A 72089-nucleotide genomic window follows, 5' to 3' on the forward strand; every position below is an offset into this window, starting at 1 on the left:
TGTGTGTGTGTGTTAGTTGCTCAGTTGTGTCCCACTCTTTGTGACCCCATAGACTACAACCCACCAGGCTCCTCTGTCCATGGGGATTCTCCAGGCAAGAATACTGGAGTGGGCTACCATGCCCTCAGGGATCAAACCTATGCCCCCTGTAGTGGAAGCATGGAGTCTTAACCACTGGACCATCAGGGAAGTCCCTGCTCTTCCCTCCCTTTTTATCCTTTATTTGGTTACACCAGGTCTTAGTTGTGGCATGTGAGATCTAGTTCCATGACCAGGGGTTGGACCCAGGCCCCCTGGATTGGGAGGATGGAGTCTTAGCCATTAAAAGGAAGTCCCTACTGTGGTCACTTTTGATAGCCTCTATTGCTTGCTCATTTTAAAAACAATTCCTGAGTTTACTTTGATTCTTTAAAACATTGCCTGACAATTTTCACCTTACTTAGTAACATAAGAATTTGCATGCATGTTCTTGGAAAATTTTATTTTTTAAAAGCCTAACAGTGCAATAAAAACTGTATTTCATCCAAGACAATCTAATAGTGAGTCCTCTGGAGTATAGTGCCATGTTTAAATGGATGTCTACCGAAGTAGAGTACCTGAGTTCAATATTGGTTTTTTAACTTACTGGCAGTGTAATCTTAGACAAGTTGTCTAACCTCTGCATGTTTCAGTTTTCTCAACTATAAATTTGAGAAAATAATATGTATCTCATGGAAATGTTATAAAGATCACCTGAACAAATGTATGAACACAGTGTATATTAGTAATTGAAGGCTTGTACCTCTTAATCCCCTTCACCTATCCTCCCTACCCCCGACACCCCTCCCTTCTGGTAATCAGCCATTTGTTCTCTGCATCTATGAGACAGTCTTCTTATGGAGATCATGCATCCACTTTTCCATTTCCTCCTTTTTTGTCAGGTTTCCTCCTTTTTTTGTCAGGCTCTTGAGAACCTTTGGCGGTGATTAACATGCCTGCTTCTAGCACCGCTCCCCTTTCTAATTTACTCACCCACTTATGGTCATAAGGCTCCATATAATTAAATCAATATTTAAAATGAGTAAATAAGGACTTCCCTGGAGGTCCAGTGGCTAAGGCTCTGCACTTCCAATTCAGGGGGCCTAGGTTCAATCCCTGGTCAGGGAACTAGATGCCATAGGATGCAACTAAAAGATCCTGTGCACTGCAACTAAGATCTGGTGCAGCCAAAGAAATAAATTTAAAAAAAAATGAGTAAATAGGCACAGAATGTGATTCTGAAGGCCCGAGTATGAGCAAAATACATGAACTTTGTATTGCCAACATTGCAACATATATTCTGTTGGCTAAGACGCTTTCTCTCATTTTCTCTTACTGACTGACTTACCAACAGGTACATATTTTACATACACAGCCCAATGGGTGCTTGCAAGTAATTTGTTGTTGTTGTTCAGTCACCCAGTTGTGTCTGACTCTGCGACCCCATGGACTGCAGCACTCCAGGCCTTCCTGTCCCTCACCATCTTCTGGACTTTGCCCAAGTTCATGTTCACTGCATCAGTGATGCCGTCCAGCCATCTCATCCTCTGACACCCTCTTCTTCTGCCCTCAATCTTTCCCTGTATCAGTGACTTTTCCAATGAGTCATCTGTTCGCATCAGATGACCAAAATATAAATGATTACAACTGTTACCGAAACATAAATATCTCTTATTGTCTAATAATATGGCTAAGGCAAATTAACTGCAAATCGTAAAGGACTTATAAACTAAGGGTCTGTATCCTCTTCTCTTTCATCTTTCTTCTTCAATTTTGCATTTGAAATCAATAGAGCTCCTTATACTGCTAAGGTATAGTGGAATAGGGTGAGATCATCAACAAGCTGAAGCATAACTAAAAAGGAAGTTTTTATAGGCATAAAAGGAAAGCCTTGTACAGTAAAAAATTATTTATTAAGCACCTACTGTGTACTATGACTCAGAATCATTTATTCACATTAACCCTAGGGAGTCAGGAGCATCCCAATTTATAGTTGCAAAAAAAACAGGCTTATGAGGTAACTTGCTGGAAGTCACACAGCTGGTAAATGACCCAGCTAGGAGCCACACACCATTCCTCCTATCCCTGACATCTGTGCTCTTTAGAAAATACTAAACAAGCCTTCCTAGCACTGTCTTCAAGATTTGGTGTACCAAAAGTTCCAAAGGATTAGCTTTAAAAGTCTTTTCCCTCCACTCTCTACCCCATGAATTCAAAGAGGGTTAGTGCCATCTGCTGACCATCTCCCTCAACATCAGGATGAGGGACGGTCCTTGGGGTGGAGGCAAGATTGTGCTATCTTAGGTTACCACCAGACCCCAAGGACAGGCACAGGAGGATGGTGAACATCTTCCTGTAGAATCCTTGGTCTCCCTAAAATGCTAAGGCTGAACAGTGATTCACTGAGAGAGAAAGTGGTAGTAATTAGAGGGAGAAAGTGGTGGTAATTAGTGGTGGTAAATTAGAGGCCTTGAGAAATAAAGGCACAGGCTCCCACCACCACAGTAAAAACACACTTTATTCATTTTTGCAAATAAACCTTAGCATTTCCTGATTCTACTGTTCTAGCAATAAAAATAGATCCATGAGCCCCACTCCAGAGTATTTTATAAAAACCATTAGGAAAAGGGCCTAGGTGTATTTTAACAAACACTCCAGGTCATTCTTAAGAGAAGAAAGGATGGGGGTAGGGGTGGTCACTACCTCAATAAAATGACAGCATTTTAGTCCCTGATATGAGATGTTTCTAGATAAAGAGTGACGATTCTGTGAATCTCTAAAATCTTACCAGCTTTTGGAAGAAGATATAGGGAAGCAATGGAAACACGAGTGGAGATTAGGGTGCAAATCCTGGTTCTGCTTTGGCAAGTCACTTAAGCTCTCCATGTCTTGATTTTCTCAGCTGCAAAACCAGAAGGCAGATAACAATACCTTACTGGGTTGCTATGAGAAGCTGATGAGAAGGTGGATGTAAAAGCACTTTGTAAAGTTCTATATAATGTTCTTAGTATTACTTTGAGTCTCATGCTACTTATAGACATGAGCCCTTTTTTTTTTTTTTTGGTCTTTATCTTTTAAAATATACATTTTGAGTTCCTGTTATTGCCTGGCAGGATCAATGTCTGCTAGTCTGAAGGATTGGTGTTCAGCTATGAAAAACAAATGTCATTATTCAGAAGACACAGTGAGTCTCAACTGAATGATGACTCTCTGAGAGGCTGTATGAGAATCTCTGGTAGAAGAGAAGATTTTTTCTGTTTATAAAAAGGAGGCTTGGGTTAAAAAGGAAAACACTGAAAAACACAGTTTTAAAATCAGCAGACTTGGGCTCTATTTCTCTCTTTGCTTCTGACTCAGTATGTGCCCTTTGTCAAATCCCTGATTTTTCATAGGCCTCTCCTCATCTGAAAATCCAGTGCTAGGTTGGATGACTCTGACTCTAACCTGTAAAATATTTTTTACTTAGCAAGTCACAGTGTTTACAATCTGTGAGGTAGAATCAAGTATAAAAGGAAAAAGTTAATGTAAAGTGGAGACATAAAATATTATGTGCCTTTAGTCATGTAGTTCACAAAAGGTAAATAACTCAAGAAGTCAACTCAAGTGAAACTATTTGAGCTGGAAAATAACATTTGACTTTCTTCTTTTTTTTTTCAGCTTCGGCAAAATTTTAGTATTTCATTGCATATTTTTAGACTATTATTTGCAATCATTATAGTCCAAGACAAATAAATTTCCCTTTCCCAAATCTTCTACAGCTTTCCTATTCAAGTTTGTCCTTCACTATCCTCTTTCACATTTTGGAACAACCTAGATACTTTAAGTAAAAAATGAATCCTTTCCCATTAGAAAACAAGAACACAGCCATTCATTACTTTGTATTTGACTATCTTTTTAAAGCAACATAAGCCTATCAGAAAAGTGCTGAAAGTTGATATGATATGAAAGTACTTTGTTCCAAAGAGCTGATAAGACCACAAGTACTTGCCATCACTTTCCTGACAGAAGATCCGTATTGCCACAGGGAAAATCTCAAATGACTCTGTGCCTCCAAATCCAGATTTGGGAGGGTGGCCTGATAGAAACTTGCCCAGAGGATACCTGGAAAGTACCAAGTGAGAGAGAAGGGTTCTACTATGGATCTAGAGCCCCTATACTCTTTCTCATGGCTCTGCTCCATCTCATGGCTACCTAGTTACACCCTGGGGCAAAAACATTGTCCCAACCTGAAACTCACACAGGTTAGGACAATGTCTTTGCTCCAGGGTGTGATTAGGAACAGACTCTTGGAACACTTGCAACAGACTCCTTTAACTCTTGGAACACTTGGAACAGACTCCTTTATCATATAGTCAAGTGATTCCTTTTAGGTTTGAACCCTTTCCAGCACAGATGATACTTTGTTTAAACTCAACATTCTTCTGTGCTTAAGTACCAAACAGAAGTCTTATTATATCCTCATGTATAAGTTTCTCAATTTGAATAATGGCTCAGATGGTAAAGCATTCACCTGCAATGCAGGAAACCTGAGTTCAATCCCTGGGTTGGGAAGATCCCCTGGAGAGGGGAATGGCTACCCACTCCAGTATTCTGGCCTGGAGAATTCCATGGATGGAGGAGCCTGACAGGCAGGCCATAGTCCATGGGGTCACAAAGAGTCAGACAGGACTGAGTGACTTTCACTTCACTTCGTAAGATTTATACCATCAAAGAACCTAACACAAAGTTCGTGTCCCAATCCAAGGAGTGGATTTGTTGAGGGCTGATCCTAAAAATTCTGGTACATTTTGACCCACAGAGCATAGTTTGGGGTTGATGTATCGAAACTACCAAATAAACGTGGCGTGTGTGATGAAACCATTACCAGTCTGATGCCAAAGCCACATGACCTTTGCTCACATTTGAGAAAAAGTTAAACTAAGTTGTATACAGCTCTGCTTGTTTTGTACTTTCTGGGACAAAGTCTACTCTCTATTAATTTCTAAGAATTCCTTCTGGGATATTCAATCAGTTGGACCAACCATTGTATAAATTGTAGAATTTGTATCTATTAATATCTTTATTGTCAATTATAATTTGCTTTGATTTAACGTCATATTTTCTGAAGACACCATCCCAGCTTTCTGCCAAGCTAAAGAAGCTGGAAGATAACTACTTAGTCAAGTATTTACTGAATTTATACTGTATATTCAGCCCATGTATACAGTGAAATACCTGCCTTCAAAGACTCGTAGTACAGTTGGGATACAGGCTAAGTACACAAAACATCAGCCCATAAATAAAATTAAATACTCAGTTGTTCTGAGAATGATAGAAGAATACATCACAAAACAGGATTTTATTTCTATGATGAAGAATGTCACCACCTTCAGCTGAAGAAGCTGAAGCTGAATGGTTCTATGAAGATTCACAAGATCTATGAAGATCTTCTAGAACTAACACCCAAAAAAGATGTCCTTTTCATTATAGGGGACTGGAATGCAAAAGTAGGAAGTCAAGAGATACTTGGAGGAACAGGCAAATTTGGCCTTGGAGTACAAAACAAAGCAGGGCAAAGTCTAACAGAGTTTTGCCAAGAGAACGCACTGGTCATAGCAAACACCCTCTTCTAACAACACAAGAGAAGACTCTATACATGGACATCCCCAGATGGTCAAAACCAAAATCAGACTGATTATATTCTCTGCAGCCAAAGATGGAGAAGCTCTATAAAGTCAGCAGAAGAAGACCGGGAACGGACTGTGGCTCAGATCATGAACTCCTTATTGCAAAATTCAGACTTAAATTGAAGAAAGTAGGGAAAACCATTAGACCATTCAGAAATGACCTAAATCAAATCCCTTATGGTTATACAGTAGAAGTGACAAATAGATTCCAGGGATTTAGATCTCATAGACGGAGTCTCTGACTGGAGAACTATGGACAGAGGTTCGTGACATTGTACAGGAGGCAGTGATCAAGACCATCTCCAAGAAAAAGAAATGCAAAAAGGCAAAACAGTTGTCTGAGGAGGCCTTACAGATAGCTGAGATAAAAAGAGAAGCCAAAGGCAAAGGAGAAAAGGAAAGATATACCCATTTGAATGCAGAGTTTCAAAGAATAGCAAGGAGAGATAAGAAAGCCTTTTTCAGTGATCAATGCAAAAAAATAGAGGAAAACAATAGGATGGGAAAGACTAGAGATGTCTTCAAGAAAATTAGAGATACCAAGGGAACATTTCATGCAAAGATGGGCTCAATAACGGACAGAAATGGTATGGACCTAACAGAAGGAGAAGATATTAAGAAGAGGTGGCAAGAATACTCAGAAGACTGTACAAAAAAGATCTTCATGACCCAGATAATCACGATGGCGTGATCACTCACCTAGAGCCAGACATCCTGGAATGTGAAGTCTAGTGGGCCTCAGGAAGCATCACTATGAACAAAGCTAGTGGAGGCGATGGAGTTCCAGTTGAGCTATTTCAAATCCCAAAAGATGATGCTGTGAAAGTGCTGCACTCAGTATGTGAGCAAATTTGGAAAACTCGGCAGTGGCCAAGGGACTGGAAAAGGCCAGTTTTCATTCCAATCCCAAAGAAAGGCAATGCCAAAGAATGTTCAAACTACTGCTCAGTTGCACTCATCTCACACACTAGCAAAGTAATGATCAAAATTCTCCAAGCCAGGTTTCAACACTACATGAACCGTGAACTTCCATATGCTCAAGCTGGATTTAAAAAAGGCAGAGGAAGGGATCAAATTGTCAACATCCGCTGGATCATGGAAAAAGCGAGAGAGTTCCAGAAAAACATCGACTTCTGCTTTATAGACTATGCCAAAGCCTTTGACTGTGTGGATCACAACAAAATGTGGAAAATTCTTAAAGAGATGGGAATACCAGACCACCTTACCTGCCTCCTGAGAAATCTGTATGCAGGTCAAGAAGCAACAGTTAGAACTGGACATGGAACAACAGACTGGTTACAAATAAGGAAAGGAGTACGTCAAGGCAGTATATTGTCACCCTGCTTATTTAACTTACATGCAGAGTGCATCATGTGAAATACCAGACTGGATGAAGCAGAAGATGGAATCAAGATTGCCAGGAGAAATATCAGTAACCTCAGACATGCAGATGACACCACCCTTATGGCAGAAAGCAATGAAGAACTAAAGAGCCTCTTGATGAAAGTGAAAGAGGAGAGTGAAAAAGTTGGCTTAAAACTCAACATTCAGAAAACTAAGATCATGGCATCCGGTCCCATCACTTCATGGCAAATAGATGGGGAAACAATGGAAACAGTGAGACCTTATTTTTTGGGGCTCCAAAATCACTGCAGATGGTGACTGCAGTCATGAAATTCAAAGACGTTTGCTCCTTGGAAGAAAGGCTATGACCAACCTAGACAGCATATTAAAAAGCAGAGAATTACTTTCTGACAAAAGTTCATCTAGTCAAAGGTATGGTTTTTCCAGTAGTCATGTATGTATGTGAGAGTTGAACTATAAAGAAAGCTGAGCGCCAAAGAATTGATGCCTTTGAACTGTGATGTTGGAAAAGACTCTTGAGAATCCCCTGGACTGCAAGGAGACCCAACCAGTCAATCCTAAGGGAAATCAGTCCTGAATATTCATTGGAAGGACTGATGCTGAAGCTGAAACTGCAATACTTTGGCCACCTGATATGAAGAACTGACTCACTGGGAAAGACCCCTGATGCTGCGAAAGACTGAAGGCGGGAGGAGAAGGGGATGATAGAGGAGGAGATGGTTGGATGGCATCACCGAATTGATGGACGTGAGTTTGAGTAAGCTCTGGCAGTTGGTGATGGATAGGGAAGCCTGGGGTGCTGCAGTCGATGGGGTCACAAAGAGTCGGACATGACAGAGTGACTGTACTGAACTGTCATCATAGCAATGTCACATATTTTTGTTTACTTACCATCTTATTTTTCCCCACTCCATGAAACTTTTTTGTTTTCTTCAATGCAATTTCCCCAGTGTTTGGCATGTAACTGGTGCTCAATAAATATTTGCTGACTGAATAAGTCAAGTCCTTAGAACAGACAGAGAAAGGGAAGTTTTCATAGGGTGCCCCCAGATGAGACCTGGCCTAAACAATGCTTTTATTCATCTTGCTTTATAGCAATACATAAATTTTAGCAAACAACTTCTTTATATAATAATGAGAAAATGTGTATATAATTGAAATAGAAGGTAGAGTGGAATGAAAGGATTAAATTGGGTGTTAAAGATTCCAGGAGACCTACTTAGCTCACTGCTAAAAGAAGTTTGTCCTAGAATCAGTGGTTTTCAAATATTGTTTTAAAGCAGAACAACTGTATTTTCAAGCAAAACCTCAATAAATTAAACAGTTTATTAAAGCAGATCTGCTCTGATTGACTTCGGCAGTGGCTTGAAGGAGGGTTTGGAGAGTTCCACTCTCTTAGTCCCCTCACACCCACAAAGAGCTTTGGCTTCTGAGGGAATTCTAGAAACACAGTTTGAAAACAGTGGGATGAAAGAACTTTAGAGTCTATACTCTCTGAAAATTCTATTCATGAAGGCAGCTGAGTTAAGACCTGGGCTTTTGGTCTCTGTGACTTTAAGCTGAAGGAGTACTAGGAGTTAGCACCCAGAGAGACAAAAATCACATGTGGCCTGGGCCAATGTCCCTTCTCATGGCCAGACTGGGGAACTGTAAGTCACATTTCTCTGATCCAAGACTCTGATCCAAGACAATCATCCAAGATGATTGTTAAATAACTTTGCCTCTGAGTCGCGTGTCGTCCTCCTGCTACTCTCCTTCCCCACCTTCCTCCCCTAGCTGAGAACTGAAGATGTCCAGGCTCACTTGGCAATTTCTCCAGGCTTCGGAGTTGATCAGAATCTTATATACAAAGTAGTCTGGTGCCCACACGGATGGAAAAGGGTCTGATTCATTTGTCACCATCCTGCACCTTGTCAGTTAGCTGGTTGATTTGCTTTAGATATACAGAGAGAAAGCAGCCATACACACGCAGGGGTGGAAGGGCAACAGAAGAGAGCTGAATGAAGTGTTTACCAAAGTGTGCTCAGCTTTAAGGGGACAGACAGAGGATTGTAAAGAACCTCGGGACTAGCAACGGCTGGAAGTTATCACCACTAGGCTTGAAAAAACAAGGAAAGAGAGCTGTCATCAAACAGTGGCTTGGGAACTTAGTAAAAAATGCCACCACTTCCGTGTCCCTAAGGATAAGGATGTGGAAACCTCGGAAGAAAGAACTTATCGACTCTTACTGAATTGGCGGCTTTCAAAACTTCTCGAGGCCGGTCAAGCCACCGGCCTCACTGTGACCTTCTCAGCCAAGAGTCGAAAATGGACCAGTTCACTGCGACGAGTTGGGACTACAACTCCCAGAATGCATCTCTCCGCTTCTATCGCAAACTTTTCAACTCTGGAGACTTTCGGAAGAATCGTTTGTCGGGACTTGTAGTTCCCCAGTTCGGGTCGGCCGCCAGCCGTAGGAGCCTGCTCATTGGGGCCCAGGTCACCGCCCCCTTCCCCTCGCCGTACATCGGGGTCCCACGCACGCGCGGCGCGTGCCCACGCCCCTCCCGAGACCTAGGACGCAGGCGCGCGCACGCTCCCAGGGCCCGGTGGGCGGGGAGGCGGGGGAGCGGGGGAAAGTGGAGGGGAGGGTGGGGGGGTTAGGTGTCTATTGAGTAGACCGCAGTGGGGCACGAAGAGAGCGGAGGTCCTGGTGCCAAGCGGGTTAACGCTGCACTGGGCCTAGAGCGGGCAAGCGATTCCGAAGCTAAGGTAGCGAACTTTGCGAGTAAGAGCCGGCCGCTGAGATCCAGAGGGCCGCTGGGGGCGAAGCCCCGGCCTAGGCCCCGCGGAGATGTCGGGCTGCGGAGCTTGTACTTGCGGCGCGGCGGCCGCGCGAATCTTTAGCTCATCGCTCGTCTCCGCTCAAAGAGGTAACGAAGTAGTCCCTCACCTGAGCCCTTGATTCAGGAGTGTCCTGGCGGGCGGTGGAGACTCCGGGGAGGGAAGAGACCGCCCCCACCACTCGGTGCTTCTCCTGGCAGCCCCCCTCCCCACCCCCGCCCCGTTTCCGTGGCATGGGACTCTGCCAACCTCTGGAGCAGCTGTTTCTCACATTTGAGGTGAACCCCCCCTGTGCTCCCCAACTTGCTGGCCTTTGGGGCTAGAATGTGGCCGCTTCGCAGAAACCCTGAAAGCGGGGGACACATTGCTCCGTTTGTTAAAAAGTGTTCCCAGACCCCACTCAGAGCTCCTCCGGGGACTGCCGGCTGCTCCGCGGCTCCTCTTCCGGAGCCCGGCCGGGTTCCCCTCCGGCCCCGCGGGAAGGGTTCGGAGGGAAAGCTGCCACTGTTGGGGTCCCCTGGGGCCTCGGGGCGCCGACCCGGCCGTCCCGGGCGCAGGCCGCGCGAGGCCGGGATGTCACAGTCATTGTGCGGCCGCTCACGCCGGGACGTAAGCCGGACTCGTGCTGTTTCTGGGCGGCCGCGGGAAAGCGTCTGAGGAGGTGCCGGTTTGCTCAGCTTGTTTTTGAAGTACTTGGGTGTCTCAGCAGTCGTTTGCCGGGTTTCCTAACTTGACAGTCGCAAATAGTTTTTGAAGGGTGGCGCTTGTTTACCTTTCCTTTCTGTTTATCAGGAGCTGCGAAAGGATGGTACCCCAGCCAAGAGATTCCGGAAAAGAAACCATTTTTCTCTTCCCTAAATCTATGAATAGCTGACAACAGGCTAGATCCTGTTTCAATCACTAAATTCTAGGCAAATTCGTTTTGTTTTGGATTATCAGCTTGTGATCTCGGGGCGGAGCGGGGAAGCCCCCTATTCCTAATATTTAGAATCATTGTAAAATCCTTACTGTTTACTAAATGTTTATTTTCTGACAGTTTATTTCACACAGGGATGAAATGAGGTTGTGTGGGCAGAAGCATTTTCTTACATGGTATGTAAATATAAAGGAGTGACTGAACAAGTAGACATCCATATTCTAGCAATTTTGAGTTGCAAACACTTTAAAGTGACAGATAGTTGAATTCGTTTATCTGACACAGTTGTTGACAGCCTGCTGTGTGCCAGGCCCTGTTTTGGTGCTGGAGATGGAGGGGAGAATAAGTCCTCACCTTGAAGTTTAGAGAACTAGACAAAGAATAATATTGTTTCGGGGCCTGTATGAAATATGTGGGTGTTCTCCTTGTGTAGGAAGGCTCCTTTTGACAAAAGTCTTCATTTCTATCAATTGTCCCTGAAAACTGAATTATAGGAAGTGTGCAGTTGTTTATTTTTCTTTTCAAAGCTCCTTTAAAGATTAAATTTAGTAAAGCAATTATACTCCAATAAAAATTAATTAAAAAAAATAAATCTATCCTTAGGTAAGTAAAGAATTAATGGCTTATTTAGGAATTATCTCTTTGTTTCTCAGTTAATACAAGTTTACTAGAGCTTTTCAGAAATACCAAACTATAGCTTTTACTGTAAAGGAGTAAATTAAACTTAAAATGTTAGATATTACCCAATATCATTATAGAATTATTATTTTTATGTGACAATGAAACATCAAATGGTTTTCATGTGGATTTGAGACTTTCCCAAGGCTTAATTACATAAAATGTTTGTTTTCCATGGTAGGAACTCTATACATAAGTTTACAAAAATATAAAGATAATTTTTTTTTTAAAGCCTGAAAAACCTCCAAGAAGGTTATTTTTATTTAGAATTCCTGGAAAGAGGAAGAGAGTGAAAGACAGAAAAATTAGAATTGAACTTTAACTAGTGTATTATTCTTATAATTAAAGTTAAGAATTTCAGCAACATAATTAAATAATTTCATCAATATAGTCTTCTAACAGGAAATTGTACAGTGATTTAAGAATAAAAGGGGGGGAAAAAAAAAAAGAATAAAAGGGGAGATGTCATAACTCCTCTGAAGTACAGTGCTGTTCTCTGTTCCTGTTGCTTTATCTGTCATGTTATACTTTAAAAATTTTAAATGGTAGTTTGAAAAATTACTTGATAAATTGTCATACTAGACACTGGATCTGTTTTCCTGCTGGGCTATATGTATCCAATTTAATATTTTCTTCACTGTTTTCTTTGAATATGAAATATATATTAAAGTAAAAATTTTTAATATTTTTTTACTCAAATTGCTGGTGTTTTCAGTATTGGTGTATGTCTTTTTTTTTTCTTTTTGGTGTATGTCTTTTTAAAATGTACTTATCATATATAACAGTCAGTTTGCATTTTAAGTATGTGCATTCAAAAATGTTTGATTCCATTTAAGAAATCCTCAGCGACAATACTTGATCTGAATTTGGCTGTGAGAGTTGTGCGATTCTGTATAACTCTCTTGACTTCTGGATGCTTCTGTTCTTGTCCATTGAAAGGGTGTCACCGCATAAGTTTGTAAATGAAGATTTGAAGATGCTCAAACTTGTTGATTGGCATCCATAATTCTCATGATAGTTACATAATGTGCCTAACGTAATAGTTTTTAGCTGGATTTTAGTTCCCTCTCTCTCTTGTGATTAAATCCAATACAAATTAAATAAGACAAAATGAATAAGTGATAGAGCATCTTTATTTCCTATACATACTATTTCCTAATCACTTCTCTTTTCTTGGGCATGTTCACCTCCAGACCAGTGGATTAGTAGCGTTAGTGAAAACCTGTCAAATATTTTTAAACTTGAGGAAAGCTATTATAGGAGTCATGTTATTTTTCTTTATTAATAAGTATTCAGAATTCCTGAAGTAATAACTTGGACATAAAAAGTTGAGATTATTAAAAGCAGTAAGTATCTACTAAATTGCGAGCACTGTGAGTTTTTGTTGAATTTTGTTTCCAATTTGTGTTAGGGGTCAAGTGTTTAAGAGAGCATCCAACTTGATCTGCTATTTCATAAGTTGTTAAACACTTAAATATGTCACCACAAATAGCTAGGTTTAAATTTTCATTAGTTCTTTCGCCCTGTTTCTAAAATGCAAATTAAAGATCAGTTTATCTTTTAAGTGGAATCTTTGGTGTGTTTTTGGAGAATGCTTAAGAGTGAATATAGGAAGTTAAGTATTTAGAAATTGAATAAAATATTCTCCTCTTCTTAAAAGCCCTAAAATCATTACACCTTATTCTAGTAGATATGTTTTAAAAAACACAGCTGCTCTGAAACTCAGAGCTTTATCTTTATGACAGAAGTTTGTAAGTGGTTTAACTTTTAACTGTCTTTTGTCATTACTGCCAAGTAGTCTTTTGAAATATACTTTACATAAATACTTTCCCTTGTTTGGCCTTTAGGTACTCTTCATCTGGGTTCACAGGCTTCCAAAAGGCCCAGGGGTAAAATTCAGAGGTTCTTTGAACTTTATTTTCACTAGTCTCTGGGTGAAATGTAGCATTTCCTTCAGTTATAAATATAGGCAAGAAACTGTAGTAGTATTAGCAATACCTGTGGAATTGTCACCAGTCAAAATCACAGATGTTTTCGTTTCACATTACATTGCTGATAGCCCAAAGTGTTGTTTACACTTTCCACTACTTTGAAATCATCATTATTTTAAAAGCTGTTAGATCTTGTTTAATTTTGTTAAGAAGCATATTTTTAAAATATATTGATAAAAACATATTGATAACTACTTCAGGATGATTGGGTTCCTATATATTTTGTTCTGTACATTTAAAAATGTTCTGAATAGGCTTCACCAGCGTGCCAGAGGACAAAAAACAAGGGTTAAAAATTCCTGATTGGCTTGCAGCAGTGCTTTCTGTGAAGATTTTTTTTTTTCACTTTAAAAGATTTATTCTTTCTTTCTTTATTTATTTTTAATATTTATTTATTTATTTATTTTTCATTTATCTTAATATGATTGGTGAATGACTGGTCATTTACCTTGTTTTGTACAGTGGTTTTGAAAAGTGTGGTCCTCAAACCAGCAGTATCAGCATCATCTGGGAACTTGTTAGAAATGCATTCTTGGCTCCCGCCTCATACCCTCTCAATCAGAACTAGGGAAGATCCTCTGCAGTCTGTGGTTTAACAAGCCCTCCAGGTGATTCTAATGCATGCCCAAGTCTGGGAACCAGTGGTTTAGTATTTATAGCATCATGCTGGTGTAGCCCTTAGATTATAGAATGTTAAAACACCACTTCAGTACCATACTATCAGGGCCAGCAAAGAAATTCTTAAATTTAGAAGTCTAAATGACATGAACATGTTTTTTAAATTTTATTTTCTGTGGTGACTGTGTAGTTTGGTTTCATATGTCACCTCATAAGTTATTTCAAGTGAAGGACTTATTTTTCTTTCTATTCAAGTAGATTTTAAAAGAATCATGTTCATAATTTTTATTTCTCTTAAATTTCCCAAGATAATTTCCTTTCAGCTTATTTTCTAATAGTATTAGATATTGTACATTGTTAAATACTCTTTTAAAAGATATAAGTGGAAAATAATACACTATATGTGAAACTTCAGATATAAATTTTGTTCTAAACATCTGAGTACAAATATAACATCCAAGTACAAATATAAAGGTTGTTATAATTGTAGTTTTTTTTTGTGAATACATCATAAAAGTTCAGTTAAAAAATTATACTTGTTACATAGATTATAGTAAATTATTGTATTATGCTGTCTTTCATTTAATGGGTGTTCGCAAGCACACACAAAATAGAACACTGAACCCCCAAATACCCATCACCCAGCCCCAAGGTACATTCAGCTTTCTGCATTCTTGATTTCATCTCTCCCTCTCCCCCGTAACTGTCTAAACTTGCTTTTTAGAGGGACACAGTCTTTAAATCATACTATGTCCTTGAAAAAACATGACTGTTTAGCTTAAATTTCGTAAACTGTATCTCTTTCTAACAAGAGTCAGTTCAGTTCAGTTCAGTCACTCAGTTGTGTCCGACTCTGCGACCCCATGGACTGCAGCACACCAGGCCTCCCTGTCCATCACCAGCTCCCTGAGTTTACTCAGACTCATGTCCATTGAGTCATCACCAACGAGAGAGTAATGGCTAACACAGTTTACTGCAAAACATGGAAATGTTATACTTGAGAACATTTGAAATGTCTTGAAAATGTTACTTATAAGGAATGCATCAAATTTTTTTCCCCTCAATATTCAAGCTTAATAGTGTTAAAATTTTACACTTTTTGGGTTGGGGACTGGGATGTCATAATCCTTTTTTGGTGTTCTTTGTGAATTTATATAGAAATGAAAATTTTTTTCCTCTTATTTGTATCTTTGCTGAGTAATTTGGTGGGTTCATTTTTGTGCTTTGTGGAATTTGAGATGGCCTACAGTGATAAGTTATTCAGTGTAAAACGAGTTGGAAAATGGGAGGGAGTTGTATAACTAAGCAATTGTTTTTGAATTGTTTTACCTACATAATTTAAAACCAGTTTTTGCATTTGAATACAACATATACATGTGTGTATCTTTTAAAAAGCCCTAACAAGTGTAGGAATTAAATCCTGAGTTGTGAATTGTGCAGGGAATAAAATGAGGGAGGCAAAATCAGCTTCTTAAATTTATCTAAGTGTTCACCATCACCACCACCACCATCGGCCTCGCCCCCAGTGTTGTTTAATCACCTCCTAATAGCAGTCTGGTAAACTGCTGGGAAACTTGCTTCATGGCCAATGTACATTATTAGCTTTTGCAAGATTCTAAGTAGCTCTAGGGTATTGAGGTCTGTGGAATTTTGTTTAACTTATGACCATTCAATTTTCTTGTGTAGGGAGCAGTCTTTTATTTATTTTATTTTATTTTAATTTTTTTTTGGGGAGCAGTCTTTTAAAAAGACCAACTTGGGAAATACTGCCTCACAGTCTGGAGTATGGCTCTTTTGCCATTGACTATAATTTATATGGGGGTTTATTTTGTATTTGTATGCAGAGAAGCAAGAGTCAGCAAACTGTGATCCCATAGAACAGATCCAGACATTTATTTACATTTTATTTGTTCTTGTTGGTAGATATAAGACATATAATAATATAGAACATAAGTGCCCTTGTTCCCCTACAAGTGAGGCGAGTGTTGAACTACTTATCTCTCACACTTTGAAAGGGCCATTAATTGTTGTCTCTGTTTTTTCCTCACTTCTAAAGCACAGGTCTGGCCAGTTTTTGACGATGGTGTCTTTGTACTATTGCTGTGAAAACTATTAACTTTTTCAACTTCCTTGCTTAAGGGATTTTTGTTTCCAGGGGATTTATTGAAGGCGTGTTAATGTTTGATGTGTAGACTAAATAAACTTTATTGTATTTTCAGGTATTTCTTGTAGTCGTATTCATATACCGGTTTTAGGAAGGCTTGGGACCTTTGAAACTCAGGTTCTACGAAGAGCTCCTTTTAGAGCTTTTACAGAAACACCAGCATACTTTGCCTCAAGAGATGGGATAAGTAAAGATGGCTCTGGAGATGGAAATAAGGTATTTTATCTTTATTGGCATATATATACATATTTGAGTTCATTTAAACAAATATAATAGTGCTCATTTAAATAAATATAATAGTACTCTGTATTTCATTGGTTATATGTTTTCGTTGTTGTTTGGTTTTTAAGTTGTATCCTACTGTTTGTGACCCCATGGACTGTAGCCCACCAGGTGACTCTGTCCTGCATTTTCCAGGCAAGAATATTGGAGTGAGTTGCCATTCTCTTCTCCAGGAGATCTGCCCGACCCAGGGATCAAACCTGTGTCTCCTGCATTGCAGGCAGATTCTTTGCTGCTGAGTCAGCAGGGAAGCCCATGTTTTCTGTAGGAAATATAAAATGATATGAAGAATTTTATGTATTTTTATTTTGTGTATCAGCGTGAACCATAAAATTATTTGATAAGCATTTCATTGGTCAGTGGTAATTAAAATTTCTAACACCCCAACACAGTAAAGAAGCTTCATTAAATAATGTATGTAGTCAGTCTGATGGTTGGTTGGGTTAAGAATAGCCATCCTTTTCTGCTTCTACACAGCTCTTAAAACTCATGATAATATAAACCTTACTTCATCTGACTTAATGGTGGGCTACTCTGTAGTTCATTTGAAAAGACCCTGATGCTGGGAAAGATTGAAGGCAGGAGGAGAAGGGGACGGAAGAGGATGAGATGGTTGGATGGCATCACTGACTCAATGGACATGAGTTTGAGTAAACTTCAGGAGTTGGTGATGGACAGGGAGGCCTGGCGTGCTGCAGTCTATGGGGTCACAAAGAGTCTGACACGACTGACTGAACTGAACTCTGTGGCTAGGAAGTAGATGATTGGTAACTTTATTAGGTCAGTGAATAATCATGTTTTTTATTATGCAAATTTGACTAACACTTGAGTTATTAATATGTGTGAGACAAAATGCTAGGTGTTTTTGTATGCACACTTAATCCTAACAGTGCCCCTCTAAAGTAGGTGAAATGATCACCCCCCCCCCCCTTTTTTTTAAGAGATGACAAAAGTTAGATTTAAGAAAGTTGAGTCACTACTTGTCATGGTAATAACTCTCAATTCAATTTCATAGTAAGTTTTTTAGTTACTAGTGCTTATTGATTTTTTCCTCTAGTATTTACTGTCATTGAAAAAAAGCTAATTATTTTACATGCTGGATCATACCATGTAAAGAAGGGAAACAGTAAATATATGTTTTTACTAGAACTGGTTTTTTTATAATAATTACAAACAATATAAACATATATTTAAATACAAACTTAAAGTTACATGGTGGTTGCCTGAAAGTAATAATTGACACTTTTTCTTTTCTTGCACAAACATTAGAAATCAGCAAGTGAGGGAAGCAGTAAGAAATCAGGCTCTGGGAATTCTGGGAAAGGTGGAAACCAGCTTCGTTGTCCTAAATGTGGCGACTTATGCACACACGTAGAGACCTTTGTGTGTAAGTATTACTTCTGTTCTTCTTTTTCCCTGCCTTTGCTGTAAATCATTAATTGCACAGAAATATATACATTATACCTTATATACATCAGAATTATTTTTTCCCTGAACTTACAATAGTCTTTCTTATAGTCACCAGCTACTAAAAATCCCCTGGACTAGTAATGCTTTGAACTATTATGGTATAAGATAATTAAAAAAAAAAATTTTTTTTTTTTTTTTAAGATAATTTAAGAAAAACTCTTCCCTTATTTGTTTTGCTTGTGTGTGTTAGTTGCTCAATCGTGTCCAACTCTTTGTGACTCTGTGGACTGTAGCCCACCAGGCTCCTCTGTCCATGGAATTCTCCAGGTAAGAATACTGGAGTGGGTTGCCATTCCCTTCTCCAGGGGATCTTCCCAACGCAGGGATCGAACCTGGGTCTTCTGCATTGCAGGTGAATTCTTTACCATTTGAGCCACTTGGCTCAATTTTAATTGATAAACAATTATTAATGGTTAAGCTGTGTTGAGACGAGCCCCGAGAGGCAGGCTATATGCTAATGGAATGGCTGGGTGAGATGGTAACTGTTTAGCTTTTTAAGGGACTGCTGTAGGTGTTCCTAACAAGGTATGAGGGCTTCCCAGGTAGCTCAGCTGGTAAAGAATCTGCCTGCAATGTGGGAGACCCCAGTTCTATTCCTGGGTCAGGAAGATCCCCTGGAGAGGGGATAGGCTACCCACTCCTGTATTCTTGGGCTTCCCTGGTCGTTCAGATGGAAAAGAATTGACTTGCAATATGGGACACCCGGGTTTTATCCCTGTGTTGTGAAGATCCCCTGGAGAAGGGAATGGCAACCCACTCCAGTATTCTTACCTGGAGAACCTCCATGGACAGAGGAGCCTGGTGGGCTACAGTCTGTGGTCCCAAAGAGGGGGACACGACTGAGCGACTTTACAGCACATAGATGTCCCATTTTACAACCCCACTAACAAGGTAGGTATAAGGGTTCTAATTTCTTTACATCCTCAACATTTATGTCTTTTTTTTTTTATTATAGCCATCATAGGAATAGGAAGTGGTATTGATACCTCATCATGGTTGTGATCTACATTTCCCTAATGACTAGATGTTAAATATCTTTTCATGTGCTTGTTGACTATTTGTATGTCTTCTTTGGAGAAGACTACACTTTCTGTCCATTTTTAGGTTGGGTTATCTTTTTTCTTTTGTGTGTGTGTGTGTGGGTTATCTGTTTATTGTTGAGGTGGAAGAGTTCTTTATTCTGAATACTGGGCCCTTATCTAGATTCCTGATTTGCAAATATTTTTCTTATCCTATGGGTAGTTCTTTATTTTTAAATGCTATATAGGAGTCAGTTAACTTTTACTATAAAGACCGAATAGTAAATATTTTAGACTTTATGGGCCATATGGTCTCTGTTGTGACTTTTCTCCTTTATTGTTACCGTGCAAAAGCAACCATAGACAGTGTAAAGGAGTGAAATTGGCTGTATTCCAATAAAGTTTTGTGTATGACACTGAAATTTGAGTTTCATTAACTTTCATTGTCATTTTTTTAAATGTAAAAGCTGTTCTTAGCTCATTGATCTTCCTGTACATATTTCATCTCACAAATATGTTTATAGTGATTTTTATGTTTTCTTATAGTGGTACCACTGTTGCTTGACTGACTTTGTTGAAATAAAATACCATTTCTGTTGGTCCCATTATGAGTATTTAGAAAATCATCAGAAATTTAAATAATATCTAAGATTGTTGATTATAAGGATATATATTAATTTTTCTTTGCCCTTTAAAAAAATAACTTTATGAATAGTGTCCCTAGTTTTATTTAAGGTAGAGCCTTTAGTTGTGGGATTTTTTATTTTGGGCTTTTCTTGGGATTTTTATTTTTTTAATTTTTTAATTTTTATTTTTTAAAGATATTTATTTATTTGTTTGTTGTATTTATTTGTTTGGATTGTGTTGGTTCTTAGTTGCGGCATGCAGGATCTTCATTGCATCATGCGGGATCTTTCATTGCAGTGCACGGACTCTCTAGTTGTGGCGTGTGGGCTCTGGAGCACGTGGCTCTGCAGCCCATGGGCTTAGCAATTGTGGTGCACGTGGACCCAGCTTCTCCACAGCATGTGGGATCCCAGTTCCTGGACCAGGGATCAAACTGGCGTCCCCTACATTGCAAGGTGGATTCTTAACCACTGGACCACCACGGAAATCCCTCTTGGGATTTTAAAAAAATTTCTTTCTTATTTAACTTAAGGGGGAAATTGAGGTATAATTTATATACAGACAAGGAAAGAAAATGCATGGATTCTAAGTGTACAGTGTGATGGATATACATACCAATATTCACAGCACCCCAAAAGGCTCCCTCATGTTCTTTCCTAGTCACTAACCTCTTTTCCCCCAATGTAACCACTACTTTGACCTTCATCACTGGAGATTGGTTTTGCCTGTTTTTGTACTTCATTTAAATAGTTATACTGCACCTTCTCTTGCTTTTGGATGGAGCTTTTAGTTTTTACTTTTATGTATATAATATTTTTTGAAGGCTTACTGTAATTATCTGTCTCATAGAGTGAGGATAAACTTTTATGCAGTGGTTTGGAGATTTTATCTTTGACCCTGAAACGTTTTCAGAGTTATGAAGAACTTTCATTTAAACAAATATCCTGAAAAAGTTTTTACTAACGTAATCTTTCATCTGTTGTTGATATACTATGCAAGCATGTTTATTGGCGTCAGTATTCTGTTTGTAAGGGAATATAGAATACCTGTAGTCATCATTTCAAGTGAGGTTTATTTACCCCCTGAAAATTTAACAAAATCAGATTTTGCCCCTTGTTTTTAGGAGTAAAAAGTATGCATTGCAATGTTTGTTTACTTGTTTTCCTGAAATAGCATTTTGATAAGTTGAACTTGGTTATATGTTGAATGTGTTTCAGTGTAAAACAGTATTGCAAATATCAGGTAGAATTTAAGCAACCCTTCAAAGAGGAATGAGGAATAAGCAAAGAGGAATGTTTTTTGTCGGTGTTTCTCTTTCCATTTGACCTAATTTCTTCAGAGAAATATTTTGTTCTTGTGTTCTCCGGCCAGATTTTCCGGTGACACAGCCTGAACTAGATTAGAGGCTTCCCTGCCCTTTAATCCTTGCCCTGTTTACTACCATCAGTAACAATTATAAACTGGTGCCTGGTCAAAATATAAAGCCACTATCTTTTCCATTGATGGGAATTGGTGATAATGAATTTTGACTTGTGTTAATCAAAAGTACTTGAAATAGCTTGATCTTTTTCCTTAGGGAAGCCTTACTAGGTGATTGATGAATGGAATACAGAAGTGATCCCTCATCTAGTTTAAAATTTGTGGCTAGAATTTGTCCAGAATGTATATTTTTGATTGGCTTTTTGTTTAAGAGCAGACATTAATAATTAAATTGGTTGAATTAGTAATTAAATTTATTTTTAAATGTGGTATTGTCTATTTTTTTAAACTTCGATTATTTTGTGAAGATTGAGGTGTGCTTGCCAGTGCAGTTTTTTTTTGTAATCTGTGGATAGGTAGTTATAATATTCCCAAAGGACAGCGATTCCCATAGTTTAAAAAATCCTTTTTCTTTGCTTTTGTTTAGTTAGGTTATACAAAGTTAACACCAAAATGTATTACTAGACCTACCAACATGTAACTAATTCCTGTGTATAGTTTGCTCTGAATCTGTTAATAGTCTATATTGGATTCTCTACCATGCTGCTTTCTGAGGTCCTTGGTTACCATTAGTGGAATTAGGCTTAGAGAAGATTGAGAATATGTGCCTGTATCTGAAAAGAGAAAAAAGAGGAAATCACTTTGTTTTAAACACAAGATATCTCCAGTGATGCCTTGGAACTGAGAAACCCATTTCATCTTCACTTTTAACTGCCCTGCCCAGTTTCCAAAAGCTGTATGATTATATTTTGTTAGTTTCTTAGTGGTGTTTTTTTTTAAAAATGTATTTATTTATTTGACAGTGTTGGGTCTTGGTTGCAGCATATGGGATCTGTGTTGCAGCATAGGGGATCTTGCGTTGTTCGCGGACTCTCCAGCTGTGGTGCATGGGCTTAGTTCCCCATGACATGTGGGATCTTACTTCCCTGACCAGGGATTGAGCCTGTGTCCCCTGCATTGCAAGGCAGATTCTTAACCTCTGGACCACCAGGAAGTCCCAGTTTCTTAGTGGTTTTTAGGTCAAAGAAATAGGAATTAGTGGAATAAAGATAATAAGAACAGTATAAAATAATTTTATATATTTACCAAGTCAAGGTCTTAAAAATGCTCATAAGTTTGAAAAGAACCTTAAGAATGTATATATATTTTACATTTTTTAGGGATTAAAATGGATTTTTTCTCTTTCAACTTTTGTGTTTGTAATTTCTTGTAGTAAAATGTTAATTTTATTACAGATTAATTTATTTGTACTTTACTTTTTCCCCACAGTTTATTCATTCTAGTATTTGAATAAAATAATTAATACAGTGGTAGTTTTAAAAATTAACTTTAGCGAATTCCCTGGTAATGGTTAAATGACACCCCACTTTCACTGCCAAGGGCCCGGGTTCAGTCCTTTGCTGGGGAACTAAGATCTTGCGAACTGTGCATTTCCCCACCCCCCCAAAGAAAAACCCAAAACTTTAGTGAATGGAGAAGTCGAAAAAATTTCAACCAGTCTTTTCTCTAGATAAAATCTGTCACACCTAGCTGAAATGAATAGAATGTAGTTTACTGAACTCACATTTATCATCTATTTTAGGTACAAATTAGGCTGGCTGTTGTGACTAGTGGAGTGAACTACAAGTTTTTTGTCAAGTACATAGGTTTCCATTTTCAACAAGTCTTTAAAGTTAAATAGTATTTGAGTTATTTTTCTCTGTCCTTTTACAGCATCCACCCGCTTTGTGAAGTGTGAAAAATGTCATCATTTTTTTGTTGTGTTATCAGAAGCAGACTCAAAGAAAAGCATAATTAAAGAACCTGAATCAGCAGCAGAAGCTGTAAAATTGGCATTCCAACAGAAACCACCTCCTCCCCCCAAGAAGGTATAAGTCCTCGCTCAGTGTTATGAACATTTCATCTTGAAAACATTTCATTGCTCCTCTCTCTCCAGTTTGTATTGAATCTTAATACTAGTATGTAAACAAGTTTTGTAAGTTCTTTATAATATAGGCTGTGTCTGGCTAAATTTTTACTAATATTTGATACTTGAAATTTAGGTATAGGATGCATCATGATTATTGTATTCATAGCAATGAAATACAGCTGATGATTAGTAGTGTTAATACTAAGTTAATCGAAAATGACATCCTTAAAATAGAACAGCTGGGGATTTGTTTTTGTTAGTTTGGGTCCCGAAATAACAGCAGCCTACAGTTTTTCCCTCTTAAATTAATCTACTTTATTAGAGGTAAAACAGCCTCAGACTAACAGTAGAAGCAAGTATTTTTTTCGTGACCAACGTGCCAGGGCACTCCTGTATAACATTGTGACTTTTGTGGTGTTGGCGCTTTCTTGAAGTCTCAGGTGGATTGTGATTTAGCCATGTGAGACACGGCAGAGTATACCACCGGCTTCATTGGGTACTTGGTGTGTGCTTTCTGGGGAGGAGGAGCCTTGCTTCTGGGCTGTGTTATTATCTCTGGCCACGTTTCAGGTGGTGTTTGCACACTTATTTCTCACCCTCTGTTTTCTTTGACTTTTTAGATACCAGTGCATTTGTTTCTGCAAATGTGCTAAATCGTGGGTGTAATTCATGAGGAATGATGATTTTTAAAAACCATAACAACATATATATGGTCAACCATTATAGAATTTGTTATGTAAAAATAATGGGGGAAAATATAGCTATTAAGCTTTATGTTCCTCACTAATTTGTATAGACTTCAGAATCTGAGTCGGAGTTCTAGAGAATAAAGTTCTAGAAAATAACTCTCTTCAGGAGTTGGTGAATATTAGCAGTTAACTTCTGTTAACTAAAAGCTGAAAGAATTTACCCTAGGTACTAAGCCATTGGCAATAACCAAATTTCATATAGAGCTTTAGTTTCTACCAAGAATAAGAGTTTTAGATTGCCATTTAGATAAATGCATAGCTTTAAAGTTAATATCTGAGAAAAAGCTAAGTTTTTGTGAGTATTAAAGCACATTGATACAGGTGGTATAATGATTTTTGAGTATATAATGCCTATTTTATTCTTAAAAATTCTTAAAGAGATAGGAATACCAGACCACCTTACCTGCCTCCTGAGAAATCTGTATGCAGGTCAAGAAGCAACAGTTAGAACTGGACATGGAACAACAGACTGGTTCCAAATCAGGAAAGGAGTATGTCAAAGCTCTATATTGTCACCCTGCTTATTTAACTTATATGCAGAGTACATCATATGAAATGCTGAGCTAGATGAAGCAAAAGCTGGAATCAAGATTGCCGGGAGAAATATCAATAACCTTAGATATGCAGATGATACCACCCTTATGGCAGAAAGCAAAGAAGAACTAAAGAGCCTCTTGATGAAAGAGGAGAGTGAAAAAACTGGCTTAAAACTCAACATTCAGAAAACTAAGATCATGGCATCCGGTACCATCACTTCATGGCAAATAGATGGGGAAACAATGGAAACAGTGACAGACTTTATTTTCTTGGGCTGCAAAATCACTGTGAACAGTGACTGCAGCCAGGAAATTAAAAGACACTTGCTCCTTTGAAGAAAAGCTATGAGCAACTTAGACAGCATATTAAAAAGCAGAGAATTACTTTGGCGACAAAAGTCCGTTTAGTCAGAGCTATGGTTTTCCCAATAGTCATGTATGGATATGAGAGTTAGACTATAAAGAAAGCTGAGCACTGAAGAATTGATGCTTTTGAACTGTGGTATTGGAGAAGACTCTTGAGAGTCCCTTGGACTGTAAGGAGATCCAACCAGTCAGTCTTAAGGGAAATCAGTCCTGAATATTCATTGGAAGGACTGATGCTGAAGCTGAAACTGCAATACTTTGGCCACCTGATGCAAAGAACTGACTCACTGGAAAAGACACTGATGCTGAGAAAGATTGAGGGGAGGAGGAGATGGTTGGATGGCATCACTCACTCAATGGACATGAGTTTGAGCAAACTCTGGGAGTTGGTGATGGACAGGGAAGCGTGGTGTGCTGTAGTCCATGGGGTTGCAAAGAGTTGGACATGATTGAGCAGCTGAACTGAACTGAATGCCTATTTTGAAAAAATTTGTTTTATAATGTAATCTTTGTGAATAATATTATTCATATGATTGAAAGAGGTGTAAAAAAGATTTTTAAAATTGATTTCATTAATGATAACAGCTTTAGACCCATGGTAGCAAGTGTAGGTATTCTAATTGGCTTTAATATTAACTTTCAAAAATTAGGATCATTGGCATTGTTTATAGAATAGAAACTGGCATAGCACTGGGAAAGTACAGGAATACTTTGTTAAGCTAGAGAACAAATGAATGGTGTGTTGTATCTTTAAGGTCTGGGGCCTCTGAAATCATTGCTGCATAATGTATCATGCCCTTGGCATTTTGTTTTGAATGAGAGTCTTTGTTCAAATTTAAAACTGTAAGCAAATGAGTTCAGTATTTAAGACTTCTCTGTGGTCCCGTGGTTAACTCTGCACTTCCACTGCAGGGGACACAGGTTCCGTCCCTGGTAGGGAAAGTTTGTGCTGTGTGGTGCTGCCCCCCACCAAAAATAAAAAGTGCTCGGTATTTAACTCTAATGTGTATATATTGTGATAACTCTAATGTGGATATATTGTGATGACTTACAGTAAATTGTTCATTTCTAATAATTTTTCAGATTTATAACTACCTCGACAAGTACGTTGTTGGCCAGTCATTTGCCAAGAAGGTGCTTTCAGTAGCTGTATACAATCATTACAAGAGAATATATAATAATATCCCAGCTAATCTGAGACAGCAGGCAGAAGTTGAGAAACAGACATCATTAACACCTAGAGGTTAGTGTTTTGATAATTGACCAAAATAGAGATTACTGTGCTTAGAGGTAATCCTTATTTGCAGCTCTTTGCTTTGGTCTTAAAATACTTGTAGTACAGTACAGTATTTTTCAAAATACAGGTTGCTTCCCATTAGTGGTTCATGAAATCATTACAGTTCATTTCCAACAGCATTTAAAAAAGAGAGTTAATAAGTGTGAGTAGAAAATACCAGAGTCTGTTAACTTGTTAAGTATTATTTCTTAAAACTTTTTTTTGGGTATATGTGCTTGGGTTCTTGTGTACAAATTGAGACATCATTTTTGAGTTGTAGACTTGACCACAGGTAGTTCTTGTTGACTAGATCATTGCAGTGTTCTGTATACAACTCTTGAGTTCTTCTCTTTGGGGTTCAGGACACAGAACTTAATTTTCCTAAGTCAGAGATATATGGAAATGGTACCTCTTATAGAACATATTCAGCACTCTTTCTGTTTTGGCCTCAGCTACACAGTGCAAGGTTCAGGGCAAATTTGTAAGTGATTCAAAGTATAGTTTCTATTAATGATAGATTCTAATGCACCAACATACTGTGTAATGTCAACTTACTATGGACATGTATATGTTATATTAACAGAGTGATTTTATTTAAAAAACTATGAATACAGTAAAATGTAAATACTTTAAGGGTTTTTTTTTTTTTTTTGGCTGCTGCTAGGGAGCTGTAATTTTGGAGTTGTCCTACAGATATCTATTGTTTACATTCTTTTAGCTATGTTATAATTTTATGGAGTTTTGCTAAGTACTTTTAGTATTAAATTACTTTTAGTAGGTACTAATATTATAATTTATTGCCTTAATGAAGACACTTGTTCACTGCTTGAACTTACTGCAAAGCATTTACATAGTAGGATCAATTACTTTTTTAGGAAGTATAAATTATAGTAACTGATGAAGGACCTGGGACGTTTATGACTTATAAGGTCCAAATATCATTGTTTGGTCATGGAGCAAAATAATTTTTCTGATTCCGTCAGTCAACAAATTAATAGTCAAGCTCTTCTAGGTGCTGGAAAAGCAAATGGTTATATGGTCTTTATAATATGAGGGATTTAAATTCTTATTGAAGACCTAAATTACTACATTTCTTTTCTTAAAATAAATAGCAACTTTGTATTTGACAGATGTGAATATTGGCAACTATACAGCCATCATTAAGCATGTTTGGGTTTTTTTTTTTTAGTACAGAAAAGAGGTAGCATATAAATTCTTTCATAATTTATAGAAAGCTGAAAAAACTAATGAACATATTCTTTATATTTGGAAGAGGGCAAGAAGTGGAATACTCCTTGTTTGTTCCCCTAAATTAAGCAAATATATAATATTTTCATGTTGCCATTTTCATCCTCTTTCTTAGAGTTAGAAATAAGAAGACGGGAGGATGAGTACAGATTTACAAGTAAGTGACCTCTCTTCAGGTCCTCCTCTGTAACCATTCTTCCTTTTTAGATTTACCTCAGTGAAGTTTGTCAGCACTAGTTGTGATAGATACGTACTTTGTGTGTTACTAAGAAAGGCATTGTATGTTATCTAAACCTGTTTGTTATACATGGCATATATAACTTTGGAACAGTTTCATAGGTAATTTGTGTAGTTAATAGATGTTGGGTTATTGTAGATATTTGATTTTATCTTTTCTGTTGTGCTATTTCGTATAACGTAAAGAAATAAGTATTGTATGTAGTTTCCCTCTATAAATCTAGATCTGCATATTACCAAAAGTTGTGTTTTTAAAAATTTGTACCTTGAATGTTATATCCTTTTTTTCCTTAAAAAAAAAAACAATTTAAGTTAATCTGCCTGTAAGTGACAGATTTTAAGGGAGGTATATTATCTTTCAGCTACTCTTTGCCAGAAACTACATTGTTTATTTTTTGGTGTTTATGAAACTTAGTGTAGGCTTACAAATTATGCATAACCTCCAGCTCACTATTGAGAGCTCTAGACTGCCCCTAAAAGCATCAGGTGGTCTGATGGAGGGTATGGAATGACCTGATACACCAATGATAGTGGCCATTCTGATGTCTTACACTCATTTCTTTGGAGGTGGAGATAGCTGCTACACAAAGAAAGGGTGAAGGTTCCAAAGTTACCATAAAAAGATTCATGTTGTCACAAAAGACAAAATAGATAAACCAGTGTGAACATTTTTCACTTAAAAGTTTGATAAGTTTACATTTGCCTTTGAACCAAACAGTATTACACATCTAATATTTGAACATCAGAATATTGTACTGTCTATTCAGGATGAGCCATGAGAACATAATGAGTTCAGCAACTCTGGCATGAGATTTATTACATGTAATAAAATATGCTGTCATTATATATTCATAATTTTGGGCAGGTGGCTGGTGAAACTAGTATGAATTAGTAAAGTCTATCATAGTGATTTAATACAAATGTTAACAAGTAATAGTATTTAAGGATGTAAGCAAAATAATTTGTAATTACATATATTGATTGACTTAGAAATTTATGTTTTTAGAGCTTATGTAGCATTTACTTTCATATATAATTTAGTCTTCTCCTATGTGGGGTATTAGGTTCTAATGTTAGGACATTGGGCCAAAGTCATATATAGTTCAAATATTCTTGGAAATTCCTTTGGAAATCACATGTTAGAGATCAATATGTGTCTCTTTAACATTTTAAGACTGATGGTTTCTTCCCCTCATCATTGGAACATAAATTTTTCTGATGTTAAATACCAGATGAACTAGTTGGCTTGCATATAAGGGCTATGTTATACAGATACTTACACACTAGGAAAATAGTAATACTAAAAGAAAATTCTTCCAAAGCACATGTAAAACTATCTGCCAGGCACTGTTTTAAGCATTTTACACATATATACTCATTTCATCTTCCCCAAGCCTATTAGACAGAAACGATTATTTTCACCACCATTTTACATATAAGAAAGTTGAAGCACAGAAATTTTAAGTTTTGCCCAGGGCCCTATTGCTCCATACAACTAACTATTCTAGCCTGCTTACTTCATAGTCCTCATTATAAAGAGCTACTTAGGCAGTAGGAGATGTGCATGAACAGAGACTTAACTGAAAGAACAGGAGTGTTTTCTCAAGTTTACCCTGGGGCATATTTTCATAAATGGAATGACAAACATCATTTGTTCTGTACTATTTAAACTATTCCTCTTTTTAAAAAAACTTAAATCATAAAGTTGAATATATGTGTCATGTGATTCCACTGTAGGTAATATGCTTCTTACAATTTTGTTCAAGTTACCTAAATCATCTTTTCCCCATTGGGCAGACCTATTCTTCAGCCAAGCACCTCCTTCAGTTGAGTTGAGTTGAGTTCAGTTCAGTTCAGTTCAGTCACTCAGTCGTGTCCGACTCTTTGCGACCGCATGAATCGGAGCACGCCAGGCCTCCCTGTCCATCACCAACTCCTGGAGTCCACCCAAACCCATGTCCATCGAGTCGGTGATGCCATCCAGCCATCTCATCCTCTGTCGTCCCCTTCTTCTCCTGCCCCCAGTCCCTCCCAGCATCAGGGTCTTTTCCAATGAGTCAACTCTTCGAATGAGGTGGCCATAGTATTGGAGTTTCAGCTTCACCATCAGTCCTTCCAGTGAACACCCAGGACTGACCACCTTCAGGATGGACTGGTTGGATCTCCTTGCACCTCCTTATGCTGTCACAATTCCTAACTAGATTTTGCTGAAAGTTAAAAAGAAAAGTTTTTTTTTTAATTTTTTTTGCTTGGTAGGGGACAGCTAGCTAACTGAAGACTGTGTTTATTTTAACCTGATCTGAATTGTAATGAGGCATAGCATTGTGCATTATTCACTGACCATTAACCCTCAAATGTAGTACAGTTTAATTAAATTCAAATGTTTATTTAATGCCTATTATTTTTGGTGACGAGAATAACCCTTTACCAAAGGATGTGACCCAAAGATAGTTTGAAAATGACTGCCAGATGGAACAGGATTTCAGTAGTATGTTTGCTGAACATCTGTCTGTTGGTTTGCTTAAAATAATAAGGCATTGGAAAATACTGATATTCTTAGAAACAAGTTACAACTAAATCTAGAAAATACAGACATATGATACGAGCCCAGGTACCTTAAATGCTGAGGACCAGGAGCAATGTGGATATTTACAAATCTAGCTAGTTGAAAAGAGTATTGGGATTCTTTCCTTCAGCTGAGAGGGTTAGAATAAGATTTTTTTAGAAAGGGATCCAGCTGATAAACTCTTGGTTCACCAGCACTATAATTCCTGTATAATTAACATTGTATGTCTGATAAAGGAAAGGCAGTGATCCAGTTGAGATCCTGTAAAATCAGAAATTCAGGCAGGACCAGGGATAATGAGTCTTACCATACTTGGTGTCTCTGGTAGACTCACAGCAGCATTTTTAAGTGTGGAAGAGGTAGAGTATTTCACTAAGGAAGCAGGCTCAGTAAAGCCAAGTGACTTGCCGTGTTCCTATGATAGAGCTGAGACTAGAACCCAAGCTTTCTATTTCTCAGTTCAATGTTTTACCCTTTCTCTACAACACTGTTTCTTTTCATTTGTACAAGTATGTGTACATATACCTTTGTCTTTCAGAGTGCCTCCAAATCAATTGCATTTTGTTCTTAAACCTCCAGTCATATGTCTAAAATTGACAGGGCAGGTGTTAGCCGTTTTATAGATTAGGGCACAGAAACACAAAGTGTGTATGATGATATAGCTCAGGATCATATAGCTATTCAGAGGCAAAGAAAGGACCAAATTTCTGAAGCTTTCTGATTCCTGACACTGTTCTCCTTCTGTTATACTGCCTTCTTTTCAGTAAAAGGATATTCTTCATACAGTTTATATAAATAAGGAAGGTAAAAAGAATACATTTCCTTTGCTTGAGGTTCTGTGAATAATCATCATGTATTACACATTTGTCATTAGATAATTTGAGGCTTCCTTCTCTTTTAGGTAAGACAAAAAATGTCAGAATATTTACTTGTTTTTTTTCTAAATAAGTAATTGGTTTTAGATGTAAGGTTTTATTGGGCATTTTTTCAGGTGAAAGCAAATGAAGCTCTGATACATTTGGCATTTTTTCAGAGTTGCTTCAAATTGCTGGAATTAGTCCACATGGTAATGCTTTAGGAGCATCAGTGCAGCAACAGGTAAATCAACAAATACCTCAGGAAAAACGAGGAGGTGAAGTATTGGATTCTTCCCATGATGACATCAAGCTTGAAAAGAGTAATATTTTGCTGCTTGGACCAACTGGGTCAGGTAAATAACTTACTTAAAAATTTACCACTCATTTAAGAAGATAGAATATAAATGTAACCAGTGTCTTATGACTGGGGTATTCTTACTCTTAAGAAGAAAACCTAAGGCCTATTGTTACTGTTTCTATTCATAGGTAAAACTCTTCTGGCACAAACTCTAGCTAAATGCCTTGATGTCCCTTTTGCTATCTGTGACTGTACCACTTTGACTCAGGCTGGATATGTAGGTGAAGATATTGAATCTGTGATTGCCAAGCTGCTCCAGGATGCCAATTATAATGTAGAAAAAGCACAACAAGGTATGTTTCAGCAAGTTTGTCTGTCCTCAGATATAGTCTGTTGAGGAAGCAGTCTAATAGCAAGAGATAATATATTTTTTGTTTTGAGTCAAGGAGTAAAATTCAGTAACTATATAAGTAGCTATGTTTAAGTTTTCTAGCATACTGAGGGCCACAAAGTTTGCTTTGTATTATTGTCTTAAGGTGGCAATACTACTACAGTGAAAACAGGCCAAATTATTTATTCCATTCTGTTCTAACTTTCCTCCAGACTCCTAATGCTGAAATGGGTTGGGGGAGGGGGAAAAGATAAGTGCAAGAGAGTGCAAGATGTATATAGAAACATAATAACTTGTCTGCCTAGGGAGTGTCATAGATGCTACATTTCTCCTTTCCCTCTCTATCATCTCTCCTTGTTTACATGGAGAAGCTTGACAGCTTCCTGTCTAAATTCCTTTAAGACAAGAATATAGATGGAAAAAATAAGCTGAAGTTTAGCTAGTACCAGCCCTGTATCCACCTTTTGCTTTCATGCTGTACCTCTATCTCTGCTTCTTAGAATAAAGAACCTGAAAACATCAGTGGGTAGCTAACTATAACAGTCATAGAGAATTGGTAATCTTACCCAAGTGTTATTTTTACCCAAATGATGTAAGAATAAATTATAAAACATTTACACAAAATGATGTGTGGAAAAGTTGGCAGTATATTTTTATTGTATTAAACTATTGCATATGTTGTGTTAAAGATTAAATACCTTACCTTGCTCTCTAGCTACCTAGCCTTTTAAAGCTTAGGTTGTCTTATGCATGTCTTTTTCATATTATAAATAGAATCCTCCTTAAATTATAGGAATTGTCTTTCTGGATGAAGTAGATAAGATTGGCAGTGTGCCAGGCATTCATCAGTTACGGGATGTAGGTGGAGAAGGCGTTCAGCAAGTAAGCAGTTGAATATTTTGTTCAAGCCCACTAAAAGGAAGGGAATACATCAGCCTCCCAAATATTGTACGTTTGGTTTCACATTCAATTAGATTCTGTTTTATTTCTCCCACTCTAAACTTCCCAGACTATTTAGTTCAGATCCTAAGAGAAAGCTGTTGGCGATTTTAAATACCTAATTACCTTTGTTAGGAAATTAAAGATATTTTAAAGAAGTAAATGAAATTTAATTTTTGTTGGCTTATTCCACCAAGACCCAGTTAAACATTTCTAAAGGACGCTTGAAGAAAGTTCTGATTCTAACTAGGCATAAATGAACTATGTACGTGTATTTTATTCTTTTCACTTAGTTAGAAGATAAAATAGTGCTCTATTCCTTGTAGAGTCATAATTAAAGTCATAATGATCTGTTGATTAACTTGACTTTTTACTGGTAACTAATTATGACATAAACTACAGGGTAAGGAAAATTGCTTTTGTTTTTTGACCAGGACATAGAGAAGTCCAATCACACATATAAAATGTGCTAGGTAATTTTTTTTATAAAGGTGTTTCAAAATACAGCTATTCTCAAAGTTTAACACTAAAAGTAGAGTAGAATTTTAGTAGAAAGATGAATCTTCAAATATTTTCAAATTTTGGATGTTCCCATGTGGTTGGATAGCATTTTAGAGAGTCCTAATTCTGTCTTTATGTTAGAATTATGTCTTTACCATCAAAAACAACCTCTCAGGTTGATTGTTTTGTGAACGCATCAGGAGTCCTACACTATTCCAAATAAATTTATGAATAATTAAATATGATAGTATGTTAGATTTTCATGTTAGTTATAGAAATGTGGAGGTGTTCTTCAGTTGTACTCATTGACCATACCCGCATATTATTTTCCCCATTGAATCACATTACTTAAGTGTAATAAATAATACACTTATATAATGATGCCATAAGTCATTTTTTCTTTATTTAGGGCTTATTAAAACTATTGGAAGGCACAATAGTCAATGTTCCAGAAAAGAATTCCCGTAAGCTACGTGGAGAAACGGTACAAGTCGATACAACCAATGTTCTGTTTGTTGCGTCTGGTGCTTTCAATGGTTTGGACAGAATCATCAGCAGGAGAAAAAATGAAAAGGTAAGTTTTTCTGAATAGTTACTTGGAGAGCATTTAAAGTTAGAGGATAGACCCTCAGTTTCTAATCTTGTGTCTGCTTTCTGCCAGTTAGGTTTTCTTAGAGTACACCAGAAATATATTCCTAGTTATTTTTTAAATTTCAGAGTAGTGATTTGGAAGATTTCTAAATATCATCTTTATATTGGCATTTTTTAAGTGTGACTTGATGATTTTGATTGTATATTCATCTGAGTTTTTTTTATTATTTGAGGTAACTGCCAAATCAATAAAATTTCTACTCATTTCTCTTCCCAATTCACTAGAGCACAATAAAGAGCTTGTCTTCATTGCCCCTGCCCATATAGTCTTCATAGATCACTGCTGACATTCACAAGTGGAGGAAAGTAGTTTGGAGGTTGAGGGAGGGTTGTGATCTCACCTAATTTATAGATATTTCTTAAACATTCTTATAAGCCTTGATTTTAGCTGGAATTTATTTTTTCATATCCTCAAGGTTCATGCCCAGTACCTACTTATGATAAAACATAATATCAGCATAGTGGCACGAAGCCCCAAAACATGCCTATTTTCCATGCTTTTGTGTTTTACATAATAGCTGCAAATGATACGTTTTGTATAATATGTTCTACCTAAATGAATGTCTCATAGATCACCTCTTTTCTGTATTGCCTGCTCTGTCTCCTTGGCCTTACATGTTTAGTGGCAGTTTACTTGAGTTTTTTCGTTTGGTAGTAGTAGCTACTAAAGTAGCAGTTCAGTAGTAAAAAAATGGCCCTGCTGGTGGAGCAGTTGCCTGCGGTCGTTCCTTCGCACAGCCTAGATGAGAAACCTCCTGTAAGCCTACCAGCTGAGCCGTGTAGTGCTATTGCTTCTCAGCATCAGACCTTATTCAGCGTGGATAAGGTTCAGCTCAGTCGCTCAGTCATGTCCGACTCTTTGCTGCCCTATGAACTGCAGCATGCCAGGCCTCCCTGTTAGATTTTTATTTTTCATGTTTATCAATTTGTGTTTTTCTTGCTTTTGAAATTCTGCACAAGTTAGCCTAAAAAAATTAGAAGAAATTATTTCTTCTTGTGTGCATGCACATGTATGGGTATGAGAGAGATGGGGGAGGGTGGGAGATAGAACTTTATATTCGAAATTCTGTAACCAAAAGCAAGGACCATATTCTTATATTTATTTATAATTCATACTTGCAAATAAAATTGAAACTAGAAACATGTGGAAAAGAACAGTTAAAAGTAACGTTAGTAAAGAGATCAGAAACGGATAGAAGGTTTACGTCATTTCAACTTAGTGGAAATTAAGTCACTGTTATGGACTTCCCTGGTGGCTCAGAGAGTAAAGCGTCTGCCTACAATGTGGGGGATTGACCCGGGCTCAAGCCCTAGGTCGGGATGATCTCCTGGAGAAGGAAATGGCAGCCCACTCCAGTACTGTTGCCTGGAAAATCCCATGGACGGAGGAACCTGGTAGGTTACAGTTCATGGGGTCGCAAAGAGTTGGACATGACTGAGCAACTTCACTTTCACTTTCACTTTGTTTATCTTTGAACTTCTTAATGAAATTAGGGAGAAATCATGAGCTAGTTTTCATTCCCTGAAAGAGGAAGGGTATAATCTCTTCATGAGAGACAAAGATTTTAAAGGATAGATTTTTATGAAAAGAAGACAGTGATATGAGAGTCTTTAACAGTGATTTTATGAAGGGTTGAACACTTCCATTTGGCTATTGTTTTTATCAAACCTCATTGAAAGCCAGGCTTACAGTATTAAATAATAAACCTATATCCTAACCATATGAAAATGCTTGCAGTCCTAAGTTTTACTCCTATTGCCTTTGCTCATGTTTTCCCCTACCTCAGTTCAGTTGGCATTCTTTAAGATTTTGTTAAATCATTCTTTAAGATTTTGTTAATGATGAGTCACTTCCTTTGTGAGGACCTTCTTGGTCACTTCCTACCCTCCCTTCCCAGATTGTGCCTCTTTTCTTCCTTTCCACTGCTAAGGTTTCCTGCACAGTTGTCCTTCATTGCAGTTATGATGCTTTACTGTCTTCATGTGTTCTCAGACTTAGAGAATGAACCGGAGGGGAGGATGGGGGTAAGGAATAGTTAGGGAGTTTGGGATGGACATGTTCAGTTCAGTTGCTCAGTTGTGTCCGACTCTTTGCGACCCCATGGACTGAAGCACACCAGGCTTCCCTGTCTATCATCAACTCCCGGAGTTTGCTCAAACTCATGTCCATCGAGCCAGTGATACCATCCAACCATCCCATCCTCTATTGTCCCCTTCTCCTCCTGCCTTCAATCTTTCCCAGCATCAGGGTCTGTTCCAGTGAGTGAGTTCTTTGCATCAGGTGGTCAAAGTATTGGAGTTTCAGCTTCAGCATCAGTCCTTCCAATGAATATTCAGGACTGATTTCCTTTAGGATTGACTGGTTTGATCTCCTTACAGTCCAAGGCACTCTCAAGAGTCTTAACCAGTACCACAGTTCAGAAGAATCAATTCTTCAGCGCTTAGCTTTCTTTATAGTCCAACTCTCACGTCCATACATGACTACTGGAAAAGCCATAGTTTTAACCAGACGGACCTTTGTTGGCAAAGTAGTCTCTGCTTTTTAATGTGCTGTCTAGGTTGGTCATAGCTTTTGTTCCAAGGAGCAAGTATCTTTTAATATCATGGCTGCAGTCACCATCTGCAGTGATTTTAGAGACCAAGAAAAATAAAGTCTCTCACTGTTTCTCCATGTATTTGCCATGAAGTGATGGGACTTATTGCCATGATCTTTGTTTTTTGATTGTTGAGTTTTAAGCCAACTTTTTCACTCTCCTCTTTCACTTTCATCAAGAGGCTCTTTAGTTCTTCACTTTCTGCCATAAGGGTGGTGTCATCTGCATGTCATCTGGGTGGACATGTACACACTGCTATATTTAGAATGGATAACCAACAAGACCCTACTATATAGCACACAGAACTCTGCTCAGTGTAATGTGCCAGCCTGGATGTGAGGGGAGCTTGGGGGAGAATGGATACATACATATGTATGGCCGACTCCCTTTGCTGTTCCCCTTAAACTATCACAACACAGATAATCGGCTACCCCAATACAAAATAAAAAATTTAAAAATATATATATTTTTATGTGTTCTCACTATAAATAAACACCTTTAAGTTAGGATAAGGAATGTCTTCAGGTTTATATCCCCAGTGTTTTATAATAATGCTTAATAAGTGTCTATATATATGTATTTATAATATATATAAACCTTACACATGGACATCACCAAATGGTCAATACCAAAATCAGATTGATTACATTCTTTGTAACCGAAGATGGTGAAGCTGTATACAGTCGGCAAAAACAAGACTTGGAGCTGACTGTGGCTCAGGTTTTTAGCTTCTCTGCAAAATTCAAGCTTAACCTAAAGAAAGAGGGTAAAACCAACAGGCCAGTCAGGTACAACTTAAATCTCCTATGAATAACAGTGGAGGTGATGCATAGATTCAAGGGATTAGATCTAGTAAACTAGAGTGGCTGAGGAACTATGGACAGAGCTTGGTAATATTGTTCAGGAGACTGAACAAAACCATCCCAAAGAAAAAGAAAAGCAAGAAAGCTCAGTGGTTGCCTGAGGAGGCTTTACAAATAGCTGAAGAAAGAAGAGACGCAAAAAGCAAGGGAGAAAGGGAAAGGTACATCCAACTAAATGCAGAGTTCTAGAAAATAACAAAGAGAGACAAGAAGGCCTTCTTCAATGAACAGTGCAAAGAAATAGAGGAAAAACAGCAGAAGGGGAAAGACTAGAGATCTCCTTAAGAAAATTGAAAGTATCAGAGGAACATTTCATCCAAAGTTAGGCACAATAAAGGACAGAAACAGGTAAAGATCTAACAGAAGCAGAAGAGTTCAAGAAGAGATGGAAAGAATACATATAAGAACTGTACAGAAAAGATCTTAATGACCTGGATAACCATGATGGTGTTGGTATGGTCACTCACTCAGAGCCAGACATCCTGGAGTGTGAAGTCAAGTGGGCCTTATGAAGCACTGCTGCCAGTAAAGCTAGTGGAGGTGATGAAATTCCAGCAGAGCTATTTAAAGTCCTAAAAGATGGCTGCTCTTGAAGTGCTGCACTCAATATGTCAGCACATTTGGAAAACTCATCCTTGGCCACAGGACTGGAAAAGGTCCATCCTCATCCCAATTCCCAAGAAGGGCAGTACTAAAGAATGTTAAACCACCAGATAGTTGCACACATCTCCCATGCTAGTAAGGTCATGCTCAAAATCCTGCATGCTGGGCTTCAGCATTACATGAACTGAGAACTTCTAGATCTTCAAGCTGGATTTAGAAAAGGCAGAGAAACCAGAGGTCAAATTACCAGCATTCACTGGATCATAAAAGCAAGGGAATTCCAGAAAAACATTTACCTCTGTTTCATTGACTACGCTAAAGCCTTTGACTGTGTGGATCATAACAAACTGTGGAAAACTCTTAAAGAGATGGAAATACTGAACCATCTTACCTGTCTCCTGAGAAACCTGTATGCATCAGTTAGAACCTTGTATGGAAGAACTGACTGGTTGAGAAAGAAGTATGACAACGCTGTTTATTGTCACCCTGTTTATTTAACTTAGACACAGAGCATATCATGTGAAATGCTGGGCTGGATGAGTTAACAAGCTGGAATCAAGATATTAATAACTTCAGATATGTTGGATGATACCACTCTAACGGCCGAAAGTGAAGAGGAACTAAAGAACCTCTTGATGTGAGTGAAGGAGGGGAGTGAAAAAGCTGGCTTAAAACTCAGTATTTAAAAAAACTAAGATCATGGCATCCGGTCTCATCACTTCATGGCAAATAGATGGGGAAACAATGAAAACAGAGAGTTTATTTTCTTGGGCTCCAAAATCACTGCAAATGGTGACTGTAGCCACAAAATTAAAGGATGATTGCTCCTTGGAAGAAAAGCTATGACCAACCTAGACAGCATATTAAAAAGCAGAAAGATCACTTTGCCAACAAGTTCTGTGTAGTCAAAGCTATGATTTTTTCAGTAGTCATGTACAGATGTGGGAGTTGGGCCATAAAGAAGGCTGAGTGTGGATGAATTGATGCCTTCGAATTGTGGTGTTGGAGAAGACTCTTGAGAGTCCCTTGGACAACAAGATCAAACCAGTCAATCCTAAAGGAAATCAACCCTGAATATTTGTTGGAAGAAGGACTGATGCTGAAGCTGAAGCTCCAGTATTTGGACCACCTGATGCGAACAGCAGACTCATTGGAAAAGACCCTGACATTGGGAAAGATTGAAGGCAGCAGGAGAAGAGAGCGACAGAGGATGAGACGGTTGGATGCCACCACTGATTCAATGGACATGAACTTGGGCAAACTCCAGGAGATGGTGAGGGACAGGGAAGCCTGGCATGCTGCAGTCCATGGGGTTGTAAAGAGTTGGACGTGACTTGGCGACTGAACAACAGCACGCCTGCAGAGCAGAAGTGGAGACACCTAACTGAGGACAGACTTATGGACACGGCTGGAGCGGGAGGAAGGAGAGGGTGGGATGTATGGAGAGCGTACATGGAAACTTACATTACCATGTATGTAGCCAGTGGGAATTTGCTTTGTGATTCAGGGAGCTCATACTGGGGCTCGGTAAACCTGGTGGGGTGGGGAGGGAGGTGGGAGGGATGTTCAAGTGGGAGGGGACATGGGTAAACCTATGACTGATTCATGTTGATGTTTGGTAGAAACCAACAGAATACTGTAAAGCAGTTATCCTTCAATTAAAAATAATTTTTTTAAAAAGTACATCCTAAAAATTCTTTTTTAATGTTTACATTATTGAATGCAAAGTATTTTGCTTTCTGATAGAGTCACTGTCTGTATACACAGTTTAGAGTATTTAGAATGAATTTTTAACTTAGACTGTTTTCTTATATATCATGTACTTCTCTTGTACTTTTGACAAAAGTTGTATGACATATCAAAATCAAACTTTATGAGTTACCTGGAGTATAGTTCTTTATACTGAGTAAAGCAAGGTCCACACATCTTAGATATACAGCCTTTTGCAACAAAGTTACCATTTTGTTTGATGTCATCCTTACATGCTCTTTTTTAAAAATCTAACTCATACAGTGTTCTCACTCATCGTATAATCTGATAGTATGCAACCCCAAATCATGATTTTAATAGAATGCTTATCAATGACTTAAGACAATTGTGGATAATTTACTTGTAAGGCTGCTTGTTCCATAGGCCCTACTCCTGTTTAGAGTATTACAGAATTGACTTTGGTTACAAAATAATTACTACTATCTACTTTCTTGCACATTTTGGAAGTTATACTAGTCTAGAGGTCTTGGAAATGTCCTTCAATATCATAATCTGAGCTCTAAGGGACTTCCCTTCACAGCTCTTACCTATTTTTACTAGAATTCATTCTTCTGAGAGTTGGTTGGGTTCTCAGTTCTGAAGGCAGATAGACCTAAGTTTGAATTCTGGCTGTTAACCACTAGCAGAAATGAGAGCTTGGTCGAAGTACTTAACCTCTCTAAGCCTTTTTTATTCATTGTAAAATTTAAATGATAATACTTATTTCTGTTGCAAAGATCACGTGAGATATGCATGCAACATGCTGAACACCATGCAGCTTCATTCTGTTATTTGTAATACCTGTGTTTTCTTTGGCAGTATCTTGGATTTGGAACACCATCTAATCTGGGAAAAGGTAGAAGGGCTGCAGCTGCTGCCGACCTTGCCAATCGAAGTGGAGAATCAAATACTCACCAAGACATTGAAGAAAAAGATCGCTTATTACGTCATGTGGAAGCCAGAGATCTCATTGAGTTTGGCATGATTCCTGAGTTTGTGGGACGGTTGCCCGTGGTAGTTCCTCTGCATAGCCTAGATGAGAAAACACTTGTACAAATACTAACTGAGCCACGTAATGCTGTCATCCCTCAGTACCAAGCCTTATTCAGCATGGATAAGGTTAGATCTTTATTTTTTATACTTACTTATATGTTTTTTTTTGCTATATGTTAGCCTAAACTCTGCATATGTTAGCCTAACAAGTTAAAAATCAGCACTTCTCATCTGGAATACCAGCCTGTGTGTGAGCACTCAGTTGCTCAGTCGTATCTGACTCTTAGCCACACCATGGACTGTAGCCTGCCAGGCTCCTTTGTCCATGGAATTTTCCAGGCAAGAATGCTGAAGTGGGTTGCCATTTCCTTCTCCAGGGAATCTTCCCAGCCTAAGGAGACACAGGATTGAGCCTGTGTCTCCTGCATTGGCAGGCAGATTCTGTTGAAACAGGCCAGCCTATTACTCACTAAATATGGATCTAGGAATCAGGGAAGGCCCGTTGTATTGTGTTACACACTTATGAGTTGGCTTAAGTTTTTTCTTAAAGTCAGCACTGTAGCTTGAAGCCTAAGGATAGATATTGAGAGAAGTTATGCTAGCAGCCTACCACTAACCCCTCAAGCTAGGCACACAGAATTGTCTTTTCAGCCTTGATATTCTAAATCCTTTCATTATGACATGCTAGGTATATTTTTTCCTAAAGTTAGCTGTCACATCTACTTCTCTGCAGTCAGACACTTGGAGCCATATATCCAATCAGATAGCAAATGTTTGGGTTTTATGAACTAAGTGTCACAAAACATTAGTCTCCTTATCTCCGCTGCTGCTCTTTCTACCTCAAGTCAGTCTCCTTTATCATTCTTCACCTTGACCCATGCATTTGCTTCTTAATTGGGTTTCCCTACCTAAAGTCTGTTTCTGACCACCACCACCAAAATACTATCCCCCACTTTACTTCAAGAATGGATCTTTTTAAAATATTGAACATAGTGTTCAACAAATAGATATTAAGTGCTTAATAAATATTTATTGAATGAATAAACCCAAAGCTAAATTATTTTACTCCCCTCCTTAAAAATGCTTCAGTGGTTCCCTAGCCTTATGTAGATGTCCCCACTTTTATTGTTCTCTTAGCGCCATGTGCAAACACTATGCTGTAAATGCTATTTTGCTAATTTGTCACCATCTGATACACTGAAGTTTCTTGAGGGTAAAGGTGGTGTCTGATTCATCATTCAGTTTCTAATATTTAGACACACCTGGGTTCAATAAATGTTGAATAAAATCCTAGAAAATCCATGTTAATCTAGAAAACCTCTTCAGGAACTAAGGACAAACTTTGATTCATGCTGTTAACTGTCTCATAAGCTAATTCATAGAAACAAGTGCTTTTTGAAAGCAAGAGTCTAAAGCATCATGAGAGATAATTATGTTGTGTAAATTTTACATTTTCTGGTGGTAGAAATTAATAACCAAAAGTTTTTTAGTACTAAGATCTTATTTTTTATGGGGAGGTATATTAAATTCTCAGTAATTTTTTATATTTGTGGTAATTCAGAGAGACTTGTCTTAAAATTGTACCTTTGTTCCATGGCATGAGAGGGTTAGTAACACTTTTTAAAATGAGTATTTTTTCAGAAGCTTAAGTTACAATCTAAAAATACTTTAGTCTGAAAGGAGATAGGATCAGTCAAGACACAAGATTCTGTGTTTAAAAAGTATTAGTGAATCAGTGTACTTAACTCTCTGGAACATTTCTTTACCTGTAAAGTCAGGACATTCATCTCTTATTATAAAAAGACCAATAATGGTGATAGGTAGTAATAGTTAATAGATCAAATACTGCACGGTTTTATTAGGAAAATATCATCATCAAATATTATGTGAGTTCTTTCTTTTGAATGTATTTGTAGTGTGAACTGAATGTTACTGAAGATGCTTTAAAAGCTATAGCCAGATTGGCACTAGAACGAAAAACAGGTGCACGAGGCCTCCGGTCCATTATGGTAAGTTGGCCTAAATTTACAAAAACTAGATTATTTCTTGGTCTGAATTTTGAGAATATTAAACCTCCATGTTTTTCCTTCGGAAATATATCCAGAAATTTGGTCTAACATTTTTTGTGATTTTTTTTTTCCTTGTGTATTTTGACCACACTGTGCAGCATGCGGAATCTTTGTTTCCCAGTCAGGGTTTGAACCCTTCCAGTGGAAGCACTGGGCTGCCAGGGAAGTCCCTCTTCTTCTTTCTAAAATGGGACTTCAAGGTGTTTGCAGCAAAGGACGTACACTGAATGTGATTAACGAAATAGAGGAAATCAGGATCATGGGAAGGAGGTTTTTAGAAAACCCTACACAGGCGTTTTGACTAAGCTCCAGAGTGGCCCCTCAGAACCATTGAAATTCTCATTGTTGTTTTATGTTTGAAATTAAGTTGTAGATATTATAACATTTTATTTCTAAATTCTTCAGTATAGTATTAACTCACTCTTTTAATTTTGTTACAAGTCCTGGAGACCCAGCCTACTTTTCAGCCACCCTCTTTCTTAAAGGTCTTTCCCGTCCCTGATGTGGCTGTACAGTGGGTTACTGTTTCCCTACATGCCGCAAAAGCAAGCACTTGGTCTGTTCTCTGAGGATTTCACTGCTGAGTATTACTTCTCTCATCTAAGTAGGACTTTTTGAACAGAACTACACATCTGTCACAATTTGAGATAATACTTTTAATGAAGGCGTCAACTTCAGGTGCTGTGACAGATTTATAAACATGTAAACTAGAAGAAAAGGTAATATAGTTGACATTTTTAGAAAATTTGGTGTATTCAACCAGTATTTTCCTTAAGATGGAACATAATCCAGCTGCTACCCATAGGTAAAACTAGTTTTCTTTAGTAAATTACTTTACATCTTCTGCCGCAGTTGAGACAAATGCATATTTGAAGTCATAACTTGGTATAGATGATTTAAGATTAAGTCATTTTCGAATTAAGGACTACCAGTTGACCTCCTTTGGTGATAAAGTATGTCAGAAATGCTTCTTGAGTAGCATCTGATCACATGCAAAATGAAAGTACAATCTTTGTAGGTGCAAGGTTACCTAAGTACGCAGAACTGCAGACAAGAAGCTTTCCCTTATAGAATGACTTCTATCCGAATTTAGTTAGAAGCTGTTTTAATATGGAGAATATGAAAGCTTTTACATTGACTTTTCAAGATTCAGTTCCTGATGCATCATAGGGACTCCAAAATATTTGTTGAGTTGATTAATTTGATTGATAACCTATAGAATACAAGTATTTTGTGTGTAACCTCAGTTTTCCATGTAATTCATTACTTTTTTACTCTTTAGGAAAAACTGTTACTAGAACCAATGTTCGAAGTCCCTAATTCTGATATTGTGTGTGTGGAGGTTGACAAAGAAGTAGTAGAAGGAAAGAAGGAACCAGGATACATCCGGTAAAGTGTATTGTCAAACTAGACAGGTCTAAAACTTAAGATCATTCTTTATTGCTGTGGTTTATCAGTCTGTCATACAGTTGTGTGAAAATCTTTATATTCATAAAGGAATCAGTTATCTCAAATATTCTGTAGAAAAATTTTCTAATTTTGGTTTATAAGATGATACTTTAAGTCTTCTTGGAAATTGATCTTCAAAACTAGCCTCCACTTTTTTCTCCTAAAAGAAGTATCAAAAAAGACATAAAGTAATCTAAATGAAAAGGTTTAAATGAACTTTGCTTCTAATTCTGTAATTTATTTATTACTTGTTTCATGTCTTTCATAAGACCAAAACTTTGTTGACATAATTTTCCTCTTAGTTGTGTCTTACCAGTTGACAAATTTGACATATATTCACTGCTTTTATTTAACTATTCTAGGGGTCAGTAAAACAGTGCAGGGCCGTTTTAACACTTCAGGGCCATACGGTTTGTATTGTAGCTACTCTGCCCTTACAGCGTGATAGTTCCAGTCCATAAATGAATGATCCATGTCTGTGTTCAAATAAATATTTACAAATATTTACAAATGACAGACTTTATTTGGCCTGCAGGCTATAGTTTACTGACCCCAGTCTATTCAATAAATATTTATTAAACAGTGCTTGACATGAGTGTTACCTACACAAAAAATAGGCTTCTGTCACAAGATATGTTACATTTTATGCTTATCTTCTAAGGTAACTTATGAGGCAGTTGATTGGTTTTGAACAACCTTTACCTCAAAGAGGTATAGTCTCTCATTTTATTGTTTACTATTAATATACAAAAGAACTGTGGTCTAATCATAATTTTGGCTAATTTGAGTCATATTGGTTTGATCAGAAGCTTTCAACTTCTTTCCATTGACATATACTAAATGTCAAGTTATTTTAGTTAATAGATTCTACTTCTTTTGCTGGAGAAAAGGCCTTCACTGTTGAAGCCTGGTTGTTGATTTGTTTCAGTTAAAAACAATTGTTTGGGAAATTACTTATAGTTTTTGGTTGTGTGCTTGAAATGTTTCTCATATTTTACCACTAAGCAATCTTAATATATTTTCCTTCTTTGTGCAGCTTTTCTAGCTAGGTGGATTAATATTTATTTTTTGAGAAGTTGTATTTACCCCTAATTCTTACTAAAAACAGAAAAACACTGATGACTTTTCATTATAGGGCTCCAACCAAAGAATCCTCTGAAGAGGAGTATGACTCTGGAGTTGAAGAAGAAGGATGGCCTCGTCAAGCAGATGCTGCAAACAGCTAAACTGTCAGACTTCTGTTGTGTATATAAAGTTGTCCTTCTTTTGTTTAGGATCATAACTGTCTCTGCAGTCTGACATTAAAAGCATTGGATCTATCTTGGATATCATATACATGGTCAGAAGCTTTTAGGATAAAAATCAGATCATGTATATTATGTAACATCACATTGATTTATACAGACTGACATTACCTGGACTTTAATGACACAGTGTTCCGAGAGAATATGTACATTATTTTGTTTCGGTTTTTAAAAAATATACTTAAAAAAAAACTTAGGAGTTCTTTTAAGCAATGCAGGTGTTGCAATAACTGTGGATTTTACAATAGTGTTACTCTACAAATGGGAAAATAAATTCTTTAAAATTGAAGCTGGGATTCCATTCTTTAGCTTAACTTTGTCTACTCATGTTTGTTTCCTGAAAAATGTTAGAATTTTATTCATCTTAAAAATTGGAACAGGAGTTTCCAAGTTGTTAAAGATTTCATGGAAAAAGTGCCCTGAAGAACCATGCTTTGATGATTTGTTTAGCTGTGTTCTTAGTCTTGTCCACTGACGCATGACAGTGACTTCCCGTTGGTTCTATAAGGAAAGACCATTCTCCTGCTAACTTGTCTGATTTATTTGCTGTCTTTGATCCATTTTAGTACCATGAGTGAGCAGATGAAATTAAAAGTCTGCCTTAAATCTTTAGAAAAAGACTACATCTAATTCTAAAAGTAGCATGCAGCATCAGTCATAACAGCCATGTGCTGAACTAAATAAAATATCCTAATATTGTACACTTACCTAAAATACTAGTTTTTTGTTTTCTGGTGCTGAAAATTTGTCTAATTCTTTGGCTTCACGAAACATTAAAGAAAATCTATGCTTTACTGTCAGCAGAAGTGAATGTGTTCATACTAAAATATAAGTTATTAACTTTCATTATATAGAAACAGTGGGGGAGGCTTGGGGGGCTTAATGAAAATTATTTCATTTGATGCCATAAATATTAAAATACTTGGATACCTTTTAAATTTTTTTCTTTCCCGCTGTATTGATACAAGTTTCTATACTGTTCCTTCAGTTCAGCCTCATTGGAAATTGTTTAAATCAGAGTACCTTTAAACATTTGTTTTCAATTTTTGGTTTGTAAACTCTTGAGTTTTCCTTTTAACTGCACCCTACCCCTTTTCTTAGGGAAAGAACCTTACACTACTAGCAAGTTCTACATCTTGTTGATGGAGTTGGGTTTTCTATTATATAATAAGAGGTATCTATTTATGGCTGGGGTAGGACCAGAAATGCACTTCTGCAAAGTGTTTAAGCCTGGTTGCAATAGTATGGAACAGAAACTGGTATCCTTGGTCTCCCTAGTAATGGTTAACGTTCTTCTCAGGAAGGGTTTCATATCATAACTGTTCATTATCTTTTTCTTACAGGCTCATCGTTTTCCTCTTTGTAGAGTGGAAATTGGAGTAGCTACTAAATGTATTAAAGTTAGTCCTCCAGAAATGACAGGGAGACGTTTCAGTCATAGCAACTTATATTTGGTTTTGAAAGTTGTTAACAAAGCATAATTGATGTTTTTAAATTAAACACAACTACGATTTGTATCTTGAAACTTGTTTTGGCATTTGAATAAAACAAAAGGATTAAATGAAAGCCCTTGTTGTGGTGTGTCCATACTGCAGTGCCATTTTAAGAAGGGCACAGGTATCACAAGCTGGTTTATTCTAGAGACTGGTTAACCCTTGACACTTTCACATTCCTCTAATTCTCCTAGTTGTGGATTCTACCAACAAAAAGTCTGTTTATATTAAACATTGATTAATGTTTACCATTAAATGTGATCCTGCATGGGCCCCACACTAGGAGTACAGGCCAAGCTTTCAAAGAAGCTTAGTCTATTAGGGAAAGCAAATGCAAACATCAGTGTATTATAATAATGGAAGTGAGGTAGGTACCAGCTGTGAATATACTGCACGGTAATCTCAGAGGAGTAACATGAAGTCATACTTGTTGCCTATTTCTCAACTCCTAAAGCTCCCTAGTTTCACATTTCAGAGATTTTAATTTTGATATTCCTTTCTGGAAAATCTGGAAAAACAAGTAGGAATTTTCCAGAGAAGAATCATGAAAATTAAAATCTCGGAAATGTGAACCAACCAGGGAGCTTTAGGAGTTGAGAAGTAGCCAACATGTGTGACTGCATGTCACTCCTCTGAGATGACCGTTTAACACATTCTCTCCCCTCTCCATCTCACTTGGCCTTTCATTGAGGAACCATCACAAGATGGAGCTCTTCCCACCATCAAATCTACAAATCTATCTGCTTTTACTCCTAACCTTTCTCTCCAGTTATAGCTGAAGAATCCCTTTTATCAAAACTCAGTTGCTCCACGTTATTACGAAGGGAGCCCATCACCTGCTCCAAACGTTTTTTAAAAATACAGAATATGCCAGGTCAAGTTGTAATTTTATGCGGAAGGTAGTGGAGAGCTATTAAAAGGATTTTAAACATGAGAATTGAACATCACTAGATACGTGTTTTAGATTGTTGGGAAGGTTCTGCGGTAAATTGGGGGAGACATAGCTAGAGATCTGCTTGCAAACATTTCTCCAGCACTTGCTCTATCTCCTACCTCATTGCTCTCCTCCCATCTGATAATTCTTTTTTTAGAAGTTGGAGTATAGTTGATTTACAGTGTAGTTTCAGGCGTACAGCAAGGTGAATCAGTTACACAGTGAGTCCTCAACATGTGAACCTTCAAGTTGCAAACTCAAAAATGTAAACGTGTGTTCACATGTGCAGTTGCATAACTTTGTTCATGTGTCTGGCGTACACTGTCATGTGTGTGCGTCTCGTACAAGTGCTTTTGTGTACGTTCAGCACTGTATAAAGTACAGTAGTATATTATTTCAAGCCCAGGATGTGTGGAAGCAAGCATAAAAGCGGTAAAAGTAGCTGGTTCTTCTGTGAAGCGCCAAACAATAATGATGGAAAGAAAGAAAAGTGAAAATCAGAGGGAAGCGAAAAGATGGTAGACGTCATTCATTGTTATGACATAAACTGTTCAACCACTGGCACAATTCTAAAGAACAAGGATGAGATCATGAAACATGAAGTCTGTGCCGATAGTGTTTACAATATCAAAGAAATGTGGGAAAGTGATGGAGGAGATGGAGAAAGCATCAGCCTCAGCGTCAAGTCCTGCTCAGCTTAATGCTGATTCAAGAGAAAGCTAAAAGCCCTTACGAAGACTTGAAGAAGAAACAGATAATTGGTTCAAGACTGGAGCCAACCTTCACAATGTAAAAGCGAGTGGTGAGGCAGCAGCTACGGGTATGGTAGCTGCCTGGAAATTTCCTGAAACACTGGGAAATTATTGCTGAAGGTGCACATTTAACCAAGCAGATTTTTAATGTGGATGAGACAGGACTGTACTGGAAGAGGGTGGCAGGCCGAAGTTTATATCAGTAAGGCGGGAAAGTTGCTGCCCAGCAATAAAGTAGAAAAGGATAGGCTGACTCTGGTGACTGCTTCCGGGCATATGAAGCTGAAGCCTGTCTTAGTTCATTATTCAGAGAACGCTTAAAACCATAGCCAAGGTCCCTCTTCCTGTTACATGGAAGAGTAATGCCAAAGCCTGGGTTACACAGGCCGTTTCCCAGGTGGCTTTAACACCATTTAATCCCAAAGGTAGAGAAACGTTGCTTGGAGAAGGACGTCCCACTCATTCTTTTGCTACTCAACAGTGCTCCAGGCCACCTCCCATTTGTGGGCGACTTTCACCCCAATGTCAAAATTAGTGCATCTGCCACCGAACACTACTTTGCTCATCCAGTCTATGGGCCAGGGGTTTACAGCAACTTTGAAGAAATATTTATGTCACACTTTTCATCAGGCAGTGAATCAGAAACAACTTTGGGACAGTTTTGGAAGGACTGTCACATCTACAAGACGTAAAAAACTGACTTTGCTTGGTTTGGTGTGAGGTTACAGCTATCACCATGAATGGTTTGGAAGTACCTTTGCTGGCTGTGTGTTCATGATTTCCGTGGGTTTGAGAAGGTGGATGAGGAGTCCAAATAGATCTTCAGCAACTTAGTGGTCCCTCAGCAAGAAATTGGATCTAGATCTGCAAGGGGGCAACTTCATTGAACTCCTTGTTGCGAAACACACGCTTACTAATGAAGACCCATTAGTAGTGGACTGGGGTCCAGAGAAAAGGAAGTCACTGAAGAACCCAAGAGATTGATGACACAGGAAATGGCAAGGGGATTTTCTTTATTTGAGGAGGTACTGTTTTTGAGGCACGGAACCTGAACGTAGAATGGTACACAAAGTTCTCAGCAGCCGTTCAGAAATCAATCCATGCTACCATGTCATCTATGGCAAGAGAAAAAGAGCTACTACCCAGACATCACTGGGTTGTTCTTACCAGAGGGTGGATAGAATTGAATCCAGCAAGGAACCAGGACCTGTGCCATCAGGGTCAGGCGTGCGTGCAATTGTAGCTCGCCCCCTGGCCCCAGTTGCTGACGATCCTTCAGCTCTTCCATCTCCCACTTCTCCCTCTACCAGTCAGTAACTCTTCTTGCCTGTTCACTTGATGCCAGCCCCAGTATGCCAGCTGCTGTATTTTCAAAGTACTGCACTGTAACATTAAAAATGTTTTCTTCATTTTTTGTGTTTGTTTTTAGTGTATTATTTGTGTGAAAAGTAACATAAACCTATTACAGTACTATATTATATAACTGATTTTGTTAGTTGGGTACCTAGGCTAACTTGCTGGACTTATGAATGCATTCTCAAAGTAGAACTTGTTCATTTGTAGGGGACATATTATACATATATCCAGTCTGTTTTAGATCCTTTTCTTATATAGCCTATTATAGCTCATTGAATAGAGTTCCCTGTGCTATGTGGTAGGTTCTTATTATCTATCTTATATACAGTAGGGTGTGTATGTCAATTGGATCAATTTTTTTTATAAACATGCCTCAAATGTTTTAATAGAATTCAGCTTTTCCTTAAATTATCTTTCCATAGTCAAAACAAAACAACAAAAAAGACCCAATGTTAAAATGACTTAATAAGCTTAGAAACTTGAAAAATTAGACACTTCAGATAGGCAATAAACTTCATATTATGAAAGCAATATATTCCAAGTTTCAAAGATTTGACAAATTCTGTACAATGTCTTTCATCAGTAGATGGAAACTTTCAAACTCCACAGTCTTCTGTCAGGTAGGACTGGGTGTAATTCACTGGTCTGAGGTCGAATCCATTTCAAGGCATCTCGTGGTGGTACAGTAATGGTGGGATGATGATAAAACGTACAGTCAGGTCATGTACACTGAGTGTTAAATCTGCAGTGTTTCGGATGATAGAAGGGACATTCCATTTTCTTACAAGCTGGGAAGTAACGTCAGAGCTGACTACTGGAAGGTGGTACTGGTGTTCTGACGGGTTTTGGAGGCAGTCCTGGGGTTATTTGGCTCATGTGAGTGAAGGGACAGTCTGGGTTAGTACATTTTGCATCATATTTACAATTTGGATGAACAGACACTTCTCAGCAAATTTACAATTGGGAAACGTGCTGCAAGGTGACACGGTCCCTGTTTTTGCAGGCAGGCCAGTACTTGCAGTGCTCCAAGAGCTTTTCTGGTTTCTGTGCCAGGCTCAGTTCACTCATCTCAGCGTTTGAAAAGCTACCATCTGGGTCCTCAAGCTGCCTGCTTAGCAAGTGTAACTGCTGTGGGTGGAGGAGACCCACAAGTCCCTCATATGAAGCTGCAGGGTGGTGTGCGGGTCTCATTCCTTAAAAGCACATGTCCTTCTCTTGATCTGACATGTATCCTGGGGGGAGGGGTGCTGGGGACACCATCCAGCGTCACTATAAACTCGGGACTTGCAGGTTTATCTGGTTGTACAATATCTCATGTCTGCGTAAGGCGTCCTGAAGATACCCGAAGGGTATCTGCAGTCTTCATCCCCAACTCCTGGTTTGGTGCCACTGTAGCTCCTCAGGTAGCTTTGGCTTCTTCAGAATAAATGACCTTGTGTCTGCATGGACCATGGGTTCCATGTCATAGTAATCTTGACTGATCTGCAGAGTCTCTGCCATTACAGGGTCAATTTGCAATCGGGATAACAACTGCCTCTGTTGAGTTCCTTGACTTTTGTCTATATTATCTCCTTTTGCTTCCTCTTCTTTAATGGGAGAACTTATTCTGGGGACTCTGCCTTGTCCCTGGACCATTTCTGCTAGCAATTCTTCTTGAGTTCAAGTTCTGGGAGCAACTGGAAGTGTCTGTTTCTGTGAGACTGTAGAATAGTTAGTTGTTTTTGTTACAGATTCTTGAGCTTCAGATATAGCCTTCAAAATTAGATTCTTTTTAGCTTGTTTAGAAGGTGAAAGTGAAGGTCTCCGTTCAGGTTTTGCTGGCACTGACATACTGCTGGAGATGCTTCCAGCATGGGACCCACAATCATCATCTTCCTTCTCCTTTTCTCCATTGTGACTGAATTTTTTTACTTTAACAACTGAACTTACCAAAGGCAACTTTCTCTTCTGAAAGTTTTGTTCCTCAATACTCATCTTTTCTGAGTTGTTCCTGAGGAAGAGACTGTAAGTCTCTTCTAAGTTAAGCACTTCTGGTTCACACAAACGCCCTGTTTCATACACCTGGCTACTCTGAATATCAAGTTGCTTGGCAGCATGAATACTGTTTTGCTGCTGTAAAAATTGCAACCTATTTAAATGAGCACCACTGTCTGCATTTCAACTTACAGGTGGTTGATAAATTTCAATAGAAGAGCAAGAAGAACCATATGTGTCACTGTAGTTTTTTTTTTTTTTCTGGGATAAGGGTTTCTCCTGCACAAAACTGAGGTTTCATCAATGAGATCATCTGGTTCTGTCTTAATATCAACCACATCAGAGGGTGCTAGCTCGCTCTAAGGTTTCACTGTTGACATTAGTAGGGCTGCAGTCCCGTCATCATAAATCTGTCTGACAGTGGCTTTCTGCTCCTGTGAACTTGTAGGAACTCTAGATTCTCTTTTTTCAGGTCTAGTGCTAGAAACTGCAAGAGGTGGCCCTGCAGCTTTGCGCTTTCTCTCATCTCCTCGACTGAAACTGCTCTGTGTTTGAAGGTACGTTACCATCAAAGAGGTTGGTATGAGGGGTCGATTGTTACAGAACTAAGTTTATCTAACACACCATGAAGCCATACGGTGAATCAAATTGTGTTGTTCCCTTGAAACAGGGACAGGTCCTCTGTCATCTGGTTCTGACTTTTCCTGTTGGCCACCATCACCGTAATATAATCAGGAAGTTCTTCATCTTAAATATTCATAACATTTATACGTAGGCAGGAAGGTTCATTTCAGAAGTACTATCAGACATTTGTTTCAAATATCAAAAAATACGAAAAAATCCAGTTCAAGAAAAGCACAAATATAATGTGAAAATCAATCAACATAAGCTCCTAATTCTTGCAATTTCCCCTTAATGGCACTTGGGATCCCTGTGCCAATCTCCATGACTCCAGGGAGAGTGGTGGGTACTGCATGGTGTCCCGCTTTCCAGGAGCCAGATGCCAGCTCCCAGCCCGCAGTCAGACTGCCACCGCTGCTCCCGACGTCAATCAATTCTTATCAGCATATAAAACACAACTCCCTCGAACCCACATCTCCTCCACAGTAAACTACAAGTTGATTCTGCTGTTTCCAGTTCCCTTCCAGGTTTTGATTCTCAGTGAGATGAGAAGCTGTTGGAAGGTTTTGCACAGAGAAATGACATTACAAGACTTTTTAAGTTTTAAAAGACCACTCTGGCTGTGGTTTAAGAGACCAGACTATAGAGCAGTAATCTCCAACCTTTTTTTGCACCAGGGACCAGTTTCCTCAATATTTTCACGGACCAGGGAAATGGGGATGGTTTTGGGATGATTCAAGTGCATTACATTTATTTATTATGCCACTGCTGATCTGACAGGAGGCAGCGATCAGGCGGTAATGTGAACAATGGGCAGTGGCTGTAAAAACAGATGAAGCTTTGCTGGCTAGCCTGCCACTCACCTGCTGTGTGGCCGGTTCCTAACAGGCCACAGACCAGAACTGGTCCGTGGCTTAGGGGTTCCAAACCCTTGATCCCAAAAAGATCAGTGGTTAAATCAGGATCACTCAGGGCTATTACTAGTTGATGATGGATTGGACTTAGATGATAGCAATGTAAGTGGAAGTGTGGATGGGTAGGTATTTTTGCAAATCTAATAAAAAGTGGAGAAGGAAATGGCAACCCACTCCAGTACTCTTGCCTAGAAAATCCCATGTGCCGGGAGCCAACACACGAGACCCTACTCATGACAAGGTCATGAGGGAGAAAACCTGACAGGCAAGGCAGATCAGGTTTTCAGGGGTTTCGAAAAGGCCAGCTCACAAGATCCCACCCATGACAAGGTCACGAGGAGAAAGCCTGACAGGCAAGGCAGATCAGGTTTTCAGGGATTTCGAAAAGCTGCCCCCGGCACTCACCTTAAAGATGATATCTGTCTTTCTGATGCCTGCCTCAATAGACTACTCCCTAATTTCTGTGACATAGGCAGAAGGCCTTCCCCAATCTCTTCCCAAATAAGAATCAATTTAGAACTTTAATCAATAAGTTTCCCAGGTGGTGGTATTTTATGAGATTATCCAGGGTGAAAGGAGTGTTTTAATTTAAACTCTTTGCTGGTATTTTAGTTTGTTTGGCAAATGCATTTATGCCCTTGGTACTAATATGCATGATTGCTTATAATACCCTAATCATAAAATAACATAAAGAACCTGATCATATAAAGGCCCTAACAGACATAGAGCTCTTTGGGGGGTGAGGAAGCCCTATTAGAAAACACAAGAAAAATTATTCTAAAAGTAGCTATTGGGTTAACATTTGCTTGCTGTGTTTTGCTTGCTGTGTTTTTGCTTTTAATGTGCTAAGGTTGTGTTATAGAAACCATTGTTCATAGAGTTAAAGATCTAGAGAAATAAGAGCTTAACCTTAGTGTGGTAACAATGAGATGGTTGTTAATTGTCAGCCAGGAGTGCTAGGCAGAGGCTGCCTCAGCAAAGTCGCAGAGCCAGTCTGGGGTAAACTTCTTAGATAAACGCAACTGACAACTTCTGCAGAAGGATTAATTTTTATGTTAACAAGGTTATACTTCTACTCTGTACTGTTGCCCTATGAGACTGCTACCTTTCAGTTAAGGTCACCATAGAAACAGAAAATAGGTTTACATTCACCTGACTTGCATAAAATGTTAATAGGCCCCAAGGCCAGAAGATAATATACAAGACCCTCATAAACAAAGAAGTATGCAGAAAACACCCTGGTTTCGTGAAGAATAAGCTGATGTAATGTTAAACTATCTTCCCTTTAGAAATGTACTAATTTAGGGTATAAAAGCCACGGTAAAAAATAAAGCATTGCCAGACCCTGCCAGCTGCACCCTCCGTCTGGTCACACACTCTCTCTCTCTTTCTCTCTTCTCTCTTTCTCTCTCCCTCCCTCGCAGACTTGGCCCTATCAAGGCTGGTCTCACGTGTCTTCTCTCTCTCTCGCCGATGCCATTCATCCTGAGGGTATCCCCTGGATCATGCCGAGGCTGGACCCCGGCACCCATGGAAAGAGGAGCCTGGTGGGCTATAGTCCATGGGGTCACAAGAGTCGGACACGATTTGGTGACTAAAGCACCACCAATGAAAAGTGGGATCCCATGTTCTTCAATGGGAAAACTCAACATTAAAAGGGTGTCTGTCATCCCTATGCTAATTTATAAATTTAATATTCCAATAAAATGCCAATAAGTTTTTAAAAGAAATTAGGCAAATGGATTCTAAAGTTCATAAGGAAAAATAAGCAAGAATGGTAAACAAGTAAAATGATAATGCTCATAGTGCTTACTCGGTGTCACTCTGTGCGTTTAATGCAACAACCCTGTGAAGTCCGACTATCAGCCCTTCTAGATGAAGAACCTTGAGCCCAGAGTAGTGAGATCGCTTTACCAATGTCACACAACTACTAAGTAACAGCCAGGATTAACCCCAGGCGGACTGATTCTGAAGCCTCTCGACCTAACCAACAAATGAAAGAAGAATGAGGAGGGATTGCACCTTCTATTTTAAAATATTATAAACCTTTAAATATCTAAGTCTACCAGTGCACGAATGGAAAGACCAATAGAAAAGAAGGTAAAAGTAAAGAAAGAGGTCCTAAATATATATGGGGATTTAGTGTTGAAAAAGGTGATGTTTCAAATTAGAAAAAGAAGATTCAATAAATGGTATTGATAACTGAGTTACCACTGGTGGCAAAGGATGAGTTAGTTAGCATCACAGACTCAAGGGCATGAATTTGAGCAAACTCTGGCAATAGAGGAAAGAGGAGCCTGGCCTGCTACACTCTGTGGGATCACAGAGTCAGACACGACTTCGTGACTGAACAACAACATCCATCTAGAAAATGTAAAGGTATATCCATACCTTACCTAATAAATTTTAAGATGAAAACTGAAGACTTCAAATATTATGTACAATACTACATATTACTGAATACATGAGATACAAGTAAATATGTAAAATGTTACATTACAAAGTTTCTGAGAAATATTAGAGGTCCCTTGGGAAGTGATGTCAGGTTCATATTGGCTCTTCTCATGGTACAGAGCTGGAGTCTTACCCAAGGGATCATCCATCACTTTACAACTGTGAAATTCTAATCATGTGATACTGGAGCAATTGGATACCCAAAGGGGTGGGGTGAGGGGCCTCAAATTAAGTTTTGATACCTGACACAAAAATCAACCCAAAATGGATCACAGACTTAAATGTAAACCTAGAGAGCTTTTAGAAAAAGCACAAGAGAGAAGTTTTCAGGATCTAGCGCTCTAAGAGTTCTTAGACTTGACTCCAAAAGCCTAAGAGGATAAACGGGTAAGTTGGACTTCATCAAAGTTAAGAATGTTTGCTCTGAAAAAACAAAACAAACATTTTAGGATGAAAGGACAAGTTATAAACTGGGGAAAAAATATTTTCAAGCCACATATAAAGGAATAGTATCTAGAATATATAAAAAAATTCTCAAATTTCAACAGTAAAAAATCCAATTAGGAAATGGGCAAAAGACATGATCAGAAATTTCAACGAAGAGGGTATACAGATGGCAAATGAGCATATGAAAAGATACTTGACATAAATTAGCCATTAATAGAGTAGAAATTAAAACCACAATGAAATATCACTACATACCTATCAGGTTGTCTAAAATAAAAAAATAGCAACTACACAAAATGCTGATGAGAGTGCAGAGAAACTGGATGATTCATATATTGCTAATGGGAATGTAAAATGGTATGGCCACTCTGGAAAACAATGTGGCAGTTTCTTTAAAAACAAAACATGTAACTGGCTTATGACCCTGCATTACACTCTTAGGCATTTATTCCAGAGACATGATAGTTTGTGTTCACACAAAAACGTATAGATATGTTTATAGTAGCTTTATTCGTGGTAGTCCCCAAATGGAAACAACTCAAATATTCTTCAGTAGGTAAATGACTACACAAAGTATGGTTTCATTTTATCCACAACTTTTTATTTTGCACAACTTTTTTTTTATGCAGAAATTCCATATACCTTTATTTATAGGTCTTAATACAGCAAAATGTAAACGAAAATTGACAACACTGCTCATTTTTCTAATTTAATTTGACTATATATAAAATGGAGTTTCTCCAGAAGATAGACTTGCCTTACCTTATGATTTATGTTCTAAGAGTACATTTTATAAAATTCAGCAATGAGGCTTTTTCCATGTTTAAATTGAATTGAACATGATTAAGGATAAATGAATAACTTTCTTTTATGTAGTAGCAAAAAGAGTCAGTAATCCTTTCAAGAAAGAGACTATTTCATTTCCTCCCAACTTGGATTCACCATAAACACGATCCACAAATGATATTGGAACCTAGTTAAAAAAATATATGTTAAGTGAGTCTTCAAAAATATGAGAAAAATATAGCAGGTGTACAACAATTACTCATACAACAGAAACAAGATTGTTCCTCAGCTAGCAAGTCCTTCAAGGTAAGTATTTTGCACAACTTTATGGCAATAAAAAGGAACAGGGATACAAGAACTTGGATGTATCTCTAAAGGATTATGCTAAGTGGAAACAATAAAAAGGTTATGTACTGCATGATTCCATTTATACAACATTCTCAAAAGGAAAAATAGTTACAGAAATGGAGGATTAATAGTTGCCAAGGGAAGTGGGTGTAGCTATAAAAGGGCAAATGAGGGCTCCTGGAAGTATGGAAATGTTCTGTATCTTGACCATCAATATCAACATTCTGGTTGTGATACTGTAATACAGTTCTACAAGATATTACCACCGGAACGAACTGGGTAAAGAGTACACAGGATTTTGCTATACTATATATTACAACATACGCATCTACAATTCATATGGGATTCCCTGCCCCTCCGGCTTAACACCCTCCAGTGGTTTTCCACTGTGCTTAAAATACCAGATCCTGGATCCTATGATCTAGTCCGCCTCCCAGGATCACTGGGTTCCCTTCAGGCTTTCTGTGGTCCATCAACACTGGCATTCTTTCAGTTCCCACACCAGACCTACTCCTGTAATCCACTAGAGGGCTTTTGTAAACTCTGTTCCCATCTGTACTGTGTCCCTCTCTTTCTCTCGGATTTCTACTACGTAACTCATAATTACCCTTCAGACCTCAGATGAAGTCTCACATCCTTAGGACGACCTTCCCCAACCTCTTTAAATCAAATTTTCCTGTAAGTTCTTGCCTTGTTTTCCTCCACATCCACGGCCGCACTTTTGCATTTGATTGAATGATTACTTGATTAAATAAGTAGTTCTACAAGGAGAGGAACTGTATCTGTTAATCTCACTGCGAAGCTGCTAGCTCCCCACCTAAAATCCTCAGTAAGGGCAGTGTTTTTGGACTGAATGAAAACGCCCAGCCCGGCGCGGGCGTTCCTGGGCCGTAGCGTCACACTAGTGACGCGCGTGATGTGCGTCACTTCCTCCCGGAAGACACTTTCTTCGGGAACCACTCAGATTCCTGTCACTTCTCAGAATCCTTCCGTGGCGGCCATGGCTCTGCCACCCTTCTTCGCCCCGGGTCGCCCCGGCCCGCCGCCCCCGCAGCCGCCGCCTCCCGCTCCCTTCGGCTGTCCGCCGCCGCCACTACCCTCCCCGGCCTTCCCGCCGCCTCTTCCCCAGCGGCCTGGCTCCTTTCCGGGGGCCTCCGCCCCCTTCCTCCAGCCTCCGCTGGCTCTGCAGCCCCGGGCCCCCGGGGAAGTCTCCCGCGGAGGCGGCGGAGGTGGCGGCGGCGGCTCCTTCTACCCGGTGCCGCCACCTCCGCTGCCTCCGCCGCCGCCCCAGTGCCGGCCCTTCCTAGGGAGCGACGCCGGTGAGCGCCCGCGGCCGCCGCCTCCAGGCCCGGGGCCGCCCTGGAGCCCGCGCTGGCCTGAGGCACCGCCGCCGTCCGACGCGCTCGGGGACGCGGCCCTGCAGCGCCTGCGCGACCGGCAGTGGCTAGAGGCGGTGTTCGGAACCCCGCGGAGGGCCAGCGGCTCGGTGCCCCCGCGCGCGCCCGCCGGGCCCAGCCTGGGCGAGGTGCGCGCCCGGTTGCGGGGGGCCCTGCGCCTGGTGCGGCGGCTGCGCGACCTGGGCCAGGCCCTGCGCGAGGCCGAGGCCGACGGCGCGGCCTGGGCGCAGCTGCATGCGCAGGCACAGCCGCTGCGCGCCGAGCTCGCCGAGCGGCTAGAGCTGTTGACCCAGGCCGCTTACGTGGGCGAGGCGCGGCGCCGGCTGGAGAGGGTCCGGCGCCGCCGCCTGCGGCTTCGCGAGAGGGTCCGGGAACGCGAGGCCGAGCGGGAGGCGGAGGCCGCGCGGGCAGCAGAGCGCGAGCAGGAGATTGACCGCTGGAGGGTCCAGTGCGTGCAGGAGGTGGAGGAGAAGAAGCGGGTAAGAGCAGCGGACGCTCGCGGGCGCCGGGATAGTGGTGTTTGACACCTGAAGGGGCGTGAGGCTTTGCACTGTCATTTCTCAGCTTTAAGCCTCTTTTTCCTCATCCGTAAAATCAAAAGATAGTTTGTCTTTCCTACCACGTATGTCCATTTTGGTTGCGAGTTAATGATGTATAGTGTACACAGTACAGATGCTCTGGGTGCGCTGCAAAGTCTCATGAGTACCAAGTATAGGATTACGCAATGATCTTACGGGGATGATAGATCTGTTTCTTGCTCCATACTTCTGTCCACTTAGTAACATTCAATGCGAACAAGCGTCTGGGCCTTGCGTCTTGTGTTGCTCTAGGTGGTTTTCAGAATACAAAACAAAAAGAACTTTGGGCCGTTTCTCCAGGAACATATACCCTGACTGGCTGATGGGCCAATAGTGATGATTTCCCCAGATTCCTTTGTTTACAAGTTCAACTGTATTCTCAAGTTCAACAATGGTATTTTTGAGCACTTACTATATACTAGACACTATGCTGCCTACAGTCCTCACTTGCAAATGCCAGATCTTGTAACAACCCTGAGAGGTAGGCAGTATTATCCTAATTTTGCAGATTAGGTAATTGAGGCATAGAGAGATTAACTTGCCAACAGTCACACAACTGGTTTGGGCGCAGTTTCACTCCAAAGCCTACTGATCTCAAGTTCTTAAGTAGAGGGCAAGGGTGAAACTGGAAATTGGTCAGATATTATAATTAAGGCATCCTCATTACTTTTGAGTTCCTCAAGGGACTTCCTCTGTCCCTTCGCTCTCCACAACCAGCTAGTATTTCCTCCCTCCTCCTATCTGCCACAGCCCTGAGTCTGATCCACCTCCCCTGTGAAGTGTATCGATGGCAAGCTTTGTCTTCACACCTCCAGAAACATATCAGTGCCTTAAAGGAGAGACAGTACCTTAATCTAAGGGAATTTGAGCCAGTTCAATAGACATTTAATGAGGACCTCCTGGGGCTGGCTCACTACTCGGTGCTGGAGACAGAGATGAATAGGACATAGACCGTATCCTTGAGGGGCTTAGAGGACTATGGGGGATCGTGTCTGTATAGCATAGTGTGTGTTGGGATTTCAACTGGAGGTTGGGGGAAAGTATCAAGGAAGTCATCCCAGATGATCCAGTGACATCTCAGCTGAGTCTTATATGAAATCTCCAAGCCAAGTGAAAGCAACATGTACAGTTCCAGGAACAAAAGAGTGAAACAGCATGGTGTATCTGTAATGGTGAAATTATAGTGCTCATTTGACAGATGAGAAAGAGAGCTTTAGTCAAAAGGATCCTCCCTACCACCCACTGCAAGGGTACTAGAGAGGGAGTCCCGTGAGTAGTGACTTGAGGAACCACGGTTATTTAGTCTCCATGTGAACCAGTTTAAGAAGAGTAAGAGTGGGTTTTCAGACATTGGAAAGGCTGTCCCATCAAAGACGTTAGAGCAGGGGGGCATAGGCTGTGCTTAGGTGTCACTGAGAACGCTGGAGTTGGGGCCTTTCCGACCCCGTTCCTCATCCTCCCTGCTAGTCTGAATCTTTGCATCTAGGAGTCTGCATTTTTAACGACAGAGCCCCAGCTTGGCAAGGTAAGTTGGATGCAGATGTTCCTTGAACCACGCTTGAGAAACTCTGAGGAAGAAACAAAGACAAGGGCCCAGGTGGAAGCTGCAGAGAAGATAATCCCTGGGCTGGAGCAGTGTAGAGGGGAGTGGTGCTCGGCCTGGAAACTGGGATGTTGATCCAGTGGAGTCTTTCTTAACCCTGGGACCACCCGATCCTCTGAAATCTCAAGCCCAGGCAATCTCTGCTGTAAGGTTGTTCCTCTTTAGGTTCCATACTAGGTCTCATGGCTTCTCTTTCTCTTTCAGGAGCAGGAACTTAAAGCTGCTGCTGATGGTGTCTTATCTGAAGTGAGGAAGAAACAAGCCGACACCAAAAGAATGGTGGATATTCTTCGGGCCTTGGAGAAATTGAGGAAACTTAGGAAAGAGGCTGCGGCAAGGAAAGGTAAGCACAACTTTGCATTTCTTCTTTTACTTGACCCTGGCACTTCCCCGTCCCCAAAGTGTTTGATAGAAAAATGCTTGATACTTGATGATTTTCACCCACTAGGGTAACCTAAGCTTATCAACAGTACCTCAGAACTTTTGAAGCAGGAAGCCTCAGATGTTTAGCCCTGGGTAGCCAAAATTGAAAAGGATGTGGAAACCCACTGCCCTGTGTTCCTCTTAACTCACCATTCCCATCCCAGGCTTTCCTGGCTAAACTTTTCTGAGTGAGTTTGGCATGGCTGGTCAACTTTGCCCATATACCAAGGTGAAAGCTACCCTGTCTTTACTTGGTGCTTCAAAAGGTGTCAAAAACTTACCATGCTCTTTCAGATACATTTCAAACCCGAAACATTGCTATTTGAAAATGTATGAATGGTTAGACGGGGCGAGGAGGGCCCTGCAAATTGCATGGATGTCCCTGACTCACCTGCACGTCACTTTTGGACCTAGAAGACCTCAGTAGTCTCCTCTGGACTCTAGAGGGAGCACTGGTTTTCTAGAAGTTCCCCAGTTTGCTTTCCGTTAGCTGCCTGGATCTTTGCTCTTGCCAGTCTGCTTGTCTGGAGGGCCCTCAGTCCCGTCTTTCCCATTTAAGCTCTCACTCTCCTTCAGAAGTAAACACAGACGCAGCATCATCCACCCTTCCCTGCTCTGGGCTGAGGTGACCTGCTGCTCCTTTTCATTTGCACCTGGCTGGGACAAAGCTGCCTTATTTAGTAGGCCATTGTCATTTACCAGGGATAGTTGAGAGTGTGCAAATTAGCAAGTACCACAGCAGCAAAAGATTTGTCCTGTGTGGTTTAAAATATGATTGAAAACTGCAACTCAGACCCTTCATAAACTTTCTTTGGGATGTGTGCATTCTGCCTGCTCATTCACTAGCTAAGTGATTAGCTTCTGCATGCCCAGCCTCCAGACTGGCTGATTCAGATTCAGGTCTCAGAATCAGATGACCCCATTCAAAAGTCAGAGTGGTGTTTGCATCTACTGTGTCTGCCTCTTTCTTTTCCTGACAAAAATTGCAAAACCTGAGGGCTACTATTTAATATTCCCCTACTTCATGTCTTCCATGAGGTATGTTCAGTAAATTTTCATCAAGTGAATTCACCAGCATAATTTCTCACTATTAGCCTTCCTCACTTTCCAAAAGAAGGGAGAAATTTTAGGAGAAATTATGATCTAAAATAAACAGACTCTTTGGAATTGCCTTGACTATAAAACAAGTTAGTGTCCAGTAACTGGGTTTGTTGGATACTTTGAAAGAAGTGCAACTTTCTAATTTCTCTTTAAGGCATGTGCTTCTCCAATTACATACTGAGAAAACGAAGCCGGTTATGTAAGTAGGGACAAGTTGTAAAGAATCTTATGGACTAGGACTAGATGTCTCACCTATGCTGAAAGCTGAGTGGAACTACTGAAAGACTTAGCAGAGTGAAATGATGACAAAGATTAGTGCTGGCAAGTAGAGGAAGGTTTGGGACTTCTAGGAGGGAGGAGAAAAGAGACTGATAGGCTACTGTTGTCTGGGCATGGATAGTATGGGAGTGTGAAATAAGGGTCAGATGGTGAGTTGGAGAAATATTTATGGATTTAAGAGATGTGAGTAGTGTGTGTGAAGTATGTGTATACACATAAGTAAATAATTTGGGGAGCTCATGTGGGAGCTGAAGGAAAAAATGACTTTCAGGTTCTAGCTTGATCTCTTAAATGAATGATGGTACTGTTCTAATTGACCAGGAAAAACAGGAGCAGGAACAGGCTCAGGGCTGATGAGTTTGGTTTAGGACCTGTTGAGTTTGAGGTGGCCTTGGGCATTCTGGATAAGAGTTTATTAGCATGTAGCCATAAATTGGAATCACCTTAAGGAGATTGTGTGGTATGAGATGAGGGTCAAAAACACAAAATCCTAGGAAATGTCAAAATCAAGCTAGGTAAGGAGGAGACTACAAAAGCGATCAAGAGAGATAGGAGGAAAGTATAGACCTCCCAGGGCTTCCCAGGTGGTACTAGTGGTAAAGAATCTGCCTGCCAGTGCAGGAGATGTAAGAGACACAGGTTCGATCCCTGGGTTGGGAAGACTCTCTGGAGGAGGGCATGGCAATTCACTCCAGTATCCTTGCCTGGAGAATCCCCTGGACAGAGGAGCCTGGTGGGCTGCAGTCCATAGTGTCGCAAAGAGTCAGACACAACTGAAGCGACTTGGCCTGCGCCCATGTAGACTCCCTGCTTTCTTCTGGAAAGTTGCAAATGCTGAAAGAGATTGTGTAATAATGGGTAGGTTACTCGAACTTCTCTGTACCTTGATTTTTCCTCACCTGTACGAAGGAAATAGTGATAGTACCTATCCTTGGGGTGTTGCAGTGATTAAATTAGTAAACATACATAAAGTGTTTAAAACCATCCTGGCAAATGTTTAAGTGTTTCTTCCTATTATTATTACCATCACCATCAAGTAATATGAAGATTAAGGGCCACTACTAACAGATCATTTTTGACCTGTGCGGGGTGCATTTCAGTGGGGGTGGTGTGAGTAGAAGACAGACTAGACAAGATCAAAGAGGGAATAGGAAATCAAAAAAGCAAACAGTGAGTCCAACTCACTAAAAGTTTGCCTGTGAAGGGAAGCAGGAGGGATAGTTGATGGCTTGAGGTCCTATAGGAAGTTGGGAAATTCAGATCCTGGATGGAGGTGTTCACATCAGTGGAGAAGGAGCCATTTTCCACTGGAATGAAAATGAAGAGGGCAAGGAGGGGTAGTAAGGCAAATGAGCAAAGTCAGGGGAAAAAACATGTTAAGGAATTTCCTGCCTGATGGCCTCTTTTTCTCTAGGGAAAATGCTAGATGGGTTGCTTAGAGTAGAGAAGGAAGGCTTTAGGAGAGCAGTTGCAGGTTTGAAATACTTGCAGTGAGGAACGAATGCGAGCCAACTGGAGAGGCCTGGGAATGTGGCTGCAGAGAGGTGCTGAATGGGCAGAGCTGACAGACGCGTACACTGGCACCAGTCCCATAGTGGCGGGTGCATTTGACAGGCGAGCACAGAGCACAGGGCTGTTGGGGTTTTGCTTTGTGGGTGACCAAACGTTCTGGAGAAATCTGATAGTCTGGAGGGGTGTTTTTGTTTGTTTGTGTTTTGTTTTGTCTGTTTTTAATTTTTTTTGACTGCACTGCATGGCATGCAGGATCTTAGTTCCCCAACCAGGGATTAAACCCATGCCCCCTGCAGTGGAAGTGTAGAGTCTTAACCACTGGACCACCAAGGAATTCCCATAAAACCTCCCAAGTAGGTTTTAGTGAAACTGATGGAGTCTCAGGTAGAAAGCCAGAGAAAAGAATAATTGGATTTAAGACTTCAGGGGTGGGATCTTTTTTCTAATTATGCCAAAGTCTGAAGCATGGGTGAGGCCCTAAGGTGTGGGTGGCCTCAAAGGAAATAAAGGGGAATAAAGGAGAAGGCATTGGTATCTGGGAGCTGCCCGAACTAGAGAAGTAATGGTAGACAGTGGAAGGATCTCACCTAACCCAGATGTCAGTGGAGGGGGTCTGGAAGAGGGTTGGTGGGGAGTGCCATTTCAGAGGGAATGTGGTGAGAAGTGATCCGTGAAGGGCTGAGGAATGTGAGCGTGGGTGGTGCGGACCAGCAAACTGAGATGGGAGCAGGCCGCACCTTCTCATGGGTCTGGAGGCGCTTTGGGGCTGATGGATTAGCTTTATATTTTTGCTGTACTGGCAGATTTTAGTTTTTGTAGCAGAGATTGTGTGATCCACAAGCCTAAAATATTCAATGTCTGGCCCTTTATAGAAAAAGTTTGTCAATCCTTGGTCTAGGTAAAAAATGAAACAATACCATGAACTCATTACAAAGCAACAAAATGACAGTTTAAATTTCTCAGTACATAAGAATTTTGTGTGTATTTGGTAAATAATTATCAACTTAGTAGAAGATGGATTTGAGTTGTAGAGTTTCCATAGGTGGGAATGAGTGGATGAAAACTTGTTCAAGCAAAGAAATCCTAACAAAATGATCTAAAGAACCATTAGCCTTGGAGATGAAGATAGGAGAGCGAATTCCACAGCCATTTAGTTGCAGTAGTTGAGGAAGAAAAGAATTAGACCTCCAAACCAGGGTGACCAACCTTCCCCAGGACACTGGGTTTCCAGCGCTAAAACTGGACAGATGAAATAGTTGGCCATGCTGCTCTCATTAGCAGCCTGTGAGGTTATTGTGGTTGGTTAAGTGTATTTCTATCTCACTGCTCAAGTGTGCACTCTCAGAAGTTCAGACTCAGTCAGAGGGAGAATTATTTCTTAATTGGGTCTAGGTGTCTGTGCTGTTTTTACAATGAAGAAATAAAAGACACTTCCTCCCTTTAGTAAAGGAACTGTCCAGCTGAAGGGTCAAAAACATTAGAAATAAACAAAATCAAAGGTTAAGTGGTGTGATACAGAAAGAGGAGTTAGTGAAACTCAGGGTAGAGTCAAATTAATTGAAGACTCAGAAAGGTCAAATTGAGCCTCCAAGATTGGTCGGAATTTGTAAACTCTAACCAAACTCATACTGGAAGTAGGACTTTCAGTCTGCTCCTTAGAATATGGATTTGGGGGTAAGAAGAGCTTGTATCTAAACACCATTTGGATCTCGTTGCCCAGGGGTCTGTCCTCCAGCCTCAGCAGATGAGACTTTTGAGCATCACCTTCAGCGACTGAGAAAACTCATTAAAAAGCGCTCTGAACTCTATGAAGCTGAAGAGAGAGCCCTCCAAGTTATGTTAGAAGGAGAACAAGAGGAAGAGAGGAAAAGAGAATTGGAAAAGAAACAGAGGAAAGAAAAAGAGAAATTTTTACTTCAGAAGCATGAAATCGAGTCCAAGTTATTTGGGAATCCAGGTAAGTTCCTCTGTAGCCAGTAGAGAAAAGAAAAATACTAGATTGACAGCTCTTTTGCTCATGTTTGATCTCCACCTGAGCTAAGAGGTGGTAGACGACAAGTGACATGTTTAGGATTTGAATTCTCAACTATATCCTGGAAATCAGGGATGATGGTGAGACACATTTGATCATATTATATAATCATGGACTAAGTCACTTTGCCTTGAGAAATACGCTGTACACGCTAAGCATGATGACACGGCATGGTGTGTTTTCTTTTTCAGATGAGTTCCCACTCGCTCATCTCTTGCAGCCTTTCCGGCAGTATTACCTCCAAGCCGAGCACTCCCTGCCAGCACTCATCCAGATAAGGTCAGAGGGGCATTGTCCATGTCTTCTTTCCCTTAGGTAGCAACAGGCAGTGCTTATGTTGTTGGGGTCTATTACTATATCTGTTTTTAGTTCTTATGCATTTATGTAATGTTTCTAAGTTTGAAGGATGCCGCTTACATCTTGTTTAGTCCTCATCAACTCTTGAGAAGTACATGTCCCTATTTTAACAGGTGAAGACACTGAAACTCAGGTTGTGACTTGCCATCTGTGTTATCCCATGCTATAGCTGTTATGTTGACTTAACACATTGACTTCCTTTTCCTAATTCTTTTCTGCGGCTAAACAGGCCACGGAAAAGAAACCCTCCCTTGTGGAGTCTGTTTAAAACCCACACTGACTTGTGAGTTCAAAGCCAAGAGAGCTAGGAACAAGGAGTCTCACCTTAATCTGCAGTTACTAATGAGCTGGGTAAAGTTTTTAGCTCTGAGCCTCACTTCCCTTACCTGCAAGATGCAAATGGAGGATTAGACTGTGGCCTTCAAATGTGAACAGTAGTCCCCTCCCAGATGCAGCCTTTTGAGAAATCAGTTTGTATAAAAGAATGAATGAATGGGTTCCATGGGCAGCTTAAATCTGTTAGTGACTGGAAGCACCTTGTTGTTTCTAGGCTCCCCAGAGCCTAAGCATCCCAGCTCTAAGCATCAGAGATGCTGCCGTCTTGCACAGTAGACCAGACTCCATGTGGCATTGCCCTACCCAGAAGTTACGTTTTTCTTCTGTCCTCTGTCTCAGCCAGAGGTGCCTCTTGAATCAGGAGATTAATACGATTCTTCAGCAAAGGACCTAGGTGGACTGAGGTTATCGTGACCCTTGGATCTAAGGGTCTTCAAAGCCCAGTGTGAAAAGCTGCTGAACCAAGAGATCTTTGAGGATCCTTCCAAAGGTCCAGCAGCGCTGTTGAGCAGTGTTTTGGGAAAAGTGTATTTCTGGCTAATGTACAAGTTTTAGCCTTTAAATATATTACAGTTGATTCTTGTTATTCATAGGAGCTGTATTCTATAAAGATGCAAATGCTGAATTAGAGGATGTTGAACTGCTGCTCTTAAAGGAAAAGTAGAATTAGATTCCTGTGAGCCTCTGGCCATAACATTCATCAACCAATCAATATATAAATTTTCTTTCTTTTTTTAAAGACACCTTGTTTAATATATATTTTTGATCCTTTAACATTGAACTCATTAACATATAACTCAGCCTGAAGGTAGCTTATCTAACATACATCTGTTCTCCATAAGACATATTGCAGCCTTCTCATGCTAGCTTTAGCACTCTAGCACTATACTTGGGAGCCATTTTAAACAACAAAATGCCAGTAAAAGGCACAAAAATGTGAAGAATGTTGTCCTAAATAGACTACAAAAAGGATACTTGTTTACAACAGGAGAGCTGAAAACAAGGAGGCAGAGTGTCACCGTGTTCCACTGCAGTGGGGAACACGCCCTTTGGTGGCTCAGGTTTTTCACTGCTCTGTGCGTGTCAGCAGGTAACCATGGAAGCACCATGAGTAATGATTTGGGAGGTTACACATAAATTTTAGTGAGTAGGCAAATTTGCAAATATAGAATCTGTAAGTAATGAGGATCGACGCTATATTCATTATTTGGTTATCCATAAAATACAAGTTCTTTGGAGTTTTTTCCCCATTTGTATGTACATTAAGAAGTAGTCTTTTGCATAATTTCTAGAAATTAAGTTCTTTAGTGGATTCATATCAGTCATTTGAAAGCAGAGTCCTGAAATAGAATACTTAGTTGCTAACATCTTGCTTGGAATAAAACAGAAATAAACAGTTGTTCTACAATGTTCTTATTAAGGCATGATTGGGATCAGTACCTGGTGCCATCTGATCATCCCAAAGGCAGCGCCATTCCTCAAGGATGGGTCCTTCCCCCGCTCCCCAGCAACGACATCTGGGCAACCGCTGTCAAGCTGCATTAGTAAAGATGCTCCAGGAGTGTCATCCAGCCAAGGCTCTTCCCAGCTCTAAGCATCAGTGATGCTGCCGTCTTGCACAGTAGACCAGACTCCATGTGGCATTGCCCTACCCAGAAGTTACGTTTTTCTTCTGTCCTCTGTCTCAGCCAGAGGTGCCTCTTGAATCAGGAGATTAATACGATTCTTCAGCAAAGGACCTAGGTGGACTGAGGTTATCGTGACAGGCAGTGGCCTTGGTTCACCGAATTTGCCTCTGTTTTAAGGGGCTTCATCCAGAGTGACTTGCAAGTTTACCCGTACCTTCCTTGCATGGTAATGGGTAAGTACACTATACACACATATCCTCGACACAGGTGTGCTCTGGGTAGATTAGCAGTCCTTCCCCCAGGACTGCTTGTTAGGCAAGCTTGATGCAAAATCTCCTTATCTTTCTTACCCAAAGACCCCCCTGACTTCCAGGAAGAAAAGTCAGGAAGGCTTTATCTTCAGTTTTGTGAATTCTACTTTTGGTGCAGCTGGAGAGGCTAGGCTGTCAGAAAAGCTGGTGGCCTCACTGCTAGTCATGTGGACAACTTGGGAGGCCTGCAGAGTACTTGTATCCAAACTGGATTGTGTTTTAATGGATGCTGGCTGCACTTCCCCCATGTTAGAAGGATCCTAATGAAAGCACCTGCTTTTTAAGTTCCTAAAGGTCTGGTTGTTCAGAATCCCCAACGATAAAAATTAATTTCCTTATAGGATTGGGACCCTGATTAACTTCACTCAGTCACCCTGTGGGAGCTGGTATAGTGGAAATTGTGGAATTTTCTTAGGAACTCAAGCTTCCAAGAATACACATGTAGTTGAAGTGAGGGGCAGGGGGAAAGTGGATTGAAATAATAAAGTTTATTTTTTATATTCATTAATAAATGCTGTTGTGCCTGGAGATGATCAATCATATAACATTGTCAGGTTTTTTTGTTTGGTTTTGTTTTCCTTTTTGTCATTTATTGTGTTATTTCCAAAAAGCTAAATAAATATTATTTTTATTTTTTAGTTTGAGCCTTTGCCCTCAATTTGTTGCCTCCCAGATCACTGCACACTCTTTCTCACTGCTGAAACACACACACGTTATAAAGTTCACATTTAGTAACTAGGCATTTTCTCCAGGAAGGCAAACCTCAAACACCAGACTTTGTATGTGGAATCCAGCTCTGGATAAGCAGGAAAGTACACCTCGACTTTGGAGGTGATTTCATGTAGTTGGAAGCACTTGGGTACAAGATACTAACGCATTTGTCCCTTTTTTCTTTCATTTGCACTGTTAAGTGTCTACATTATGCATTACAGAGTTAACAGGGTGTGAGAGCCGTCACTCCTCCAAGTGTGTCTAAACTCATAAACCTCAGAATCTGACACGATCAGGCTCATATCACCTCACAGGCCTGTGTGCCCTTTTGTTATAAATATCCATTTTCTGGTGAACTGCAGGACAAGTAGAAATAAAAGATGAATTGTACAATATATATTTGGTTCCAGAGAGCCTCGCTTCGAAGATACCTGCATTGATGGGCTTAGTGAGTGTGGAGCCGGGACTCAGGAAAACTCAGGCAGCGGGACCCAAGGAAAAGAAGACAGTCTCAGGTGGAAAAAACAATTCCCTCGTTCCTCTCATTCAGCTTCTGCAAAGTTTTAATAAAGTGAGCATTGTTTTTGTTACTTGTTTGGTTTTTTGTCTTGTTAAGTTTTTCCTAGTTTATTGCCCTGTGTCGTGGTGGTGGCAGCAGCCACTGGTACGTCATGAATTCAGAAAGAAGACTTACGGTAGTGTCTTTCACGAACTGTACTTCTGACAATATGGACAGTATCTCTGTAATCTTATCCCAGGTCTTCTTTTCTTTTTTTTTTTTTTTAATTGTGGAAAATTTCAAACATTGAAAGGTAGAGAGAATGGTATAATTTTTTTCATCATCTGGCTTCAAATAATGGTCAACTCCTGGCCAATCTTGTTTTATCTGTACCACTACCAATCACACTGGATTATTTTGAAGCAAATCTCAGATGCCATATTACTTCATAAGTGTTTGAGTTCATAGCCCTAAGACATTAAAAAATTTTAACCACAGTGCTGCTATTGCACCTAAAGAAATGAATAACTCGTTGCTGCTGCTAAGTCATTTCAGTCGTGTCCGACTCTGTGTGATCCCATAGACGGCAGCCCACCAGGCTCCCCCGTCCCTGGGATTCTTCAGGCAAGAACACTGGAGTGGGTTGCCATTTCCTGCTCCAATGTGTGAAAGTGAAAAGTGAAAATGAAGTTGCTCAGTCGTGTCTGACTCTTAGTGACCCCATGGACCGCAGCCGACCAGGCTCCTCCATCCATGGGATTTTCCAGGCAAGAGTACTGGAGTGGGGTGCCATTGCCTTCTCCGGAATAACTCGTTAGTATCATCAAATATCCAGTCAGTGTTCAAATGATATCATAAATGTGTGTTTTGCATTTTGTTCCAAATCAAGATCTGGATGCAATCTATGCATTGTTGTCAGTTAGTGTGTCTCTTAAATTTCTCATAACCCGTAGGTCTTCCCGTGTACTGTTGCACTTTCACTCTTTTGCTCCCTTGCAACTTATTACTTGAGGAAATCAGATCATCTTTCTTCTCTAGAGTTCCCAGTCTGGATTTCGCTAACTGCATCATTGTGATTACATTTTCCTCTGTTCCTGTATTTCTTATAACTTAATGATTAGACAGAATTGTACTGTAGCCATCTATGGCTTTTGGGCACTTGAAATTGAGTTTGAACGAAGCTGAGTTTGACTTGAGATGTACAATTACACGTGTGGCTCATACATTTCTATTGGACCATGCTAGAGGTTTGATCACATTAAGATCAGGATTTTCTGGCACAAGTATATCATAGACCTGCTACTACATTCAGGAGGACTAATCAGTTGTCTCCTTTTGTGATTTTAGCAGCCATTGTTACTCAAGACCTAGACTCACTTACTTGGATTTGCAAAAGACTGACAGTTTAATTGTGCCCTTCTTTCTTTTACTTCAACTGGAATATTAAAAGGAGAAGCATCATTTCATCAAATATTTGATTACAGAGGACCACAATTTGTATAGGAAAGGCAAAAAATAGACACATGGTTTTATTTACTAGTATCCAAAATAATGAGTTGCATCCTCTAAAAGTTACTAGTAAATTTTTAAGTGTCATTATGAATTCAGATCTAAATGGATTTTTCTTTCAATCCTTTGCTATTATTTTTCATTGATTGCCTCATGTTTGGCCAGTGGGAGCCTCTTTAACTCCGATCCTGAGTTCCCACTCAATCCCAGTATTCTGTTCCAAGGTGGTGATAGTGGTAAAGAAGCCACCTGCCAATGAAAGAGACATAAGAGATGTGGGTTTGATCCCTGGGTTGGGAAGATGCCCTGGAGGAGGAGTGGTAGCCCACTCTAGTATTCTGGCCTGGAGACTCCCATGGACGGAGGAGCCTGGTGGGCTACAGTCCAGTCCATAGGGCTGCAAAGAGCCGTACACGACTGAAATAACTTGCCACAGCACTATTTAGCATGCAGCGTGTAGCCGAGATTCT

The 72089-nt window shown here is 39.6% G+C and overlaps 2 protein-coding genes and 1 pseudogene across 2 annotated transcripts; 2 read left to right on the forward strand and 1 right to left on the reverse strand.

The window, feature by feature from the left end:
* Positions 1–9679: 9679 nt before the first annotated feature.
* CLPX (caseinolytic mitochondrial matrix peptidase chaperone subunit X) lies at positions 9680–46830 on the forward strand. The gene is made up of 14 exons (XM_061158049.1): positions 9680–9961; positions 16295–16455; positions 17791–17908; positions 22830–22984; positions 25760–25919; positions 27316–27357; positions 31037–31213; positions 31347–31511; positions 32343–32431; positions 33399–33563; positions 40269–40568; positions 42359–42451; positions 43794–43900; positions 45096–46830. Exons 1-14 carry the CDS (start codon positions 9883–9885, stop codon positions 45184–45186), a joined length of 1902 nt encoding a protein of 633 aa, XP_061014032.1. The 5' UTR covers positions 9680–9882; the 3' UTR covers positions 45187–46830.
* Positions 46831–50378: 3548 nt separating this feature from the next.
* LOC133067122 (zinc finger CCCH domain-containing protein 14-like) lies at positions 50379–51165 on the reverse strand (annotated as a pseudogene).
* A 7178-nt stretch (positions 51166–58343) lies between these two features.
* Positions 58344–69538, forward strand: PDCD7 (programmed cell death 7). The gene is made up of 5 exons (XM_061158050.1): positions 58344–59219; positions 61126–61264; positions 65957–66193; positions 66460–66547; positions 68383–69538. The coding sequence occupies exons 1-5, from the start codon at positions 58344–58346 to the stop codon at positions 68504–68506; spliced, it is 1464 nt and encodes a 487-aa protein (XP_061014033.1). The 3' UTR covers positions 68507–69538.
* Positions 69539–72089: the final 2551 nt, after the last annotated feature.

This window comes from Dama dama, chromosome 12 (assembly GCF_033118175.1).
Source record: "Dama dama isolate Ldn47 chromosome 12, ASM3311817v1, whole genome shotgun sequence".
NCBI lineage: Eukaryota > Metazoa > Chordata > Mammalia > Artiodactyla > Cervidae > Dama > Dama dama.

Coding starts and splice junctions, on each gene's coding strand:
- CLPX (XM_061158049.1), top strand. CDS start 9,883: ATGTCGGGCTGCGGAGCTTGTACTTGCGGCGCGGCGGCCGCGCGAATC. Junction 17,909..22,829: donor ACACGTAGAGACCTTTGTGT/GTAAGTATTACT, acceptor GTCCTTTTACAG/CATCCACCCGCTTTGTGAAG. Junction 27,358..31,036: donor GGATGAGTACAGATTTACAA/GTAAGTGACCTC, acceptor GCATTTTTTCAG/AGTTGCTTCAAATTGCTGGA.
- PDCD7 (XM_061158050.1), top strand. CDS start 58,344: ATGGCTCTGCCACCCTTCTTCGCCCCGGGTCGCCCCGGCCCGCCGCCC. Junction 59,220..61,125: donor AGGTGGAGGAGAAGAAGCGG/GTAAGAGCAGCG, acceptor TTTCTCTTTCAG/GAGCAGGAACTTAAAGCTGC. Junction 66,548..68,382: donor CCAGCACTCATCCAGATAAG/GTCAGAGGGGCA, acceptor GTTCTTATTAAG/GCATGATTGGGATCAGTACC.